A 70,124-nucleotide genomic window follows, 5' to 3' on the forward strand; every position below is an offset into this window, starting at 1 on the left:
TGGCTGCAACAGCTGATGATTTTGATAAGATTTCGGTGCCGAATATTGCTTAGCATTTCACATTCCCTCTCAAGACTCTTGAAAGCCCCTTCTAGCTGCAAATCAAAATCTTTACTTCAACATCTATCCCATCTGACAATGTCCCCTCATATACTGAGCCAAAACCCCCACTTCCAAGTAAGTTGCTATTGTTAAATCCATTTGTCGCCCTTAGAAGTTCAAGGTGTGAAACTCTTCTCCAAAGAGATTGAGGTAACAAGGTAGCCTCTGTGGCAACTTCAACTTTCCTTTTCCTATGCAGTATAAATATAGCTACATAGGCTAGGAATACTTTTGCTATTATTATTGCTGGAATAATGTATTTCCAGTTGGACGAACTAGCTTTCCTTGAACTTGGTTGAAGTGTATTAATTTTGCATGGTGGGACATGGAGTCAAGCTACGCCACACACCGCCTTATTCGAGAAATGGATAGAGCAGAGAAGTTTGTGAAAGGTCCACCTTCTGGAATTTCCCCTTGGAGTTTGTTGAAAGACAAATTCAGGTACTTCGGATTCAAGAGTGCTTCTAGAGACCTTGGAATTGCTTCAGTCAAATTGTTCTTGGATAAATTTAAGTGTACCAAGCCTTTTAAGCTGCCGAATGAACTAGGAATAGGGCCTTCTAAATAATTATTTGCCAAGGACATAGTAACCAAACCTAGAAGATCCCCAATGCTGCTTGGTATAATACCAATTAAATGGTTGCTTGATAAATCCAAGTATGACAAAACTTTCAACTTGCCAATATCTTGTGACAGAGAACCGTTTAGAATATTGGATGACAAGTCAAAGTACCAGACTTGTTCAAGCCTCCACAAAGTAGATGGTATTGTAGAAGTTAACAAATTGGACTTTAATGATAGCCTTCTAAGATTTGCAGCTAGATTACCAAAGCATGAAGGTATAAAACCAGAGAGTTGATTAGAACCTAAAACTAAATCAGCTAGTTTGGTTAGTTGACAAAGTTCATTGGGGATATGTCCTTGCAACTTGTTACCTAACAAATACAAACCTTGGAGACTCCTTAGTCTTCCAATAGAAGTTGGAATTAACCCACTCGATTGGTTGAGTTCCAGGTTTAAATATATCAAGCTGCTCAAGTTGCCAATATCATTGGAGATGCTACCCTTCAATTTGCCTTCACTTAAAGATAGTTTTTGAAGCGGTGTAGAGAGATTTCGAAAGGAAATAGGTAGAGGAGAGTTTAATGGATTACCTCCCAGGATGAATACCCTAAGATATCTAAGATTAACAAGAAAGGATGTTCAATTCTGGAGTTGAAGTGTCAACCGTCAAATTATTCTGGTATAAGCCAAGATACTCAAAGAGCTGTTCCAGCGTTGGCTGGTGCTCGGGGGAAAGGCTGGTGAACAGGGTCGTAGAGCCCGAGTGAGAGAGTCCATCGTGTGGCAGTCCGAGGGATAGGCCCGGTCCGAGGGAGGGGCCTGGCATGAGTTGCTAGCCCGAGAGCCCGAGGGCTTTATGACGCACAGCTGATGTCACCCAGACGTCAGCCACTTTTTTTATTTTTTTTTTTGTCAGGTGCATGGCCCTCAAGCGCGCGTATGGGCACGTGGGCCGACAGGATTTCAGGAATTGGGGCCTGCGACCCATTGAAAATTGTTACCGTTGGAAAGCCACATGGCTTCCCACGATCTGTTTGATCTCAACAGCAAAAAATTTTGGAACGTCTGATTTGCAACGGTAATAAAAATAAAAGAACCTTATTTAATATCAACCTTTGGATCTGAGATCAACGGTTGATATTATTAGCCTTTATAAATTAAAAAAAAAAAAAGAAAAAACAGTTTTAAAAATCAGAAATGTTACCGTTGTGACACGTGACACAATTTGGAGTGTTGGAATTCAATTTTTTTAAATCCAACGGCAGAGATTAATTAGTTGAATAAAAAAAAATTTAAATTGTAAAAAATCCGAAAAAAAAATTGTTTTTACTTTTCTATAAATACCTTCTCATTATCATCTACCTTACACCACAATTTCATATTTTCTTAACTACTTTCAATCACATTCCTATCATTCCTATCTTATCGGAAATCCATCACCAATAATTATATTTTTTGGATTACAACACGTGGTGTAACGAGAACGATTAAAAATTTGTTGGTTCGAAATTACAAATAAAATTATTTTGTATTATTTTATAACTTTTCGGATAATGACACATGACGCAACGAGAACGATTAAAAATTCCAATCCGAAATTACAAATAAAATTATTTTGTATTATTTTATAAATACAAAAAATACTAATATTTTATTGCCTATTGCCAGGGCTATTGAAGTGCAACAGTGGAGATGCAAAAGACAGTTACTGTTCATTAAAACAGTTACTGTTACTGGATGAATAATATAATGTATTGCCTGAGGAAAGGTTCCCACGCTGGAACTGCTCTCAAGGTTTGTTAAGGCACATAGCTTGTTAGGAATAAACCCAGAAAAAGAGTTGTCAGTCATGTCTACGTAAGTAAGCTTAGGCACTATTTGGCAGATCGGATATGATTAGTTATACGGACTCGTGTGTTTGGCGTTCACTCGTACTAAATAAGCGCTGGATTAATTTAACCGATCGGATAGAATAATACGGTATACACCCGATTAATAAAACCAACCAAAACGCCCGGATTATTTAGGCGGGGAAGAAGAAAATGGGAGAGAAAGGGAGGGAGTTTGGGGGGTGTGGCAGAGAGAGTTAGGGAACAATTATTTGTTCTTCTGCAGTCGGGGAAGAAGAAGGGAGAGAGAGGAAGGGTTTTTGGGGGGTGCGGAGAGATCTGGGAACAAAAAAATGATTTCACTTTTTTTAAATTCTTTTTTTTTTAAGTTTGATTCCTTCTATCTAGTATAATACTAAACACAGTATAAATAATACGGTCACTAGTCCGATACTGCACCAAACACCCGACTAATTTAGTCAGTACTATCCGGTGGCTATTTATCCTATCCGACAGAAATAGTCAGTACAGTCCGAGCTGCCAAACGAGGCCTTAGGGGCATTGGAGATAAAGTTGGGAATTACTCCGCTGAGTTTATTCAGCTCCTACTACTATCCATTGTAGGTTTGGAATTCCAATGCCTAGGTCAGCTGGGAGGCTGCCTGAGAGTTGATTACCAACAAGTGAAATTTCTATCAGCTTAGACATATTGAAGATTGTGGATGGAATGGGGTCATTGAGATTATTCAAATTGAGTAACAAATACTGCAGATTTTGAACATCGCCAACCTCATACAGTATAGTACCTGTCATAATTAGTATTAGAACACAAGTTCAATTTTTTCGTCTTAGCATTCTAAAATATCATACTCCCAAATGGTTCACATCTTGTTCTAAACTATTTGAGAATGTGAAATATTTACTACATATAAAGACTGATGTAAGATAACTAAAAAGTCTTTTAAGACTATTTGTTGAAAAATGGTCACATTTATGTTAAAGATCAACTCCTTACTTCACCCCTCTCGAAACCGAGATCCCAGCAACTCTGCCCTGCTTCTCCCCTCTCATCTACCATTTACAAACCTAAATCCCTCAAAAATCAAAACAAAAAAGGCAAAAAATTCTACAGTCTTTCCATTCTCATAACCAAATCCAAACCCAAAATTCGAAACAAAAAAGTAAAAAGAAAATTACAAAATCGTTGTGCGTTTCATTACGCATGGCAGTTGTCTAATCACACATGCACAACAGTCGTTCTAATCACACACGCACTCCAGACTCCCTGATCGCAGACCTTCACCATTGATGCTAGAGAAGCAGGCCGATGAATACCTAGATGACCTAGTCTAATCTGGGTTCTGATTTGCCAATTAGGTCCTAGAAAAATTAGAAAAATAAAGGAGATGATCGAAGAAAAATAGGAAGAAAATGATGGAGATGAAGAGGGAGAGGGACGAAGAAGAAAAGGGATTAGGACGAAGAAAAATTAGGAAGAAAAATTGGGAGACGAGAGAAAAAGAGGGCGGGGAAAGAGTAAAATTATGAATGATGAAGGAGACGAAAAGAAGTAGGAAGGGACTAGAAAGGTTTCTAGAATGGAAAAAAAAAGGGATAAAAGTAAGAATTAAATAATAATTATTATTAATTAAATAATATAATATTAGATTTTATTATTATTCTGTTTTTTTAGTCCAAACCCTTCACTAAGTCGATCTAGTTTAGTCTAGTTTAAGCCAGTCTAATTTAATTCCTAAAACTAATCAAGTTCGAGATAATCCGGTGTAACAAACGCGCCTTAATTTGACTATGCTTCACCCTGTTGCAAGTCCAAATCAAAATGAATACCAATAATTGTGAAATTGGTGAAATAGTGGACAGTGGTTTACACAACTATTTATTTCTTGACTAACAATCTTATCATGTATTTGAGATTGGGACCTAGCTTCTCTGTCATTCCAGTTCCCATACACTTTTATCTCTTTTTATTTGTGCGGTTACGGTTAAGTCACGTTAATATTTTATATCATTATTACTTTTTATCTTATTATCTCTATTAAAAAATTAATAAAAAATGTTAACGTGACTTAACTGTGATAGCACAAAATAGAAGAGAATGAGAGTGTATGAGAACTGGACGGGCAGAGAAGCGGATCCTTGAGATTGCATGAGCAGCTGCATTATTTGAAAGGAAAATTAATGAAAATGGCTTGAAAACTTTGAGTTTTAACGATAAGGACAAAATAAGGGGTAAAATAAATAGTACTAGGTTTGACTTTTTAGTGTAAAAATGTGGTTTTTCGTTAAAGTGAACATTACCACTGGTTTTTCGTTAAAACTCCCTTATTTGAATTGCACAGCTGCATTATTTGAGGTATCGTTTGGTATGCAAATGGGACGGGACGGAACGGAATGGGACGGGACGGGACGGGACGAGACAGGACGGAACGGAACGGAGCGGGAGCAAAGATGCCCTCGGATGGAAACAAGGAGGAAGAAGAAGGAGATGGAGAGATTATAATTTTGTGTTTCACAGATGTGGAACGAGTCGTTCCAGGGGGGGTGAGATGGAACGAAAATTCACCTAAAACTCGTCCCGTGGAACAGCTCGTTCCACCCGTTTTACGCGCACCAAACGTGGGACGGAACGCCTTGTCCCACTCTGTTCCATCCCGTTCCACATACAAACGGTACCTAATAGCTCCGAGGCATATGATGATAGGATGACTGTTCGCTTTTCTTACATACTTGGATCATTTTATTACTTCTTTCGTCCAATTTCTTTGAAATTACATCAAGTAAATTAAAGCATTGGGATTTTTTTATTAGTGAGAACTAAGTCGTCGAGTGCATTATGATATCTTTAGAATACTAGTAACTTCAAAAAAATAATAATAAATAAATAAACAACAATATGTTTTTTTTTTTTTTTTTTTTGGGTCAAGGAAGATTTTATTAAAACCAAATATATGGATTACATACGAAAATGTCCACAAACAGAGAAACATAAACAAGCATAAAAAGAGGCAAACCAGACAAAATCAACAAAAGGCCAGCTAAACAGCTAAGGCCCAACAACAAAAAACACAAAACCGAGAAATCTGTTGTAGCCACCTCCACTGGAACAATACATCTCGATTTGCACAAATCTATGTTCATCAACAAGCATCGCCTCACCAAACTCATCATAAAAACCTGAACAGCTTCTCCGAGCATAGCCACAAAGTAGAGATAACCAACTGAAAGCAATCATTCAGCTATCAAGATAAAAAAAAAAAACCCATGGAAGACCATGAGCAACACTGCCAGAAACGACAGACAATAGAGAGAATGTGGTGGTGTTGGGAGCACTCAAAACTCTTGAAGAACCGTAACTCTATGCACCTTCTAGACTGAAAGTATGGCTGAAAAACAAATCTCAGAATAAGGAGATCGAAGCCCAAAACAAGAGGAAGGGATGTTAGAAAGATAAGAAGAGGATGACATATTGAGATGAAAAAGAGGGGAAAACACAGTAGAAAAGACAAAACAAGAAAGGGGAAATTGGCAACCGACTCCAGTCGAAGCTAGAGTTTGCACCACCTATTTTGAGTAGATTGAAAGCCCTTACAGAAAGAGGGGAAATTTTTTACTATTTTATTTGTCAAAGAAAAATAGAATATATTATAAAGAATTAATTAATCGGTTGGATATTCGGGAGTTAAAACTCATTAATTTTATAAAAGAATTTTGAATTATTTGATTTATTAAATCCTTAATTTTAATAGATTTTTTTTTTCGTTTTCAACAATTCATGAAAGAATGAATCGAGGAAAAATTTTTAATACACCGGCTACAAGAAAATACCTCATGATGGTCAATATGGGCCCCTGCCACCCATCAATGCATGATGTTCTTTAACTCATCATTTCTCTAGATGATGAAGATGTTATTGACAGTGAACCAATATTGGATTATTTACATAGTGAAATAGAAAAAATTATAAAAAATCGAACAATTATACAGTATAGAGAGGGCCTCTCATGAAAGGAGAGAAGGGCCTACAAGCAGCCCGATATATAAACAACAATAGTAAAATTATCATTTATTTTATGGATTATTTTAATTAAAAAGTTCAAATTTCAACCCAAATTTATTTAGGGAAATTTTCTTAAATCCATATAATCTCTTTCTATACCTAATTTACTCTTTATACACATTTTATTTTTAGATAAACTATCAATATCTTTTTTAACCCAAATTTATTGTCTAACCTACCCTCACAAACCTAATCCATATGTAAAATTTGTCTTAACACCCATTTAGAAAATAAATAAATAAAAAAAAAACCAATTTCTTTGGCTCCTCAGTGACTCTAGTCACTGCTGTAGACTTTCCAGGCTTCAACACGCTAGGCTTCTCAATTGCGCGAACATACCTGAGAATCGATGGCTTGGCGAGCCTCCACTCCCACCCCGGGCATCCGAACTATTCTTTTTGAGCAAATGAATTGTGCTTGTTGGGTTTATTGACACCCAAAACCAGCCATTCCAAAAGGTTCTTATAGCAGCAGCTGTTTTTGGTTTCCCAAAGGGTTGGCCTCATTTTTATCAGAATGCTGGGTACGATTTCACCACTGTTTTCTCAGTTTTCAATAGCTAGAATCGAAAGATTGTGGAATTTCTGATGCCATGTTTCAGTCTGATCAAGATATGATTGGCAGGATGACAAAGGGGTTTCTCACTCATGACATTGGCAATCTCACTCTTAACAAGCAGCAATTTAGAAAGTTAAATCATATTATTTGAAGATAATTAAATGGTTCTGAGTGCATGATCTAGTAGTTAAATGCATAGGAGTGTTTGAAGTGCATGCGGCATTAATCTCGTGAGTTTGTGGTTTGAGATTAAAAATTATCATATGCTAAGCTATTGTAATTTATGGGAAGGAGTTCGGACTTGAGTATAAGAGCAAGTCCACCGTTGTGGACTGCTTGGGGGACAGTGGACCAAACAGGGCTCCATAGCCCGGTTGCAGGTCTCCAGCGTTGGGAGCCCAAGGGATTGGGCAGGCCCGAGCAACAGTCCTGTGAGGAATCGCCAGCCCGCTAGCCTGAGGTGGACTTGACGCATGGCTGACGTCAGGCTCCCTTTTTTAAATTTTTTTTCTGTCAGACGCGTGTGCCTCACCCGCGCGTGGTGGCGCGTCAGCAGACAAGTTTCAGACCACAGGGGCCCGCGGAGCAGTCGGCCTCAGTTACCGTTGGGAAGCCACATGGCTTCCCACGGTGCATTGGATCTCAACGGCTCCTTAACTTGAACTGTTCGATCTCAACGATAAAAAAAAAAGCTTATTTAATATCAACCGTTCAATCTGAGATCAACAGTCGATATTAAATAGGCTTTATAAATAAATAAATAAATAAATAAACGAAAAAATAGTTTTAAAATTAAGAAAAGTTACCGTTGTGACACGTGGCACAATCTGGAGTGTTAGAGGAAGAAGAAGACATTGTAAAGAAAGAAGTAGAAACTATGAATAATGATACAGATTTTTGTGAAGAATGAAGCAGAAACTATGAATAATGATAGAGATCTTAAGAAAATTGGTGTGAGATTTGTGAGGATGGATGGTGGATTATATGAAGGATTCAGAAAGGATTAGGTTGTAGATAATGTCACGTGGCATGCTGTCATTTGTTAAAAATCTGATGGAAATTCATCCTCAAAGATTGTAAACAAATTATGACACGTGGCACGACGTGATTGGTTTATAACCTTATCAGAAATCCATCACCAATAATTGTATTTTCAGATAATGACACGTGGTGCAATGAGTACAATTAAAAATCTTATTGGAAATCCAACCCCAATAATTGTCTTTTCGGATTTTATGACAAGTGGCACAACGAGAACGATTAAAACTCTTATCCGAAATTACAAATAAAATTATTTTGTATTATTTAATAATTTTTCGGATAATGACACGTGACGCAACGATAACGATTAAAAATCTTATCCGAAATTACAAATAAAATTATTTTGTATTATTTAATAATTTTTCGGATAATGACACATGGCGCAACGAGAACGATTAAAAATCTTATCCGAATTTACAATTAAAATTATTTTGTTTTATTTTATAAATAAAAAAAATACTAATATTTCATTGCCTATTGCCAGGACTATTGAAGTGCAACGGTGGAAATGCAAAAGGCGATTACTGTTCATTAAGGGCAGTTACTGTTCATCGCGTGATTCGAGTATAAGGGGATAGGTTTTGTCTTGACCAACATTTCATACTCATTTCCTCCTTCATTAAGCATATTAAAGAACATAGGATATACAACAATTGCGTGATTCGAGTTTGATGGTAAGATAAAGATTGTGTGATGATAGGTGTAGAGTTAGGTTGTATGATTTCAAATAAAATTTATCTTCCATTTATAGGGAAGTGATCATTCTTTTGAGGTTTTTATTTGCTCTCTTTATTTATGACCATCCAAATGAATAAATTAAATAAAATTAACGATCACTTAAAAGACCTTCCTAACACTAGATCAAGTTTTTTGCACTCAAAATCCTATGTAGCATCTATGTGACCTATAAACATAGCAAATATTTAAAACGCACTTAATAATATTAACTCTTCAACTTATCAATTAATAAAAAAATAAAAATTAAAGATACATCAAGTCAATAAGTCATGCGTCACTCAACTAGAAAAGGTACAGAGGCTACAGAAAGTTTTGGCCGCAGAAGATTTGAACTCTTCAAATTGGACCCGGCAAAGAAAAGGCACGGTAGAGGAAATGAAAAAGGCCGCCGCACCACCAGCAGCAGCCGCCGCGGAGGACTCTTCCTCCATCTCATGCAAAGACGTTCCCAATCTCCTCTCCTCTTTCGTTGACACGTTCGTCGACTTCTCCGTCAGCGGCGGCCTCTTCCTCTTACCGCAAACCCCCAATCATCCACTTCCCGCCTCCCCTCAAAATCACCAGAATGCCCTCCCTGCCCGCCACAGCTCCGACGATCCCCTGCCGTCTCGCCGACCGCTGCAAACCTATTACCCCCCGCAGGACCGTTTGGTCGCAATCGGCGATCTCCACGGCGACTTGGAGAAGACCAAGGAATCGCTTAGGCTTGCTAAATTGATCGACCCGGAGTCGGGTAAATGGGTCGGAGGGTCCACCACCGTGGTCCAGGTCGGCGACGTGATGGACCGGGGCGGCGACGAGATTAAAATCCTCTATTATCTCGAGAAATTGAAACGAGAAGCCGCCAGATGCGGCGGCACGGTTATTACGATGCACGGCAACCACGAGATCATGAACGTGGAAGGAGATTTCAGGTTTGTGACCCGCAAGGGTTTGGATGAGTTTAGAGTTTGGGCTGATTGGTATTCCATTGGGAACCGAATGAAGTCTCTCTGTAAAGGCTTAGAAAAGCCGAAGGATCCCTTTGATGGGGTGCCCCTAGGGTTTAAGAGTGTGAAGGAAGAGTTTGCTGATGGGATTAGGGCAAGAATTGCAGCATTGAGGCCATCCGGTCCAATTTCGTCGCGGTTCTTTTCCGATAACGTGGCTGTGTTGGTTGTCGGGGATTCTGTTTTCGTCCACGGCGGGCTTTTGAGCCAGCACGTATCGTATGGTTTGGAGAAGATCAATGAGGAGGTGAGGGATTGGATTCATGGGTCGAAGGGAAGAATCGCGCCCGAGTTTTGTCATGGTGCGAATGGTGTGGTTTGGCTAAGGAAGTTTTCGCATGGATTGGAGGATCAATGTGATTGTTCAGCACTTGAACATGTTTTAGCTACCATTCCCGGCGCAAAGAGGATGATTATGGGTCATACCATTCAAGAGTTTGGGATTAATGGCATTTGCAACGAGAGAGCAATTCGGATTGATGTAGGGATGTCCAAGGGGTGTATTAATGGCTTGCCCGAAGTTTTGGAGATCAAAGGGAATTCGAGTTTGAGGATCTTGACGTCGAATCCACTGTACAAGAACAAGGAAAAATCTACTGTGCATAATGAGTGGCCTGCATTTTTGACGCAAGGACCAAAACAAGTGGAAGTGAAGGCTTAACTGTTTCGGTATTTTTCAATTTGTTTTTTTAGCTGTTTTGTTTCTTCAGTGTGAAACATTAGTACCTTACATTGAAAATGTTGAGCATAAAGTACAAACTTAAGCCCACAGTATAGGAAATAATGTTCTCTAGCTGAACTGTGGAGATGTATAAAAGTTTAGTTTTGTCAAACTCCTGGTGTTGCTTGTGCTAATGTATCCTTCTTGGCTGTCATTTTATCCCCAACATGTTACCTATAGGCTTTTTTTTTATGCGTTGTTGATCAGTCGTATCCCGACTTAAGCTTATCTGCTGGAGGATAAGGCATTGTATCCATAATTTGCTTCCATAATGATTCTAATGGTTATCTTTACTGGAAGGATTTTACTTGAATGCTCTTTTCAGTTGGTTTTGTTCACAATTTTGCTGTAATATTGATGTTGGTAAAACAAGGGATATTATTAAGGTCAGATGGCCATGAGAGGAGTATGTACGACTGATGAGGGTCAAGTATTTGGAATCTTAAGAAAGGACAATAATTTTGTATTATGAAAGGTTTTGGCCGTGATCCTAATTGAATGGTTGTTTTGGACAAGTAACGTATTCCCTGGATTTTGCACAATAGTTTGAAGGAATAACTTTGGTGGCCCAAGTTTTAAAAAATAATGGATCTGGATACAGTTATTGTGTTTGAGTTCCATTTTATAAGCAGCTTCAAGAGACCCTATCTTGAAATAGAAAATTTTCAAGAGCATGCTTTATTGCAGTTTCTCTTGAACTGGATTTAGAAACTGAAATCGAGGGCATCATTTCTCTGTGATTCAGCTTACTAATTATGTCCTCTATTGAAACTTGAAAGTTAGTTTAAGCAAAAGTGATTTGTCTAACAATGCAAGTAATGGGGTTCGGGTTTCCTTGCAGTTATTCAGCTGCCATTATCCCTCTTAGCCTTCTTTGTTTCAAAACTGCCTCAACCTCAAGCTCGCCTGCAAGCTCCTGCTCACCAGGTATTAAAAAGTAATTAAGGAAATTTTAGAACTAATGAATGCGACAGTACCTGGAGTTGAGTCATTCAAATTTAAGTAAAGACTGCTAAAGCTGAAACATAAATGAATTTGGTATTTAACCCCAGATAGTGCTTAAATTGTCGATTTACCCCAAAAGCCCATAATGTCTCATTGTGTAACAAATAGCTCCACCCAATTTGTTTCTTCTGTGCATTCAAATCTGTGTGTCATTCATTTCCTGCATATCTTTCATTTAAAAGTTCATAATTCGAAGGTTACATAATGATTTTGACTTGTCACATAGTTTGGAAGGTCTTGAGATTAGAACTAATGAATGCGACAGTGCCTGGAGTTGAGTCATTCAAATTTAAGTAATGCCTGTTAAAGCTGAAACATAAATGAATTTGGTGTTTAACCCCAGATAGTGCTTAAATTGTCGATTTACCCCAAAAGTCCATAATGTTTCATTATGTAACAAATAGCTCCACCCAATTTGTTTATTCTGTGCATTCAAATCTGTGTATCATTCATTTCCTGCATATCTTTCATTTAAAAGTTCATAATTCGAAGGTTACATAATGATTTTGACTTGTCACATAGTTTGGAAGGTCTTGAGATTAGTGTCCTTTGTAATATCAAATTTGTAAAGGTATCCCATAGTTTACTTGAACAGTGAGATACCATTGTTGAAAGTGATAACTAAATAGATGGACACCAACATCTGAAATTAGAGCCAAACTGAAAGAAAGAGTGCTAACTAAGCAATATGATATCCGAAAGTAAATTCCGTTTCTTATACTTTTTCTTTCTTTTCAAAATGACTTTCCGCGTCTTGTTTCCCATACAGTGTTAACTTGGATTACTCCTTGTTCATATATATAGGTATATTTATATAATTTCATAATTGTTATGAAAAGGTCATATCATTTGAGCTGATGAAATTGAGCTCAAGAAGACTTCCAACAGTTAATTGTAATTTGTAGGTAACATAGGCATGTCTGAATTACAGTTCCATTAAATAAAAGCCTGCCTTTGATTTAGTTTAGTTACAATGCACACAAATGGGTTTACTCCAATAGGTGGATTAACGTTGGATCAATAGAACATTGTTCACCTCAACATTTTTAGTATTTTGGCTTTTTCCGTCGGATCAGTGTTGCCCCATCCTTTATGGCTTCAATTATAATTGCTTGGAACAGATCACTCAAACGCATGGTCGGAACATTCTTGCAAATGGATAGAAGGGGTTAAGTAAATCATGCGAAATGACTATCAGAACTTGCTTTTTCTCTATTATGATTGAAGTGCATTCTGTGCTTTAAATATTGATCAATGCATTTCAGATTGTCATCTTTGTACACTGTTTGTTGGTAAAAATATTGCCTTTGGTTGATTGAACCTGCACTCGTAGCATGAGTGTTACCATAGTCATGCTTCGGTCATCACCTGGTCGGACATGCAGTTTGCTGACGGTCATCTGCAAGTCCATACATTCAGTTGTCACTATTATTTACATCTATTATTAAGGAACATTGTAACCATTTCACATTTTCCTCTTTCTTTTATAGATGGCTAACAAGTGTACGTGATCAGACGAAGACGAGCAATTCTGGCCTTCCTGAAGGGAGTAGTTCCAAATGTCCAAGGCCAATGTTACCTGATATGCATTGTTTGACATAAAAAAGAAACTGATATGCGATGCAGTAGCTTCGTTTGATTTTGGATGAAGTGCATGGAAGGTACGGTAACCTGTTTACCTTCATTACTTCCTGAGGCTACAGTCTTATAATGGATTGGATTGATATATTCAAGCGTTTGATATGTTCAAATTGTAGAAACTTAATTTGCTCACCACCCAAACCCCTGCACCTGCAGTCTGCACCTCACCTTCCCAGGAAGATCAAATCTCAAGATGAAACTTAATTTGCTCAGCTTCTAAACTCATATGTGAATAAAATCCACCTCAAAGCCATACACGATTTCATGTTATGAAACAAGAAGATTTCATTGTATGATACATTTCAATCGGCCCACAAATGGTAGGATTAAAATAGATAAAATGGTACGATTATAAGGGATAAAATAGTGTTTTATGCAAGCCCCTGAAAAGTCATTTACCTTTACCTTCAACTAGTTTTCAAGCATGCACTCACATTCGTGTAGAAGATATTTTTTTAACTACGGCGTGCTATGCTCAACTTACACATTTTAAATATATTTATATGCGTTAATTGCTTCAATACTTTTTTTTATGACAAAAAGAAAGTCAAATATTTGAAGTAAATGAATAGTATTCAACCATGCTAGAAGAAACCCCTTATAAACCAATCAAAACAGTTGAATTTATATAATAAAATCTGTCTTTCAATTTTCATCTACGTTCTATTGAATTTACATTAAGAATAGAGAAAATAATATTTAATAAACAATTAATTGAATTATATTATTGCTTATCCATTGTGAGGTTAAGCCCACCCCCTCATCCTTAGTGTAGATAATATCGTTTGTTCGAAAGAAAAAAAACACAATTATTTGATAACTAATCAAATCACATTATTATGCGCGTGTGAAAGACTTTTATTATAACCGGCACTACGTGCATCTTAAGATGTTTTGAATGTGTTTAAAAATAGAGAAAATAATATTTAATAAACAAATGATTGAATTATATTATTGCAAACCTATTGTGAGGTTAAACTCACCCCCTCCTCCTTAGTGTAGATAATATCGTTTGTTCGAAAAAAAGAAAAAAAAAATCTTTTGACAACTAATTGAATCACATTATTATGCGCGTGTGAAAGACCTTTTTTACAACTGGCACTACGTGCCTCTTAAGATGTTTTGAACGTGTTTAAAAAATAGAGGAAATAATATTTAATAAACAACTGATTGAATCACAATATTGCTAGCCCATTGTAAGGTTAAGCCCGCCTCCTTCCTTTTAGTGTGGAAACTATCGTTTGTTCAAAAAAAAAAAAAATTTATTTGACAACTAATTGAATTACATTATTATGTGCGTGCGAAAGACCCTTTTATAATCGATACTACATGCCTCTTAAGATGTTCTGAACGTGTTTAAAAATATAGAAAATAATATTTAATGAACAATTGATTGAATCGCATTATTACTAGGCTATTGAGATGTACCAAGTATATAACATTAAAAAAAAACCAAAAGAAATGTATGAAAAGAATTAATTATTAAAAAAAATATTATTTATATGATGAAGTACCCCTGCGTTATTTTAGATTGCTTTTGAACTTTTTTGTTTGGGGCTATTTTTGTCCACTATTTTATTGTGAAGCTTGTGACCCAAAAAATACTGTTCACAGCATTACGAGCCTCTTAAGATGATCTAAACGTGTTTAAAAATAGAAAAATTAATATTTAATAAATAACTGACTGAATCACATTATTGTTAGGCTATTGAGAGGTACTAATTATAAAAATAAATAAAAAAATGTACCAAAAGAAAATTGTACAAAAATAATTAATTATTATAAAAAAAAACTATTTATATGACGAAAATACCCTTGCATTATTTGGTGCATTATTTTTAAAGGAAAACTAATGAAAATAGCTTGAAAACTTTGAGTTTTAATGATAAGAACAAAATAAAGGGTAAAGTGAATAGTATCAAGATTGACTTTTTAGTGTAAAAATGTGATTTTTCGTTAAAGTGAACGGTAACTTGGGCTTTTTGTTAAAACACCCTATTTTTAATTGCTTTTGAACTCTTTGTTTTTTGGGGGTATTTTTGTCCACTTATTTTTTGTGAAGCTTGTGACCCAAAAAACACTGTTCATAGCAGTGTTGGCTTTATATACAGAGATATACTTTGAATATCGTAAGTTATCAATTTTGATTTCGATACCAAAGATGTCTTGTGGTACTGTTTGGGGATTTGATAAGCTAATTCAAGTGATGTCCATTGGTTGGGCTGAGGGACTAATTCAGTTATTAGTGTGTTGATATTTTTCTTCTCAACATTACAATATGTCCTAACTTAAAATCAACTCTCAGAGACTTGTTAGTAGCATTCCAAAATTCTTATTATACATTTCAAACTTTTTATTTTAACCAGTAATGAAAATGAACATCATCTGTGCTTTGTCTTACTCAGCATTAATTCCGCCTGACAAAGTTGGAAAAGCAGAAAAGCTCAGTGACAGTGGTAGTTGTAGTCAGAAAGCTAAATGACACTGGTAGTAGTTAGGGTAGTCATTAATGAAAATAAACATCATCCGAGCTGCAAAGCCAGTGAGAAGGAGATTTTTTTAGCGGATTTGAAACAAGAGCTGACATAACACGTGTAACAGTATAAGTAGAAAAATAACAAAAAGTATATTTGTTTTCATTTATATTATAATATATAATGTACCAATTTGTGTTTTATGTACATAGAAAAATCTCTCGTAAGAATGTTGCACCATTATACAGTACAGATACCGTCTTCCAATCTCAATGGAGCTCCACGTCAAACCCTCAATTAATTAATTAAGGCCTAAGCCTCTTAAACAGCTCATCACACTTGCTATAAGTACGAGGCCTGCGGAACTGATAAAAAGCACCAAAACCAAATGGTACGTTTGGACTAAGCACTTTTGCACTGTTAGTATATCCAGTGGTAGCATTAGAAAGGCTTAGTTCTCAATGCAGATTCGTATTGCTTTTCAAGGGGCTTTTCTGGGTTTCTGGTTCTGCTTCTTTGCTGCAAGCTTCTGCCATAGCAACGGAGAGACCATTGAGGTAACTGGTGAACAAGCAGCAGCCAAATCTTTTTCAGGTAATATATATACTTGCATAGTTTCCTTTTTAAGTACCAAAGTATTTCAAAGAAACTCTAATATGACAACCATTTATTGAGTGGTTAAATGGTGTTGGATTTGCATGGTTTTTTGCAACGTTGATTTTTGAGAAAAGATCTAAATTCTAAACGGTTCATAATATTGAAATACATTGTTGAATGGGCCCTCAGTTGAACCTCGATCCCTATGCATGCATGCATATAATAAAACAATTTCAAAACTAATCTTAGTTTCCTTTTAGACTCGTATGTAATCAGAGATTAGTCTAATGTGTGATTAAGCAGAAGTTATTTAATAATCATTTTGTATATAGTCTTGGTTATTAGTAAATTGCATGTTTGTTTTTGTCCTCATACGTAATAATCTTATGCATGTCTCTGTGTCTATACTATGTGCCTAATGAAGAGTTACAAAGAGCAGAAGCTGCACAAGTCAATGAAGAAGATAAATTTATATTGCCTCCACACAAGCCAATATTCCCCAAGAAGCCGCCTCCAGCTAAGATCATTCCACCAAGGCCCTTTTTCAGGCCACCCCTTCCACCAGTTCCAGCCTACAAAATGCCTCCTTCCTACCAATTGTGTCCTCCCAACAAGACGTGTGTTCCCTACACAAGGTGTGCTGATCCTTACCAAAGAAGGTGTCCTCCACCGCCTCCGGTTGTGGAAGAAAAGCCATTTCTGAAGAAGCCAATTTTCCATCCACTACCAAAATTCAAGAAGCCACTTCCTGCACCAGTTCCAGTTTACAAGAAGCCACTTCCTCCACGTCCATTCCTCGGGAAGCCATTACCTCCCACTGTTCCCTAAACTAGACTAGCTGGTTTTCCTTCCAAATAATAAGAGATGAGTAGCATATAAATACCGATAGAATAAAGTCCTACATGGAGAGAGAAATGAGTTTGTTGTTGTAACTTTATTATCTTGAAATTGTGTGTTGTGTTGTTGTACTTGTTTGATCCTGCTGTTATGCAGCTACCTGGTTATACAACCTTTGCATTTATATATTACTGGAAGAAAAAAAAAATTTCCTTCACTCCAAAGACTCAACGTTGGCCCTTCAAAAATCCTTAAGATGAGATAATTAGCACATTGATATCGATAAATTTTCAGGCCCATCATGGTCCACAACGTCTTACTTAATCACTTATATATTACTAGCCCTTCTGCATGCGCTGATGCACGTGAGAAAGACATTTTTTTACATCACGGCACTACGTGCTGCATGTAGTTAATTTTTTTTCTTTTTATATTTGTTCATACATAAAGACATTCTTATAATTACAGCGCGCTATGCGAAACATACAATGTTTAATTTTAATTTGTACATTTGTACCTGTCAAAAGACATTCATTCATTTTAACTTTTTTTGTTAACAATTTGTAGAAAATTTTGCATTGCTAAATTTAAAATAAGATACTGTAAGCCTCTCAACCTGAGAAAAGAAACACTCATAAACGAAATGAAGCTAAATATGATGTTCCTGATCGATCTCCTACATCACAAATGCCACAAAAATTTGGAACTTTATGCCCAAATGATAGCAGACAAATTCATATGTGAATACACAATTTAAATTGTCATCAAACTCAGTCAATAAACCGCACAAAAAGACAACCTCGATATACATAGAGAAAACTAACCCTCCATAAGAAGAAAGATCACAATGAAATTACAAACTTGAAGTCCGAATTGGTCACCCAACATACATCAACATATCAAATCAAACTAAGAGAATAAAATAAAATTATTTCTTGCATTCCTGAAAACGTAAAGGAAAATCGTATTAGCTGTAAACTAAAAATAACACAATAGAAATGTTAGCTAAAAATGAGAACCTTAATTGTATGCTAAGACGACTTTTTCTCTCGATGTCCAAGTATTCTGCTTAATTTTGCCAAGGGAACACAAACTGTTGCAGAGAGAATGAATGTCAAAGGAAAATTAAACTTCAACAATTAAACCGATTAGAAAACATAAAAATGAAGTCAACCTTATGATGGCGATATAAAATAGAGAGGAAAAAAAAAAAAATCTTAACGGAACCATGAATACGAATGAGAAACACAAAGTTGTCAAAAAGAAAGCCTATTATAGCATGTCAAGACACTTATGACATCTTTTTTACGGTATTATCCTTTTCAATTCATTAAACAAATTTTCGTTTGGAAAAGCTTTGCTATGATTCTCATATTATAACATGTTTTCGTAGTTCAACAAATTTGTTTAATAAAAAAAATTAAAACAGAGCTAAAATTTAACAAGAAACGTACTAATCCAAATGAAAGCAAAACTTTGATAAACAAAGTAAGACAAACATAAAGAGCATACCCGATTGAATCCTCTAGCTAAACTTTGATAAGTCGAATGATTTTCGTTTTGGTTTTACAATCTGTGCAAAAAAAAACTTTCAATCATGCAACTAAAGAAAACAAATACCAAAAAGTAGAATTCCAAAACAATTAACTTAAGTCCCTCAAACACAAAAGAAATGATTAACTCAAAAGAGAAACAAATGGAATTAGTAAAAAAATAAAGACATCGTTTATCCACAATTCATCCATTCAAGGCCCGGTAACTCCCAAAGGTAGGGTTCTGGTTTTCTGCCTGCGCTTTCCCTCATGTGAGATGACTTTGTTTTATCATAGTACGTTACGTGCGAATTTAAAAATTTTTGTGACTACAATATATCATTTTATTTATTCTATGACTTTATATTAGAAGTAATAGTCATAATTAATTGGCTCTACTTACCTCTTTGAAAGCTTTGTACGATAAGTAAAACACATCCACCAATTGTAGTAGTTCTTTGAAATCCCAAACTCATTTGCTCCCTCGCATCTATTTTTCAAACACTCTTCGACTATCGTAATTTGCCTCCTCGTACAGTTGTGGAGCCATGAACGATGATGGCCCTACTTCAATCAAAATGTAGATAAATCTAAACATATATTAACTTCTTTCTAAACCATCATATTTCTCACAAACTAAACACCAACATTTGACAGGGAGGTAAAGATTTTAAAGAGAATTCTAATTGTTGAAGCAATAACGTGCTGATAAACAATTACTAATGTCCATAGTGCAAACGGAGAGAATAAAACTATATTCATATTCTCTCTTGAAGGTATTCATAATATATAACCAACGAATGGTTTTATCAATAGTTTACATATGCTGATCCAACTTCAGAAGTTGGAAGAAAGAGTATGTCCATAGAAATTACCTGATTACATGCTACATATCTGAATTCAAAGTAACCCACGATCAACTTGCGTTCTCAATTCTATCTCAACCAAAATTCACCTTCCAAACACAGAAGTTCACGTCAATTCAAACTTATCATACTAAAAAAAACAAAGGAAAAAAAAAAAACCAATTTCACATAAACAAATCAATTTAAATCCGTGATGGAATATCATAATTACCACGAGATATGCTCGTAGTGGTTACATCAAACTACCACATCATCTTTTGTGAATTCACCACGCCTTTGGCCTGTGATGGATGCTTTTATCGTACATAATTGAAAATATTTGGAGAAGGCGGGAGATTAAAAATTTGGACTGCTAAAATTTTAGCATGGCACCCAAAATCTCAATTCCCTATTTCCATTTTGTTATTTAAAAAAAAAAAAAAAAAAAAAAAAAAAAAAAAAAAAACCTCCCTATTATCAAATCTAAGGCACCAAGTATTAAAAAAAAATTTAGTCTAGTATTAATCCAGATTATTCCAATTCACTTTCCTCTTTCTTCTACTCACTACTCTTGCATTGCAACCCCGTGACCCAAAAACCAAGAGTCCGCCGATCTCATCTCTCAGTCTCTATCTCTCTCTAGCGCCACGACACTCGAATCCATGCCGACACAGTAACCGTCTCTCTCTCTCTCTCTGCGCGCCCGACCCTACCACCTACTTCCAGTTTTTAATTCCACCATTGAAAACCCAAGAACCCTGGAGCCACCAAATCCACGGCTAAAACCCCCCACATCTATGAGACTGCACGGTCGCTCAAAGCTTCAAGGTTAAAACAATTCAATTTCTTATTAGTCTTTTTTAACTTTACTTTTGGATTTACAGGTAATTACTTCCAAAATTAAGCAAGCTAGCAGCCTTTCACCCCATAGCCATCCTCTGAGGCCTTTAATTAGGTAATTTTGGTTTTATTTTTTAGATTATATGTATTTGTCCATGGCTATTTTATTTTACGTAATTGTTGGGGATTATTCAAATGATTTATTTGCACATATGGAGGCTTTAATAAGTTGTTTTATTTGGTCTTTGTATTTCAGTTTTTTGTTTGTTATGAACTTGCAGGTTGATATTTTTTTCGGTGTTTATTGGTTTTCATGGTGATTGAAGGTAAAAAAATTTGAGTTGTTGATACCATTTATTGAAAAGGGCAGTTGTTTGATTTGGCTTTGAATTGCTGTGAAATTTGAACCATAATTCTTTTAAGTGCTCTGCATTTGAAATAATTGAAAATGGTCTCTTGTGCAAGCAGAATGATCTCCCCCATCATAGATGATTGTGTTGTTTGCAGGTTGGTCATGGTTTTTGATAAGGGTAATTCTCTTGTTTGTGTTTTTAAACCAAGATGTTGCTGGTATAGGTTTTATACTCTGCAAGTTTTTGGGTTGTTCTGCATTCAATATTTTCATCATAATCTCACTTTATCAACATTCTTGTAGTGTGCATACCCGAGCCCAATTCCACCTTTATCAACATTCTTCTGTAAGGTAAAAATCCCAAAGCTTGTTTCAATATGCTCAAGTATTTGGAATCTTAAGAAAGAACAATAATTTTCTATGATGAAAGGTTTTGGCAGTCGGTTTTCCTGATTTGTTGTTTTGGACAAGTAATGTATTCTCTGGGTTTTGCACAATAGTTTGAAGGAATAACTCTGGTGGATCAAGTTTTGAAACTAATGGATCTGGAGACAGTTATTGTGTTTGAGTTCAATTTTATAAGCAGCTTACCTTATCTTGAAATAGGAAGAATTTTCAAGAGCAAGCTTTTTTGCAGTTTTTCTTGAATTGGATTTAGAAACTGAAATTGAGGACATCATTTCTCTGTGATTCAGCTTACTAAGTATGTCCTCTATTGAAACTGGAAAGTTAGTTTAAGCAAAAATGATTTGGCTAACAATACAAGCAATGGGGTTCGGGTTTCCTTGCAGTTATTCAGCTGCCATTATACCTCTTAGCCTTCTTTGTTTCAAAACTGTCTCAACCTCAAGCTCGCCTGCAAGCTCCTGCTCACCAGGTATTAAGAGAAATTATAGAACTAATGAATGCGATAGTATCTGGAGTTGAGTTCATTCAAATTTAAGTAATGCCTGTTAAAGCTGAAACAGAATGAGTTTGGGATTTAACCCCGGGTAGTGCTTAGAGAGTTGATTTACCCCAAAAGCCCATAATGTCTCATTGTGTAGCAAATTGCTCCTGCCAATTTGTTTCTTCTGTGCATTCAAATCTGCGTATCGTTCATTTCCTGCATATTTTCATTTAAAATTCGAAGGTTACATATTGATTTTGACTTGTCACATAGTTTGGAAGGTCTTGAAATTAGTGGCCTTTGTAATATCAAATTTGTGAAGGTATCCCAAAGTTTACTTGAACATTAAGATACCATTGTTGAAAGTGATAACTAAATAGATGGACACCGACATCTGAAATTAGAGCTAAACTGAAAGAAACTGTGCCAACTAAGCAATATAATATCTGAAAGTAAATTCCATTTCTTATTCTTTTTCTTTCCTTTCACAACAGACTTTTCGATTCTTGTTTCATGGCATACAATCTAACATGAATTACTTCTTGTTCATATCCATAAGGTACATTTATATAATTTGATAATTGTTACGGAGAGGTCATATCATTTGAGTTTTTGAAATTGAGCTCAAGAAGACCTCCAACAGTTGTTGTAATTTGTAGGTAAAATAGGCATGTCTGAATTACAGTTACGTTGAAGAAAAACCTGCCTTTGATTTGGTTTAGTCCAATGCATTCTTGTGGATTTACTCAAATTGGTGGATTATCATTGAATCAATAGAACATACTTCTCACCTCAACAGTTTTAGTATTTTGGCCTTCTCCGTCGGATCAGTGTTGCCCATCTTTTGTGGCTTTAATTATAAATGCTTGGAAAAGTTCACTCAAATGCATGGTCGGAACATTCTTGCTAATGGTCGGACATTCTGTTTGTTGACGGTCATCTGCATGTCCATACATTGAGTTGTCGCTTATATTTACATCTATTATTTAGGAACATTATAACCATTTCACGTTTTCCTCTTTCTTTTCTAGATGGCTAACAAGGGTACGTGATTAAACTAAGAAGAGCAATTCTGGCCTTCCTGAAGGGAGTAGTTCCAAATGTCCAAGGCCAGCGTTAACTGAAATGCATTGTTTGACATAAAAAGGAAACTGATATGCGATGCAGTAGCTTCGTTTGATTTTAGATGAAGTGCATGGAAGGTACGGTAACTTGTTTACCTTCATTACTTCCTGAGGCTACACTCTTAAATTGATTGGATTGATAAATTCAAGCATTTGATATGTTCAAATTGTTGAAAATGTCGACGCTGAAATATTTGGTTAATTCTGAAAAGCGTAGGTGCTGAATTACATAACTTGTAGGGAAGGGCACAATGTGATTTAATGGAGAATAAGATGATCAATGAACTTGATAGCCAAGCATTGATCGTCCAATCTTTCTAGCTGCCCTACAATAATAGCGGACTTGTTAGGGTACAACTCTGAACCTAGACGCTTACGCGTCTAGATTACATTCCTTAGCTATCGGCGTACAGTTTTATCGCTGTAGTGTGAGAAGAGGTAGACGTCAGTACTTTATTTGAAGTCCAAGTTTTGTAACTTCCGGTGACTCAGATATGTTCCTGTCCCACCATCCTCACTCTTATCACCAAACCCCTGCACCTCACCTCCCCACGAAGATCAAAGATGAAGCTTACTTTGCTCAGCTTCTAAACTCACCACCATATGTGAATAAAATCCACCTCAAAACAAGAAGATTTCATGCTATGAACACCACAAGATTTCATAGCATGATGCATTTCAATCGGCCCACAAATGGTAGAATTAAAAGGGATAAAATGGTATTATAAGGGATAAAATAGTGTTTTGTGCAATCTCCTTAAAATGGAATGTGATTTACCTTTATCTTCAATATACTTTGAATATAGTAAGTTATCAATTTCGATTTCGAGACCAAAAATGTCTTGTGATACTGTTTGGGGATTTGATAAGCTAATTCAAGTAATGTCTATTTGTTGGGCCGAGGGACTAATTCAGTTGTTAGTGTATTGATATTTTTCTTCTGAACGTTACTGTATGTCCCAAGTTAAAATCACCCCTCAATTGCTAAAAAGTGCATATCATGAGTTGAAAGTAGAATATCATTGGATAGTTAGTAGCCAACAATGCGTACTAACAAGTGGCTCATTAGAAAAATACGGACAGCAGCTCCCTTAAAGAAAATGACGGCAGATCCTGATTTTGATACTTTGTAAGCTGTGAAGTTGTTTGAGCATGGTTATGGGTAGAGTGCAATTTCTAACTAGCCTCCTTTAAGCACGAAAGAAGTGGATAACCGCTGCTTGCCAATTGTTCTCCTTTTTTGAAAGGAAGAAGAGAAAAAAACAAAGCCACCGACATGTTACAAATGGGCAGAGTTGACCTGAGAATGCCTCAAATTAGTCGTACTCAGCATTATACTGTTTGACAAAAATTGGAAAAGCAGAAAAGCTAAAAGACACTGGTAGTAGTCAGAAAAGCTAAATTACATTTATGACATCCTGCATTGCCCATGGGAGTGGATCATGTAAGCTTTATATGTATATTCTCATCTCTAACTAGGATGAGGCATTTTGGGAGCTCATTGGTTTCAAGTTTCGTAAGAACTTCGAAGTTAAGTGAGTTTGCGCGAAAGTCTTCCCAAGATGGGTGACCCACTGGGGAGTTCTCGTGTGAGTTCTCAGAAACAAAATCGTGAGGGCATGGTTGGGGTCTAAAGCGGTCGATATTGTGCTACGATGAAGTCGAGCTTGGGATGCGGTAGGGGCCTGGGTCAGGATGTGACAATTTGGTATCGGAGCCAATCCATGGTAGGAAGTGTGCCGACGAGGATGTCGGACCCCTAAAGGCGGTGGATTATTACATCCCACATCGTCCAGGGGAGTGAATCATGTAAGCTTTATATGTATATTCTCATTTCTATCTAGCACGAGGCCTTTTGGGAGCTCACTGGTTTCGGGTTCCGTAGGAACTCGGAAGTTAAGCGAGTTCGTGCGAGAACATTCTCAAGATGGGTGATTTACTGGGAAGTTCTCATGTGAGTTCCCAGAAACAAAACCGTGAGGGCGTGATCGGGGTCTAAAGCGGACAATATCGTGCTACGATGGAGTCGAGCCCGGGTTGTGGTGGACCTTGGGTCGGGATGTGCCAACATTGGTAGTAGTTAGGGTAGTCATTAATGAAAATAGACATCATCTGAGCTGGAAAGCCCGTGAGCGTGATATTTTTTTAGTGGATTCGGAACACGAGCTAACATAACAAGTGTCACAAAACAAAAGAATAATGAAATATATATTTGTCTCCACTTATATTGTAATATACAATGTATCCATTTGTGTTCTGAGTACATAGAAAAATCTTTCGTAAGAATGTTGCATAATTGTACGGTACCAATACCGTTTTCCAATCTCAATGGAGCTTCATGTCAAACTCTCAATTAATTAAAAAGGCCTACGCCTCCTAAACAGCTCATCACTCATGCTATAAATAACAGGGCCTGTCGAACTGATAAAAAGCACCAAAACCAAATGGTACGTTTGGATTAAGCACTTTTGCACTGTTAGTATATCCAGTGGTAGCATAGAAGGGCTTAATTCTCAATGCAGATTCGTGTTGCTTTTCAAGGGGCTCTTCTGGGTCTCTGGTTCTGCTTCTTTGCTGTAAGCTTCTGCTATAGCAATGGAGAGACCATTGAGGTAACCGGTGAACAAGCTGCAGCCAAAGCTTTTTCAGGTAATATATATACTTATATAGTTTCCTTTTAAGAACCAAAGTATTTCAAGGAAACTCTAAATGACAACCATTTATTGAGTAGTTAAATTGTGTCGGATTTGCATGGTTTTTTGCAGCATTGATTTTTGCGAGAAGACCTAATACTAAACAGCCTTAGTTGAACCTCCCTATACATGCATGCACATATAAACAAAACAATTTCAAAACTAATCTCAGTTTCGTTTTCCATTATATAAGACTCATATGTAGTCATAGATTAGTCTAATGTGTGATTAAGTAGTAGTTATTTTATAATCATTTTGTATATGTTCTTGGTTATTAGTTAATCATATATATATTTGTTTTTCTCCTCGTACGTAATAATCTTTTGCATGTCTCTGTGTGTAAACTATGTCCATAATGAAGAGTTGCAAAGAGCAGAAGCTGCAGAAGTCCATGAAGAAGAGAAAATTGTACCTGGATATCAAGGCATTGATAATTCTCCCTGGGGTCCTCCATCGGTTCCGGTTGTGGAAGAAAAGCCATTTCTGAAGAAGCCAATTTTCCATCCACTTCCAAAATTCAAGAAGCCACTTCCGCCACCAATTCCAGTTTACAAGAAGCCACTTCCTCCACCAATTCCAGTTTACAAGAAGCCACTTCCTCCACCAGTCCCAGTTTACAAGAAGCCACTTCCTCCACTTCCAAAATTCAAGAAGCCACTTCCTCCACCAATTCCAGTTTACAAGAAGCCACTTCCTCCACCAATTCCAATTTACAAGAAGCCACTTCCTCCACCAATTCCAGTTTACAAGAAGCCACTTCCTCCACCAATTCCAATTTACAAGAAGCCACTTCCTCCACCAATTCCAATTTACAAGAAGCCACTTCCTCCACCAATTCCAGTTTACAAGAAGCCACTTCCAAAATTCAAGAAGCCATTTCCTCCACATCCATTCCTTGGGACAATTCCAGTTTACAAGAAGCCACTTCCAAAATTCAAGAAGCCATTTCCTCCACATCCATTCCTTGGGAAGCCGGTACCTCCCACTGTTCCCTAAACTAGACTAGCTAGTCGTCCTTCCAAATAAGAGATGAGTAGCATATAAATAGCTATAGAATAAAGTCCTACATGGAGAGAGAAATGAGGTTGTTCTAACTTTATTATCTTGAAATTGTGTGTTGTGTTGTTGTACTTGTTTGATTCTGCTGTTATGCAGCTACCTTGTAATACGACCTTTGCATTTATAAATTATTGGAAAAAAAAAATTTCCTTCACTCCAAAGAATCAACTTCGGCCCTTCAAAATCCTTATGAATGAGATCATTAGCACATTAATATCAATAAATTTTCAGGCCCATCATGGTCCATAGCATCTGGCTTAATCACCTATAATTATAAAAGGCATTAGTGATATTATGTGGAATTCTATTCTCCAACATATATTTCATGAACTAAACTCGAATATGACAAATGAAAAGAACTAAAAACCTGCACAAATTTGCAAAGAACCATTATATATATCACCAAAATTTTAATAGTGAGAGTGTAGAATCCTATAATTCTGGAAGGCATATTCTTGTTGTGCAAGATTCATTGAGACGGGTCAACAACCTATACCATCCCAAAACTTGCATCTTAATTATTACGACATGTTGAGTTTTATTGCAAAAGACCTTGATATGATTAGGAAAGGAACTATTTATATTGTAATTTGTTTGATCAATTCTTGTACTGTTCCACAATAAGAAATTCCGCTTCATGCTTATTAAAATTCTTTCTGCACTGCTCAAGCATTTGAGACACCTTTAAACACAGGCGCAAGCTTGAGTGTGTGGTGCAATGTATACAAAATAATCTAAATTATAATATACCATTATACTGGAATCCACCAAGAATTAAGAAAACCTCAAAATTTATAATCGAATAATAATACGAATGATTACAACCCTAGCACCCCACAGGTCGCTTATAGTGGACTCTCTAGGAGTACGAATAGGAAATGAATTAAACAAATAAAAGCTTAAATCCCGTTTTGTGTTAGTAATTTGATCAAAAATGCCCATACGTCAGGGCAAAGCGCTCAGTGTTGTTTGCCTCACCGTTCAAAACGATTGATCTTGAGGACAAATCAGATATTGGAGACCAAATCTACAATGCTCGAGACTTGATGCTGATTTTATGCCTTTCTTACTGTTCTTCAATCTTTTTGGTCATATTTTCATAATATTATTTTGTCTTGTTACTTGTAAGATATTGTAAGGACACCTTACCTTTTTTTACCTAATTTCTTTACCAGGGAAAAGATTAAATTGGAATACAATCAATTTTCAAATTAAATTTGTCAAGATTCGACCCCATGACATTATTATTTCTCAACTATATGTTGTATAATAGCAAATCATATGTCACTTTACATTCCTCAACTGGCATTTATGCCACCGATTTTTCTGTTCACAGACAAGCACATGTGACATGCCCTTAACCAAACTTTTGGGAGCAACACTTCGAAAGGTTAGAGTTATTAATGCAGTTCAACATTATTTAGTACTCTACTAGAGGCTTCACGGGGACCAAACTTCGAAATTGATCGTATAAGTCAAAAGTACAACTTTAATGTACTAAAATGACTCCTACTGATATTCTCATGCTCACCATTTAACCCAAAAAAAAAAGACATTCTTATGCTCACCTGTCAAACTACATACAAATATACGTTTCAAGGATGTGTATTTTCACATACGCTACACTACAATACGTTCTTTAGCGGTAATATATTCGTTGTTAAATGATATTTCTCGCTAAATTATCATTCTGAAGTAGCGGCAACAAGTTATGCATAAGTAATTTTCTCTATCTAGTTCTAGTAAAAAACTCATTCTTGTGTTTGAGAAAACGAATAAACGGTTATTTACAAAAAAAAATTTCGAACTATGTTTCTAGGAATTTTATTTACAAATTAATTCATGAAAAAGAAAAGGCTTTGTAGCTAAAATAGTCCATGAGATTTGCATAACACATCACTTTGGTCCATGAGATTGAAAATCAATAGAAATGGTCCCTAAGATTGTCCACCATCCATTATTTTGGTATTTTCGTTAAAAACTCCGTTAATTATCCCGAGCTCTTGATCAAAAGTTTGGGCAATTTTCAAGGCTTCGTAATTCAATTGTTTCTTAACCAAATTCAACCCATAATATATCAAAATGAAGATAGGAAAGTGTAGAACAATATTATACCTATTTGGAAGCCCAATGGTTGCTAGAGATGGCTGGAAAATAGCTTGAAAGGTGACTGGTCTGTAAAAAAACTGGAAAACTCGCCGGAAACTAGGTAAACTTTAAACGTTTATAACTTCTTTAATACTCAACAAAATTGAGTGATTGAAAAATGAAAATAATACTTCTCAACGAGAAAAAAAAGATAATGGTATCTTTCTCCATGGCTAATTCGCCATGGTTTGACCAGAAAACAGCTCGAAAGTGGCTAACTTGAGACCAAGACAGCCACTTTCGAGCCATTTTTCGGCCAAATCACGATGATTTAGCCATAAAGAAAGGTTCCATGCTCTTCCTCTCGTTGAGAAGTATGATTTTCCTTTTTGAATCACTCAATTTCGTTGAGTATTGAAGAAGTTATGAATGTTTAAAGTTTACCCAATTTTCGGCAAGTTTTCCAGTTTTCCCGCGGACCAGTCATCTTTCAGCTTATTTTCTGGTCATCTTCGGCAACCATTGGGCTTCCAAATGGTATAATCTTGTTTTACACTTTCCTATCTTCATTTTGATATATTATGGATCAAATTTGGTTAAAAAAAAGTTGAGTTACGAAGATTTGAAAATTGCCCAAACTTTCGAGTCAGAGCTTCGGGACACTTAACGGAGTTTTTAACGGAATGACCAAAATAATGGATGTTGGACAATCTCAGGGACCATTTATATTGATTTTCAATCTTAGAGACCAAAGTGATGTGTTATGCAAATCTCAGGACCATTTTGGCTAAAAAGCCAAAAGAAAATAGTGCACCAAGTGAACCATCAGACAGAAGATGCGTCTGACAATACTAGCATGACTCGATCTACTAATACAAGACAATATGAACAGTGAAAATTAAAACCCAATAAATTAAAACCCAATATCTTTTATTTCTTTTACTTGTGACTCAAGGTACAAGTGTAACAAATAATTTGATCGCATCATAAATGTTGCTGCTAAGCCTGCTATGCCACGGAAGATTCGATGTTATCAGAAGTTCTGTATACGTTTACAACTAACAATCTGCAGACCAATCTGAACGCAGCTATATATATGTGTTTCTGTCCCTAGGCCTTGCTATATGTGCCAATGCCTTGCACTGCAAGACGTTGTGATGAAATATTGAAAAAGTATTTAGACCTGATTCTCCACATCGAAAATAGATGAGTACGGGGGAGCTTGAGTTTATAATGACGAAGAAGTAACTAAAGGCGGCGTGTGGCTTGACCCTGATTCCATGCAATTCGAAGGACGCAAACAAGGGGGGTAATAAGCAGTGCTAGCATTCTCATAGTTAAACTCCACCTGATTGCACTTCTCATCATATTCATCAAATTCCTTGGCATTCTGAAAGGAAGTGCCAATTCAATTAAGTTCAAAATTTGGACAAGATCAAGCACCATAAAAAAGCAATCATCCGTAGTTACTACAACAAATTTTAGCAATATACCTGAATAGATAAAAGGTGGAATGCAGGAAGAAAACGCATCTTGCAGTACTCATTAAACATCAATGTCAGCACTAGAAGTGGAACTGTGGAAAAGGATGCGGCCGGCTTTGATTTCAGTCCAAAGAGACCAATCATAGTGATTTGCATGAGAATGATTGCAACGAGAATATAATGATTGATGTAAGGCCAATACTGTCCACACGTATCATAAAAAGTCTCATAAACATCTTCAATCTGCAACAGAACGGAAGTTTATAACACATACAGTTGATATCAAAGTGCACAAAATGCTAATCTCTGGTGCAAAATAAATTTCAGCAATTGTCTTTAAAGATAGAGATACTAATTAGTAATTTATAACATGTTATAATTGAACACAAGTATCTAACTCCCGGGGCAGACCTCAACCTAAAGGTGCAAGATGGACTGGCTGTTTTGATGACCCATGTTCCGCTTCTCGCCTCAGATTCCAGAGAAAGTCTACTTTAAGGTTGATAGGTTATTGTTGGCCCATGCCCTAACAACTTAAACTTTTGCCACAGGTTGATTTCTACGAGCTGCAACAAATAACGCTTTCAGCAGCTACTAAATGAAAGTATTGAAAAGCTTGAAGCCAATGAATATTCTGGGATCTGAACTTTAAGTTGCATCTAAATGCAAAAATGTTTCTAAAATAATTACTTGACACCCTATATAAGTATTATTCTCAACCGCTTTTTGAAAAAATGAAAATCTTGATCTCTATGCTTCTCCTTAATTTTGTTTAGCTTATGAATGTTAATTGGGAGAAGAAAGAACAAAAGCACAACAAAAGGGACCAAAAGAATGTGGAAGCCGTGAATTTACAAGAACAGACATTCATAGGAACAATAACAATGACTTAAATAATAAATGCAAAGTTGCCAAAGTTAACCTGGTTTATACACCGCATAGCCGAGCAGGAAGTAACCAATAAAAAATGGGAGCATAAGTGGTGCCACAACTGCATATACTGTACCAATCAGCATGGACAGCGAGACCACAGGAATGATTCTGAAGTAAGGTAATGAATAAAGATAAGGAGGCTTCTCTTTTCCACGGCCATATGTACAGGACCTTATAGCATCCCAGCAAAGTAATCCTGGTTGGAGGATCTCCAAAGAAAACCCCGACAGCCCATCTGTCAAAATATATGTCACAAAGAAATCTGCCTGAAACATTAGAAATCAAGCTTTATGGACTAAATCAGTATTTTCAGAATTATTTAAAAATGATAAGGTGAAAACAATAAAGAAAAAGAAAGTATGCAACACAACAGAAAATTATCCAAGAGTCCACAACTATTTAAAACTTGTACAAGGAAAAGAAAAAAGCAACATTGAAATAGCTTTGGAAGTTATGAAGAGCGTGGATTAAAACGAAACGCAAACAGAATATTACAAAAGTATTAAGACCAACTCACTTGAGCGGAGACAGCTCTAGCAAGGTGGCTGGGGATATCTTTCGGATGAGTAAAAGATTCGCCAATTTCATCTATTAAAGAGCCAGATAACAAGCTCCAAAAGAAGACGTTTCCAACTAGGAAATAAAAACCCATGTTGCACGCTTTTATCTCCTCCGAGTATTGCAAATGGAACAATGTAGACAAACAAATTCAGAACGGCACTCGGAAGATACCCTGTTATGACAGAGCTTAACCCTGGCCTGTACATATTAACATTATCTAAGATGTCAATTCATAAAAACTATAACCAAAGCACTACAAAGTTTGCTTATAGAAGCTCTGAATTCAGAACCATGAATATTCAATTCTCTAATTTATGGAACTGTTTACCATTCAGATCTTTATATTGGTCCTTTCAATGTTTAATTTAATGTTCCAAAAGTTATGAATTAATAGTCAGATTGCTGAATTAATTGAGGCTTATATTCCACAAGTCAAAGATTCAACAAGCACGCATGATATTCAAGCAAAAAAGAACGGCAAGAAAATCTTACATCAATTTTAAAGCCATGGCAGGGGGAAACCATTTCTTTAACTTTTCAAATTTGGCGATTCCCTGGACGGCAGTGACTGGGATAGCAAAGAAAATTGTAAGAAGGGGGCTGCAACAGTAACTCCAAAATTGCAGAGTGGCAAAACTCGGACTGGGATTGCCAAATTTCTCCATGATACATCCCTGGGTTCTGGAGCATCGTCAGTGATCCAAAGAAGTGGATTTGAGTGCTGCTGGGAGTGGACAACTAGGGCTGCACCCAACCGAGACTTGAATGTAACAAAAGCAACAGCCAACTCCTACAAATATAAAAAACTCGGGATGGTTTTTTTGCGTACTTATGGAGTATAGTTTGCTGAGTTATTTGATAGAGCTTAAATGTATACAATTCTGAGCTATGAATATGGGAAGATCTACAGAAAATCATGGACCGAAGATCTCTTCCCTCTCATCGTGATCGAACATCAATTTGCCTATTTACCTAATCATGATTTTTTTTAGTCCTATTTTTGCAGACGAATAAGACAGTGCTGATTCCGATGTATTCTATTTCTATGACATTGAGTCTACCTTTTTCTTTCACTTGACCAAACATCTCACAACACGAGCTGACGAAAACCATGCAGTATGAAAGTAAGTACCATCCCGTTAGGCTTATACTGCTTGCCTTTGTTTGATATGTTCATTCATCACCAATACAAACTCCAACTACACAAAAAAGGAAGGCCCACTATAGAAGAAAAGTAGCTTATACTAGAGTAGTCGGCCTGTTGGACTTTCGATCTAGGCGTCTTAGTAGAGCCCTTTCCTATTGAGGAAGGCGAAGAAGTAGCCCAGCCGCACCGCCAAAACACCCCCACTAATCTGGTCTCTTCCCAGGAGGAGGAAGCAGGTCCATCTAGGAGGAGATTCTGTTTGCTCGATTGAGGGCCGCCTTTTGGCAAAATTTGATTTTCCCGAAGCTGAGGACATCCAATTTGCCCGTATTAAGGCCCAAGATCTTTTCGAGATCATGGTCGAAATTGTCCAACATATGGCAGGCCTTGATCCAGCGGGGGATTGGATGGGGCGCGGGGCTCGGGCTTTCTACAATCCGCGTACTGAAAAGGTCTAGCTGGGTTAGATTCCCATCTCCCTCTTGTTGCTTAGGCAACTTAAACCCTCAACATAGTGAGGTGTGGAGCGAAGGGCCTAACTCCACAACTGTTGATATACTGATGGTGAGGACCGAAGGGCGTCAAAGGGATATCCATATGACGTTGGATACCGAGCCTAAGTTGTAGAGTACAGAGTCTATATCGACGTCAACAAAAGCCAAGTCAAAGGAAAGAGCGATGCCCACATTAAAAAAAAGGGATTCGTCTCGTTTCTTCTCTAAACAAATTGAAGAACCTAATGGATCGAATGAATGGAAGAAGCTAATGTGCTACGTAGTTGAGGTCTACTTTATTGTAGGCTCCAACTTAATGATTGCCAAGAATTAGACCAGAAGTGGTTTTATTTACTTTTTCTTTGAATAGCACACCCACCATTTACGAGTCCAAAGAATAATTGACAAGCGGGAGGAAACATTTCACTGCTAGCTACTAAGAACCCAACATAACTCTTTTTTGAGAGAGTAAAGAAAAAGAAGCCATTAATTAATCATCACACTTGCTATAAATAACAAGGCCTGTGGAACTGATAAAAAGCACCAAAACCAAATGTTACGTTTGGATTAAGCACTTTTGCACAGTTAGCATATCCAGAGGTAGCATTAGAAAGGCTTAATTCTCAATGCAGATTCGTGTTGCTTTTCAAGGGTCTCTTCTGGGTCTCTGGTTCTGCTTCTTTGCTGCAAGCTTCTGCTATAGCAATGGAGAGACCATTGAGGTAACTGGTGAACAAGCAGCAGCCAAAGCTTTTTCAGGTAATATATATACTTATGTAGTTTCCTTTTAAGAACCAAAGTACTCTAAAATGACAACCATTTATTGAGTAATTAAATTGTGTCGGATTTGCATGGTTTTTTGCAACGTTGATTTTTAAGAGACGACCTAAATACTAAATAGTTCATAATATTGATACATTGTTGAATAGGGCCTTAGTTGAACCTCCCTATACATGCATGCATATATAAACAAAAAAATTTCAAAACTAATCTTAGTTTCCTTTTCCATTATATAAGACTCATATGTAATCATAGATCAGTCTAATGTGTGATTAAGTAGTAGTTATTTGATGATCATTTTGTGTATATATTCTTGGTTATTAGTTAATCATATATATTTGTTTTTCTCCTCCTACGTAATAATCTTATGCATCTCTGTGTCTATACTATGTCCATAATGAAGAGTTGCAAAGAGCAGAAGCTGCAGAAGTCAATGAAGAAGAGAAATTTAAATTGCCTCCACAAAAGCCATTCTTCAAGAAGCCGCCTCCATCTAAGATCTTTCCTCCGAAGCCCTTTTTCAAGCCACTCCCTCCACCAGTTCCAGTCTATAAGATTCCTCCCTACAAAAGGGGTCCTCCACCGGTTCCGGTTGTGGAAGAAAAGCCATTTCTGAAGAAGCCAATTTTCCATCCACTTCCAAAATTCAAGAAGCCACTTCCTCCACCTGTTCCAGTTTACAAGAAGCCACTTCCTCCACCAATTCCAGTTTACAAGAAGCCACTTCCTCCACCAATTCCAGTTTACAAGAAGCCACTTCCTCCACCAGTTCCAGTTTACAAGAAGCCGTTTCTCCCGACCATCTTCAAGAAGCCGATTCGAAAATTCAAGAAGCCATTTCCTCCACAATCATTCCTTGGGAAGCCATTACCTGCCACTGTTCCCTAAACTAGACTAGCTAGTTTTCCTTCCAAATAAGAGATGAGAAGCATATAAATAGCTATAGAATAAAGTCCTACATGGAGAGAGAAATGAGGTTGTTCTAACTTTATTATCTTGCAATTGTGTGTTGTGTTGTTGTTCTTGTTTGATTCTGCTGTTGTGCAGCTACCTTGTAATACGACCTTTGCATTTATTAATTACTGGAAAAAAAAATTTCCTTCATTCCAAAGAATCAACTTCGGCCCTTCAAAAATCCTTATGAATGAGATCATCAGCACATCAATATCGATAAATTTTCAGACCCAGCATGGTCCACCGTGTCTAATTTAATCACCTATATATTATAAAAGGCCTCAGTGATATTATGCTGAATTCTATTCTCTAACAGATATTTCATGAATTAAACTCAAATATGACAAAAGAAAAGAACTAAAAACCTGCACAAATTTGCAAAGAACCATTATATATAACACCAAATTTTTAATAGTGAGAGTGTAGAATCCTATAATTCTGGAAGGCATATTCTTGTTGTGCAAGATTCATTGAGACGGGTCAACAACCTATACCATCCCAAAACTTGCATCTTAATTATTACGACATGTTGAGTTTTATTGCAAAAGACCTTGATATGATTAGGAATCGAACCATTTATATTGTAATTCGTTTGATCAATTCTTTGTACTGTTCAACAATAAGAAATTCCGCTTCATGCTAATTAAAATTCTTTCTGCACTGCTCAAGCATTTGAGACACCTTTAAACACAGGTGCAAGCTTGAGTGTCCGGTGCAATGTATACAAAATACCCTAAATTATTATCCCCTATTAAACTGGAATCCACCAAGAATTAAGACAACCTCAAAATTTATAATCGAATAATAATACGAATGATTACAACCCTATCACCCCATAGGTTGCTTATAGGAGTACAAATAGGAAAACAAATAAAAGCTTAAATCCCGTTATGGGTTAGTAATTTGATCAAAAATGCCCATAAGTGCTCAGTGTTGTGCCTCGCTGTTCAAAACAGTTGATCTTGGCATAAATCAGATATTGGAGCCCAAATCTACAATGCTCGAGCCCTGAAGCTGATTTTATGCCTTTCTAACTGTTCTTCAATCTTTTTAGTCATATTTGAACCACGATATTATTTTGTTATGTTACTTGTAAGATATTGTGAGGCATCTTACCTTGTTTTTTTTACCTAATTTCTTTACCAGGGAAAAAGATTAAATTGAAATACAATCAATTTTCAAATTAAATTTGTCAAGATTGGACTCCATAACATTATTATTTCTCAACTAAATGGTGTATAATAGCAATCATGTGTCACTTTACATTCCTCAACTGGCATTTGTGCCACCGATTTTTCTGTTCCCAGACAAGCACATATGACATGCCCTTAACCAAACTTTTGGGAGCAACACTTTGAAAGCTTAGAGTTATTAATGCAGTTCAACATTACTTAGTACTCTACTAAAGGCTCCAGGGGGACCAAAGTTCGAAGTTGATCGTATAAGTCAAAAGTACAACTTTAAACTTTAATGTACTAAAATGACTTCCACCTGACATTCTCATGCTCACCTGTCAAACTATATACAAAGATACGTCCCCAGGATGTGTATTTTCTCATAGGATATGATGAGTCTATATTATACCATGTATTTTATCCTAATTTTAATATTAATTTATTGGTTATTTTGGTAGAATTTTGATATTTTGTTATATATTTTCAATGTAGGACATTTGACTTCCTCTGGAACAAAAAGTGATCAAACGGATGCATTTTGGAGTCATTCCAATTGGAGGATGTTCGTGAGTCTTTCAAGATGATTGTGCCAAAATTCTAGATTTTTCTACCAGACCGTTTGACCGTGGCAATGAAATTAAGGCCCAACGTGCAACTTTCTCAGATTAACGTTTCTGGATGTTTTGGGTATTTTGGAGGTCAAAATGGCATATTCTGAGGAAGATTTCTTCTGAGGATTTGTAGAGGACGTCTTCAGTTTTCAAAAGAGACCTTTTGGAAAAAATCGGAGTTGATTTGGTCGGTCAAAAGACTAATTTTCTGAGAACTCCGAATTCTAGTTCAAATAGGAAACCTTTTATTTTCTGTTTTATCATTTAATTATGTTCCCTAGTTTTATTCTAAGACCTTTCAAGGTAGGGTTTTATTTTCTAGTAGTATAAATAAGACTTTTAGCCATTAGAAAATGGGGGGGGGGGGGGACGTACGTAGAGAATTTAGCTAGGCTTTGATGCTTTGTATTTTCAAGATGTTTTCTATCCTTTTTCTATTTCAATAAAACTCCTTGTGTTTTATGGTTGTTTGTAACTAATTTTTGTTTGCTAAGGCGATGCCTTGAGCCTTAGCATGAATATGTAGTTTTTATTTAATTGCTTATGATGTTATGCATGCATACGTTGAATTATTAATCACTGTGTTTAAACTATCTCTATATCTTAATGTTTAGCTACCATTAGAATGTTTAGATAAGTAATCGGATGCAATTTGGTCGGAATGCCACCGGGTAATTGAGTATTGCTTCTTGTGATTGATAGTTTTCATTTAATTTTGGGTGAATGCCATGTCTTAGGGGTTGCATGGTTTTTCAAACAAAGCATAATGAGTTATGCATGTTTATATTTGATCTGAATGCCACATACAGATTGCATGTTTGATATACGTTCTAGCTTGAGTGCCACAAGTAGAATATGCATAAGGAAAACCTAACCTTCAAAGTTGCATGGGTAATTCATAAGTAATTGGTAAATCTACATAGGATTGTTAAGGGGACAACGGAACCCTAGGCTTTTACAATTTGGTTTTCAAAACGTTTTCTTTTGTTTTCTTTACTTTGTCAATTTATTTAATTGTTTAATTTAAAATTCGTTTTTAATATTATAGGTCATAAAATCAACATTTTCCAATCTTTATTTTCAAATAGTTAATTAAGAATTAGTTTAAATACAAATTATTCATTCAATCCCTGTAGAAAACGACCTTGCTTGAGCTGCTATACTATGACAACCTTGTACTCTTGCAAGTATTTTTAAATGTTTTTATCCCTACTTTTCCAAGTGGTAAAAATGCCTATCAGGCTACACTACAATACGTTCTTCAATGGTAACATATTCATCGTTAAATAATATTTTCCTCGCTAAGTTATCATTCTGCAATGGCGGCAATAGGTTATGCATAAGTAATTTTCTTTGTCTAATTCAAGTAAAAAAACTCATTCTTGTGTTTGAGAAAACAAATAAACGGTTATGTACACATAAAATGTCAAACTATGTTTCTAGGAATTTTATTTACAAATTAATTCATGAAAAGGAAAATTAATGCACCAAGTGAACCATCAAACAAAAGATGCGTCTGACACTACTTGCATGACTCGATCTACTAATACAAGACAATCTGAACATTGCAAGTTAAAACCTAATATCTTTTATTGCTTTTACTTGTGACTCAAGGTACAGATTATTCAAGCATAACAAATAATTTGCTCGCATCATAAATGTTGCCGCTAAGCCTGCTATGCTACGGAAGATTCGATGTTATCAGAATAAGTTCTGTATACGTTAACAACTAACAATATACTCTAGACCAATCTGAACGCAGCTATATATATGCGTTTCTGTCTCTAGGCCTTGCTATATGTGTCAATGCCTTGCACTGCAAGACGTGGTGATGAAATATGTAAAAAAGCAATTAGACCTGATTCTCCACATCGAAAAAAGACAGAGTACAGGGGGAGCTTGAGTTTATAATGACGAAGAAGTAACTAAAGGCGGCGTGTGGCTTGACCCTGATTCCATGCAATTCAAAGGACGCAAACAAGGGGGGCAATAAGCAGTGCTAGCATTCTCATAGTTAAACTCCACCTGATTGCACTTCTCATCAAGTTCATCAAATTCCTTGGCATTCTGAAAGGAAGTACCAATTCAATTAAGTTCAAAATTTGGACAAGATCAAGCACCATAAAAAAGCAATCATCCGTAGTTACTACAACAAATGCACCCTAGGAAATGCTTACACGACTTTATTCAAAGCGAGTTAACAGATTGTTTCAAGGAACATGCTATAATGTTCAAGTGTTGTTTCCCTACACAATCCAGTAAATATACAAAAACAATTTTAGCAATATACCTGAATAGATAAAAGGTGGAATGCAGGAAGAAAACGCATCTTGCAGTACTCATTAAACATCAATGTCAGCACTAGAAGTGGAACTGTGGAAAAGGATGCGGCCGGCTTTGATTTCAGTCCAAAGAGACCAATCATAGTGATTTGCATGAGAATGATTGCAACGAGAATATAATGATTGATGTAAGGCCAATACTGTCCACACGTATCATAAAAAGTCTCATAAACATCTTCAATCTGCAACAGAACCGAAGTTTATAACACATGCAGTTGATATCAAAGTGCACAAAATGCTCAGCTCTGGTGCAAAATAATTTTAGCAATTGTCTTTAAAGATAGAGATACTAATTAGTAATTTATAACATTTTATAATTGAACACAAGCCTCTAACCCCCGGGGCAGACCTCAACCCAAAGGCACAAGACATACTGCCTGTTTTGATGACCCATGTTCTCCTTCTCGCCTCAGATTCCAGAGAAAGTCGATAGGTTATTTTTGGCCCATACCCTAGCAACTTTAACTTTTGCTGCTGGTTGATCTCTATGAGCTACAACAAATAACGGTTTCAGCAGCTACTAAATGTAGTATTGAAAAGCTTGAAGGCAATGGATATTCTGGGATCTGAACTTTAAGTTGCATCTAAATGCAAAAATGTTTCTAAAATAATTACTTGACACCCTATATACGTATTATTCTCAACCACTTTTTGAAAAAATGAAAATCTTGATCTCTATGCTTCTCCTTAATTTTGTTTAGCTTATGAATGTTAATTGGGAGAAGAAAGAACAAAAGCACAACTACAAAAGGGACCAAAATAATGTGGAAGCCATGAATTTACTAGAACAGACATTAATAAATGCAAAGTTGCCAAAGTTAACCTGGTTTATATACACCGCATAGCCAAGCAGGAAGTAACCAATCAAAAATGGGAGCATAAGTGGTGCCACAACTGCATATACTGTACCAATCAGCACAGAAAGCGAGACCACAGGAATGATTCTGAAGTAAGGTAATGAATAAAGATAAGGAGTCTTCTCTTTTCCACGGCCATATGTACAGGACCTTATAGCATCCCAGCAAAGTAATCCTGGTTGAAGGATCTCCAAAGAAAACCCCGACAGTCCATCTGTCAAAATATATGTCACAAAGAAATCTGCCTGAAACATTAGAAATCAAGCTTTATGGACCAAATCAGTATTTTCAAAATTATTTAAAAAATGATAAGGTGAAAACAATAAAGAAAAAGACAGTATGCAACACAACAGAAAATTATCCAAGAGTCCACAACTATTTAAAACTTATACAAGGAAAAGAAAAAAGTAACACTGAAATAGCTTTGGAAATTATGAAGAGCGTGAATTAAAACGAAATGTAAACAGAATATTACAAAAGTATTAAGACCAACTCACTTGAGCAGAGACAGCTCTAGCAAGGTGACTGGGGATATCTTTTGGATGAGTAAAAGATTCGCCAATTTCATCTATTAAAGAGCCCGATAGCAAGCTCCAAAAGAAGACGTTTCCAACTAGGAAATAAAAAACCATGTTGCAAGCTTTTATCTCCTCCCTGCTCTTTGAGATACAGCCTGATAGTTTAGCCATTCCGAGCATTGCAAATGGAACAATGTAGATGAACAAATTCAGAACGGCACTCGGAAGATACCCTGTTATGACAGAGCTTAACCCTGGTCTGTACATATTAACATTATCTAAGATGTCAAATCATAAAAACTATAACCAAAGCAGTACAAAGTTTAACGAAGTTCGCTTATAGAAGCTCTGAATTCAGAACCATGAATATTCAATTCACCAAATTCTGAAACTGTTTATCATTTGAATCTTTATACCGGTCCTTTCAATGTTTAATTTCATGTTCCAAAAGTTATGAATTAATAGACAGATTGCTGCATTAGTTGAGGCCTATATTCCACAAGTCAAAGATTCAACAAGCAGGCATGATATTCAAGCAAACAGAATGGCGAGAAAATCTTACATCAACTGTAAAGCCATGGCAGGGGGAAACCATTTCTTTAACTTTTCAAATTTGGCAATTCCCTGGACGGCTGTGACTGGGATAGCAAAGAAAATTGTAAGAAGGGAGGCTGCAACAATAACTCCAAAATTGCAGAGTGGCAAAACTCGGACTGGGATCGCCAAATTTCTCCATGATACATCCCTGGGTTCTGGAGCATCGTCAGTGATCCAAAGAAGTGGATTTGAGTGCTGCTGAGAGTGGACAACTAGGGCTGCACCCAACCGAGACTTGAATGTAACAAAGGCAACAGGCAACTCCTACAAATATAAAAGGACTCGGGATGGTTATTTGCATACTTATGGAGTACATTTTACTGAGTTATTTGATAGTTAGAACTTAAATGTATACAATTATGTAAAGTAGGGGTGAAAATGGTTATGGACTGTGAATGATTAAGCGAAAATAAACTATGAGTTTGGGAAGATCTACAGACAATCAATAACAATAGGCTTTTTCTAATGGAATAACAATGTGTGTGATGAAGGGAGAGAGAGAGAGAGGGGGGGGGGGGGGGAGAGAGAGAGAGAGCAAAAGGAACATATTTCTTAAAGCAGGTAGGTTTATTAAAATAAATAAAAGTATTTGTTTCCGACAAAGTGGAGACACATGTCACTAGACCAAATGGTCATTGGCGTGTGCATTTGATGGATATACAAATGACTAAATAGAGAATTTGCTAAAGATGGAGTCACAATGAAACGATAAAGAATTATTACTATGCATAAAGAACATACATATTCCGAATCTGCCTTATGCGATGTATTATTAAGGCTACTATCACTATGATAATCACCTTTTCGTGGAGCATATCTTCACACTGTAACTGGTGTATCTTGTGATGAAGTTCTTCAAGCTTTTCCTCATAGACCGATAATTTCTCAGAATCTTCATGAGATGGATTCAAGAGCAAAGGGGTTTGGTTATGTTTCTTGACCACAGACTGCTTTCTCAAGTCCTCTATCTTTTTTTCGATGGATTTTGATTGGTTCTACACATAAGATTATCTTGATTAAATGATGATCAAATATATAATAGGGTAAGAAAAAGAAGAATAATCAACCATAATAACTATAAATGTTAAAAATAAATCATATTCCCACATCATACTCTCAACAATTCACCATAAAACCACAGAACCATTAACCCTCATCAAGAATATGAACCATTATCCTTATTAGTATGTGTTTAACCAGATCGCAAACAATCCCATGATACAACTCAGAGTATCAACATTTTTATCAAATAGATAATTCTTTAATTTCTAATCTCACATTCTCAATATAAGGAACAGACTGCAAGACATAAAAATATAGTGGACTGAGGCAGGGAGCTAATGTGAAAATGTTCAAGGCTTACCAACAACTCCTTAAATTCTTTCCCATCATACAATATCTGATAAGAATGATAGGCATACGGATGATGTTTAGAGAAGAACTCATCAACACAACACCCGCGAGACTTGTGTTCGCTGCAGAATGGAATTTCCCGAACCAGAACATTAAACTGATTAGGCTGATGCCTAACGTTCAGAAGTTGCTGAATCCTTTTAGCCAAAATCTCCTTATATTCCTGAAGAAGAAATTATGCAGGAAGTCACCTGTTATGTAGACTCATCTAAGTGTTACGGTTCAAAAAGCAAACATTATTAAATCCAATAACTAATAATTCTTGAAAATATGGATTGTGAGAGTGTAACATTCACCTTGTGCAATAGGTATACGCCATAGAGAGATATAAACCATAGGCATGAACAATGCACCCAAAGCCTGTGGAAGTTGGAAAACTTTGGTAACCTAAGTAATTATGAAAGAATCTGATCCACTGCAAAACTAAGACAGTCTTACCTGTTGGAACCTGGACTAATGTTAGATATTGAGAAAAAATCCAAGGAATGGTCGCTCCTAGCTGTAAGACCATCGCCATTATAATTTATTGGAACAAGTACCACCAATCCAATAAGGGAGCATACCACAAAGAATCTGATACTGCAAAGAAAGAAATATATCAACATTGGCATTTGACACCCAACTTCTCTAGGCCACAAAAAGCAAAACCCAACCCCACCCAACCACCATCGCAAAGGCGCCCCCCCCCCCCCGGCGGGGGTGCCCTTCCCCCAGGGGCCCAAGTCATTGATTGAATGAGGGAGGCTCTAAGCATTTTTTTTTTTTTTCCTTTTTTTTTCCTGCAAAAATTTTACTATTGTTAAGAGAGGGGCATAATTGGAAACTATTACAACAATTTATGGAAGAGGGAGTTTTGAACTGGAATGCATGGATAAAAACCTAACATCCCAGTAGACCGCATGCAAATATGCCAAAGAAGAATCTGAGATACTAGACCTAATCACTCTCAAATTATCAGGGGTTTGATTTCTCTAGTTCTCCTACCCCAAACTCTATTATATACTCACCAATATAGTTCTATGTATTGGTACTATGAGAAATGCTAAGGAGAATCTTAAAAGTGGGACACCTCATGTTTTTTGCATAATATTTTATAATCTTGGTACGGAAATTGACGTTAAACTGTGAGGTAACTGAAGGTCCATGGAGAGTCCTAATTTTAGAAAGTTTCTTTCGCATTTATCTTGGTCTCTCTCCCCCTTCCCTTCCCTCCTATTTCAATGATTACGGTTTAGCCACGTTAACATTTTATATTGATTTTTTTTATAGAGACAATAAGATAAAAAATAATATGTTAGGGGAGAGGAGGGAAGGAGATGGGAATAGAAGGGGAGAAAATCCTACTAGGATTCTCTTCCCCCCTCTTTTCATCCCCTTTCATCCTCTCTTCTCACATTTTCTTATTTTGTCTTTTTCTTGCTATAAAACATTAATATAAAATATTGACGTAGATTAACCGTGACCGTTCAAAGAAAAAAAGAGGGAAGAGAATCTTATTCCATTAACTAATACCTTGACTCTTGTTTCAGTAACTTATGTTTTCACAATATTATAAAATAATGCTTTTTTTATTCACATTTACACATGCAGAAAATGCTAGTGATAATAATTAAACGGAACTGAAAATTCACTTAATTTATGTATTTAATTATTGTTTATTTTTCCTACACTAAATTTATCTGAACTAAAGAAAGTGATCCGAATTTGATTGCAGAAAGAAAGCACATCGTTTTAGCCAACTTATTTAAGACGTTTATAAGATAAATGCATTGAAAACAAGAAAAAAAAAAGCCACCTATATATTAAAAACCAATGAACAATATAAGTGAACAAGATTAGACGCTATTAGTGGAAAGACAAATCTACTATACATTCCAATTCTATATAATATTTAACTTTAATAATTAACGAACCCGAATTTGAAGAGCCTAATGATGATAAGAGCGTCGAGGCCATTGGATTGGAGGATTTCATCCTCGGAGACGCGAAACGCGCGGGAAATCCATGTGACAGAAGGGAGGAACCGGCGGAAACCGACGGGTGACGAGGCGTAATTATCATCGAAGTCCGGAATGCGGCGGTGGCTCTGGCAGTTGGATTCAGAGAGGCGGCGAGGATAGTAAATAGGGGCATTTGACGGTTGTTTCTTGAGGACGGAGAAGAGGGTGAGGATGAAAATAGCCAACCCTATGTTTATGGCCGCTGAAGCTATCAGGCTTTCAGGGTTCATGATCTCGCTCTCTTGGTTATAGATTGATTTTTTTTTGGAGGTTGGAAGAAGAGTGAGAAAACTATGAGGTAGGAGAGAGAGGGGGTGATGTGCATGCAAATGAAAGAGAGATGCAGAAGTTGGCAGGTCTGGTGGGTACGTGGCGAGTTTCATGTGAAAGATGACGATATAACTGGTTGGACATGTTGTGTATCGAGTTTGTTTGCTGCTTTTGAGGGGTTAAAGTTTGAACCTGTAACATTTCACATCGCTTAGAGGAGTGGATTATCTAAATCTTATATGTATATTCCCATTTCTATTTAGCAGGAGGCTTTTTGGGAGCTCATTGGCTTCGGGTTCCATGGGAACTTCGAAGTTAAGCGAGTAACGCGCGAGAGCACTCCCATGATGGTTGACCCACTAGGAAGTTCTCGTGTGAGTTCTTAGAAACAAAACCGTGAGGATGTGATCAAGGCCCAAAGAGGACAATATCGTACTACGGTGGTGGAGCGGGACCGAATTGTGGTGGGGACGGCGAAGGTCCGGGTTGTGGTGGGGGCCCAAGCCTGATAGAGCCTTTGTAAATGAAAATTTTCTAAATTACTTTTTTCTTTTTGGGATAATAAAATTAGTTGATATTATTGGTTTGAAAAAAAAAATTACAATATGCTCATCCATATAAGTTTAAGAACAAAACCTTCAACAAACCAATTTTGAAAGAGAACTCTAAAGGAAGAAAAAATAATTGAAAATATGACTTTAACCTCTTAAATTCAATTTTTTCCATGTAAAACCCGATATAAATTTTTTATCTCAAAAAAATCCAATGACTAGGATCCATCTAAGTGAATTCATTAATTACATATTACTTTACACATTTACATTTTTTAGATACCTAAAATACCCCTATTGCATATTTGATGTGCACAATTAATTCTATGTGGATTGTAAGGAGAGAGCTAATGATTTTGCAAAAAGAAAAATAAGACATTAATGTTAAAAAATTCATTGCATATTAATATCAAATATGAGAATTGTTGGCTTAATTCTATGTATCTGGCATTATGAGTTCATATATATATATATATATATATAAGCTTCGACTGAAATGTGTTGCTCTAGCCTTGCATTTCGGTGTATGGTATGTGTTATTGATTGATGTAATTGTCGAATGTTCATTTCCAATGATGCAAAATATTGTATACCAACAACAAAATATTGCATAAACTTAGGAATTGGATCATGCTTTTGATTTTATCTTTTTACCTGCAAACAATCATATACATATTAATTTACCTACCTACTATTTGAAATGTTCATTTCCAATGATGCAAAATATTGTATATGTTACAATCCGTCCATAATTTTATTTTATTTTTTAAATCTGAAATGATCAAAATGCCCTTAGAGGGTATGTGTCGACTTTCATTGACTTACTGGTCATGACACATGTGACATATTAATTAGTATATTCTGACAGCACTCGTTATTATGAACGACTGATTATAAGCGTAGCGAAAATTAAAATAAAATAATTTTACGGAACACGTATAAATTATTTTATGTAAAATAGTGAAAAAGATAATAGCACTAGATATAAAATATTAATGATAGAATAAAATAATAAAGAAAGAAGAAAAAATGAGAGGTCGAGAAGGATCGAGAAAAAGAAAAGAAGGAAAGGAAAAAAAAAAAAGGGGGGGGGGGTGGTGAAGGGGAGGACTCCCTCTTCTCTTGATTTTTTTGGGGGTGGTTTGAGGGGACACCCATGGGGAACGAGTCCTGCGAGTTTGATCACCAAAACACTATCAGGGAAGCGAGAAGGAACTGGGAGAGGATGTGCAGATAGTCCTGACGAGCAGCCTTACGAGCTTATTGATTTTTCCCCATTAGTCTACCTAAAAATAAAGAGAAGAAAGGACAAATGGAAGGAAGGGATTAGAAATTAATTAGGAGCAGAGAGAAGGGAGTTGAAGATATTCGTATCCTTCTCGCTTGGGATGTCAACCTGCAGTATGGGTTCATATTCTCTACTCTCTTTATCCTTTCCGTTTAGCTAATTCTTATTAATATTTCCTTCGGTTAATCTGTCGTGGATTAGCTATTGTTTGCAAAACTAGTATTATATATATATATATATATATATATATATATATATATATATATATGCAAATGCCTAAACCCTAGAAGAGTATAAAAGCCGAAAGGGATGTTTTGTTTATTAGCCCTGTTTCTGAAGACTTGTATTATGCAGAAAGCTATATTGTTGTATTAGTACGCTTGGCAAAGTATTTCAACTAGTCCACTTTGGGAAGCTGGTTGTTTTCCAAACGATTCTATACTGAATACATAATTACTTATAATGAGAATATATATATATATATATATAGGTGGTTTTATCTACATGTGTATCAAAGTACATGCATATCTTCCTCACTCAATTTTTACTATCCAATCGGATTGGTTTTGAAGAAAACAAGCTATTTTATTTGCTACAATTAGTCCAGCTAATTATTATCAAACCATAGTTAGATTATTGCTTTTATATGTACTATTGGCCCTATGTTTTGATATAGAATTTGAAAGGGGTATGCATGGTATAGATATCAATAGTTTGACAAATCTGATTCGATGTGATTACTATTGGCCTACTGGGAAGTTCTGCTTGCATGAGTTCCTAGAAACAAAGCTGTGAGGGCGTGGTCAGGGTCCAAAGTCGACAATATCGTGCTACGGTGGAGTCAAGCCGGGGATATGGTGGGCGCCTGGGCCAGGATGTGAAAATTTGATAGCAGAGCCAGGCCGGGAAGTGACAATTTGGTATCAGAGCCAATCCCTGGCTGAAATGTGCCGACGAGGATGTCGGGCACCTAAAGGGGATGGATTGTAACATCCCACATCGCCCAGGGGAGTGGATCCTGTAATCCTTATATTTATATTTTCATCTCTACCTAGCACGAGGCCTTTTGGGAACTCATTGGATTGTGAGATACCGCATCGCCCAGGGGAGTGGATCTTATGATCTTTATATGCATATTCCCATCCCTACCTAGCTTGAGGACTTTTGGAAGCTCACTGGCTTCGGAGTTCATCGGAACTCCGAAGTTAAGCGAGTAGCACACGAGAGCAATCCCAAGATAGGTGGCCCACTGGGAAGTTCTGCTTACGTAAGTTCCTAGAAACAAAGTCGTGAGGATGTGGTCATGGCTCAAAGCAGACAATATTGTGCTACGGTGGAGTTGAGACGGGGATGTGGTGGGCGCCAGGGCCAGGATGTGAAAATTTGGTATCAGAGCTAATCCCTGGCCGGATGTGTGCCGACGAGGACATCGGGCCCCTAAGGATGGTGGATTGTAACATCCCACAGCACCTAGGGGAGTGAATCATGTAAGCTTTATATGTATATTCCCATCTCTACCTAGCACGAGGCCTTTTGGGAACTCACTGGCTTTGGGTTCCATCGGAACTCCGAAGTTAAGTGAGTTCCTAGAAACAAAACCATGAGGGCATGGTCGGGGCCCAAAGCAGACAATATCGTGCTACGGTGGAGTCGAGCCTGGGATGTGGTAGGGGCCCGGTCGGGATATGACAATTTGGTATCAGAGCTAATCCCTGGCCTAGTGTGTCGACGAGGACGTCGAGCCCCTAAGGAGGGTAGATTGTAACATCCCACATCGCCCAAGGGAGTGGATCCTATAAGCCTTATATGTATATTCTCATCTCTACCTAGCACGAGGCCTTTTGGGAGCACTGGCTTCGGGTTCCATTGGAACTCCGAAGTTAAGCGAGTTCGCGCAAGAGCAATCCTATGATGGGTGACCCACTGGGAAGTTCTTATGTGAGTTCCCAGAAATAAAACTGTGAGGGCATGGTCGGAGCCCAAAGCGGACAATATCGTGCTACGGTGGAGTTAAGAGCTGAATGTGGTAGGGGCCCAGGCGGGGAAGTGACAATTTGGTATTAGAGCTAATTTCTAGCTGAAAGTATGTCGACGAGGACGTCGGGCCCCTAAGGGGGGTGGATCATGTAAGCTTTATATGTTTATTTTCATCTTTACCTAGCACGAGGCTTTTTGGGAGCTTACTGGATTGTGAGATACCGCATCGCCCATAGGAGTGGATCATGTGATCCTTATATGTATATTCCCATCTCTACCTAGCTCGAGGACTTTTGGGAGCTCACTGGCTTCGGAGTTCATCGGAACTCCGAAGTTAAGAGATTAGCACGCGAGAGCAATCCTAAGATGGATGACCCATTGGGAAGTTATGTTCGCCTGAGTTCCTAGAAACAAAACCGTGAGGGCATGGTTGGGGCCCAAAGTGGACAATATTGTGTTACGGTAGAGTCGAACCTGGGATGTGGCGGGGGCCTGGGCCGAGATGTGAAAATTTGGTATTATAGCCAATCCCTGGCTGGATGTGTGTCGACGAAAACGTCGGGCCCCTAAGGGGGGTAAATTGTAACATCCCATCGCCTAGGGGAATGAATCATGTAAGCCTTATATATATATTCCCATCTTTACCTAGCACGAGGCATTTTGGGAACTCACTGGCTTTGGGTTCCGTCAGAACTCTGAAGTTAAGCGAGTTCGGATGAGAGCATTCCCAGGATGGGTGACCCATTGGGAAGTTCTCGTGTGAGTTCCCAAAAACAAAACCATGAGGGCATGGTTGGGGCCTAAAGTGGACAATATCGTGCTACGGTGGAGTCGAGCCTAGGATGTGGTGGGGGCCCAGGCCGGAATGTGACAATTTGGTATCAGAGCCTAACCCTGGCCGCGTGTGTGCCGACGTGGACGTCGAGCCCCTAAGAGGGGTGGATTGTGAGATCCCACACCACCTAGGGGAGTGGATCCTGTGATCCTTATATGTATATTCCCATCTCTACCTAGCGCGAGGCCTTTTGGGAACTTACTAGCTTCAGAGTTCATCGAAACTCCGAAGTTAAGCGAGTAACGCGCAAGAGCAATCCCTAGATGGGTGAACCACTGGGAAGTTCTCGTGTGAGTTCCTAGAAACAAAGCTATGAGGGTGTGGTAGAGGCCTAAAGCGGACAATATCGTGCTACAGTGGAGTCGAGCCCAGGATATGATGGGGGCCCGAGCCTGGATGTGATAATTGTAACATCTGACATCGCCCAGGGGTGTGGACCCTATAAGCCTTATATGTATATTCTCATCTCTACCTAGCACGATGCATTTTGGGAGCTCACTGGCTTCGGGTTCCATTAAAACTCCGAAGTTAAGCGAGTTCGTGCGAGAGCAATCCCATAATAGGTGACCCACTGGGAAGTTCTCATATGAGTTCCCAGAAATAAAATTGTGAGGGCGTGGTCAGGGCCTAAAGCGGACAATATTGTGCTACGGTGGAGTCGAGTCCGAGATATGGTGGGCGCTCGGGCCGGGATGTGACACGCTCGGTTCCGTTAAGTGATCCGGAACTGGGTTTCTGCTGGGGTTTCGTGGAATAGTCTGGTTCCCTGCTCCATCTGGATTCCGTTGAGTGGTCTGGAATCCCTCATGCTCCGCGATTTCATTAAGTGGTCCGGAATCTTATCCTACCTTGGATTTCATTAAGTGGTCTGATATCCATTGTACTCCGCGATTCCGTTGAGTGGTCCGAAATCGTATTCACTCGGATTTCGTTGAGAGGTCCAGGATCCCTTTTACTCTGTTATTCCGTTGAGTGGTCTGGAATCGCATCTTGGTTTGGACTCCGTTGAGTGGTCCGGAATCCCCTTTGGTGTTTTGATTTCGTTGAGTGGTTCGGAATCCCTTTTGGTGTCTTGGTTCCTTTGAGTGGTCCAGAACCCGATGTTGATGGATTTCATTGAGTGGTCCGAAAATTCATCATTTGACTTGTTGGTTCCTTGGATTTGATTTCAGCTTCAAAAATGTAAGCTTCGACTGAAATGTGTCGCTCTAGCCTTGCATTTCGGTGTATGGTATGCGTTATTGATTGATGTAATTGTCGAATGATATTAGTTGTGATTGTTGTCATTATGATTAGACTCGTTGACCAATATGGCTAGAAATTTATGTTGCGCTTCTTCGAATGTTCCACGTGTTGCATGCCTATTGTGTGGTATTATGTTGAGACATAGTGATTTATGTGATGATTGTTTGAGTGTAATGAAAGACGAACTACGAATGGCTTGATCCCTATTTAAGGTACGTAAGTTGTCTAACGAGGATGTTAGATGCAGCCATAAAGTATACAAAAAATTACTATATGATTCGATTCTCGAGTTGTGCTTTGCCCATATCCCGGAGGCGAGGTATATTAGGTATACGGATACTTGGTGACGTCACGTGTCGATCATGGATGTAATTATGAAAACTAAACACGTGACATGTGTGATATTAAAATATTGTATTGTCAAAAACAAAAAAATCATCCTATTCACAAGTGACACGTGTGAATGCTATGAAAAAACAATTCAAAATTTATGCAATTATGAAATTATGAAAACTAAACACCCAAATCAAATTAGTAGAGAAAATATACCGAGTCTTCCAGTTTTAACTCAAAATAAAAGTAAAGCAAGATGCCGTCTAGAAACGGCCGTACTTGTCAAAACTGGAAAGTAACTCAAAAGTTCCCACAGAATATTTGACCAACCAGATCTTTGGAATCTTTCCAGTGTACTACTTTGTAAAGCAGCCACAGCCACACACACACACACGTAGCAGTTGAGCCACAAACCTCGCAAATTCCCCTTTGCACATTCAGAGCCACGTTAAAATATAAAAAGCTCCGGCAGTTTGATGCAAACATGTATAAATCTATATAAATATATAATATAACCAAACCAACAAAGCAAGCAACTTTTGACTGCTTCTCCTGCATTCCACCGTTTTCTTTCAATGGAGGAACACCAACAACAACAACAACGAGGAGGAGATATTATCATTACATGACTAAATAGTAATCAGCCGAGTCAACAGACTGACGCTGACCCTTTTGATACCTCTTCACATAAGTCCGAACCGCAAAGCTCCAACCCTTTTTATCTTTCACTATATTCCCCTCCAAGACGGCCAAAGAAATCAACGTTTTAACTCATTCTTGCTTTGCAAGTGGATTTCAATACTTAATTTCTTATTATTTTCCTTGGATCTTGATCTTTGTTGCCATTTGGTAAGTATTTTAAGGATCTGAACCATCTGGACGGGACATATCATCCTTATCTCTTTTGGGTTTATCTTTTTTAGTCTGCTCTGCTTCTTTGCAGTGAGGAGAAAGGGAAATTATGGAGGAGGAGAAGAGATGTTTTGCAGAAGTCGTGATGGAGTTAAAAGCTTTGGTGATTGAGGTAAGTTCTTTGGCTCAAAACTCAGAAATTCAAAGAGAAGTAGTGACTGAATTTGTAATCTTGGTTGGGAAATTAGCTCCAATTCTTGATGGATTAATGGATACTGAGTTTCTTAATCACCAACCATTGAGAAAAGCTGTTGAGTCTCTTGGGTTGGAACTTAAGAGAGCCAAGGCTTTGCTGAAAACCCAAGAGACAAATTCATTTGTTGGACAAGTAGAGGATGTGGCTCATGATCTTGGGAGGTCATTAGGGTTAGTACTCTTGGCAAGTTTAGAAGTGTCCACAGATTTGAAAGACAAGGTTGGGGGCTTACACAAGGATTTGATGAGTACGCGGTTTGATGTGAGTTCGTTTGCAAGTACTAGTTATGGTTCTGGTGTTGTTAGTGAGTTGGAAGTGGAAGTGGAAGAGGAAATACAAGAGGAGAAAACGGTTTGTTTTGGTATTGATGATGTTTCTTTGCAAATTAAGTATGGTGATGATGAACAACTTAAATTTGCTCTTTTGGAATTAAATGAGTTGATTGTAGACAAAAGGGTTGGATATGAATGGATTAATGATGAAGGTGTTATTCCGATTCTGTTTAATCGGTTGAGTTCAAGTAATTCAGAGAATCGGCTTTGTATACTTCGATTGTTGAGAAGCCTTGCTTCAGATAATGCTGATAACAAGGTAATTTTCTCTTTATTTTTTGCGTTCGTATCAGCCTTGATTTAATTTTCTCACATTGTAAAGTAGTGTGCAGGAGAAAATGGCAGATGTTGGTTTTTTGTCCGCGGCTGTGAAATCATTGGTACGGGATGAAGAAGAAAGGAAAGAAGCTGTGGGGTTTTTGCTGTATCTCTCAGATCTTCAGTCAGTAAGGCGCCGGCTTGGGCGCATTCAAGGGTGTATAGTTATGTTGCTTGCCTTGCTAAATGAGGATGACCTTGTCGCTTCAGATAATGCAGGGAAGTTGTTGAATGCATTATCTAGCAACACGCAGAATGCACTTCATATGGCAGAGGCTGGTTACTTTAAGCCCCTAGTGCAGTACCTCGAAGAAGGTGATGCAAACTACTTCCTCTCAATTTTGCATCTCTTCTATTTGATGATTATGTGTTTTCGTTATCTTCATACTAACTTATAATTGGAGCATGAGCTTTCTAGAATATAACCACAGTTACTTATCAATGTAAATTGCAAAATTGCCGTAAAAATGTCTGGGGGACAGTTGAATCTAAAACGATAACAATAGAAAAACTGATTCTTTTTTGTAATTTGGTTGAACCTGTGGTTTATATCTAAGGGTCTGTAGACTCTGTATGCATAATTTCAACCAGGTTATTAGCTAAATGATGATCCCAATTCACCTCTAACTTCGATTAGCATCCAAGCTGAACCAACAGATAAGTAGGATAACGTTTCCTTAGATTCTGTAATACATCATATACTTATACGACCGAGCAATTTAGCACATAAGCGTGTGTTTATATGGATCAAATTTGTTTGTCAATGAAATTACTGAATATAAAGATCATGCTCCCTTTCCCTGTTGGTAAGGTTTAACCTTCGTCAGTCCTGCAAATTCCGGGGCACTTAACAAACTATCCATACCATGTCTTTGCAGGTTCGGACATGAGTAAAATCCTGATGGCAACAGCACTCTCAAGGATGGAGCTCACTGATCAAAGTCGAGCTTCCCTCGGGGAAAATGGTGCAATTGAACCCCTTGTCAGAATGTTTAGCATAGGGAAGCTCGAAGCCAAGTTATCCGCTTTAAGTGCCTTGCAAAATCTATCAAACCTGACAGAAAATGTCCAACGGTTGATCAGTTCAGGCATCGTAGCATCTCTGCTTCAGCTCCTCTTCTCTGTAACATCAGTACTTATGGCTCTTCGGGAGCCTGTATCAGCGATTCTTGCAAGGATTGCTCAATCAGAATCTATTCTTGTGAATTCAGATGTTGCTCAGCAGATGCTCTCCCTTTTAAATCTCACCAGTCCGGTAATTCAAAATCACCTATTGCAAGCACTTAATAGTATTGCCTCCCATTCCAGAGCAGGCAAAGTTAGAAGAAGGATGAAAGAAAATGGCGCCTTTCAGCTTCTCCTACCCTTCCTCATGGAAACTAACATTCAAATCAGGAGCAGTGCCTTGAGTTTGCTTTACACTCTTTCTAAAGATTTATCAGAAGAGTTGACAGACCAACTCGAAGAAACCAATATCAGAAAAATCATCATTATCATCTCAACATCAACATCTAACTGCGAAAAAGCCGCTGGAGTTGGCATACTTAGTCATCTTCCCATTAGTGACAAAAAGGTGACGGATATATTAAAGAGAGCAAATTTGGTACCGATAATGGTATCCATAATGAATGCAAGATCTGAAATTCCAGCGGAGAAGATGTGCTGTTTAGCAGAAAGCATTACTGGTCTATTAATTCGGTTCACAAATCCTGCTGATAAGAAACTACAACTTTATTCAGCAGAACAAGGGGTAATTCCTTTACTTGTCAAGTTACTCTCGAGTGGATCACCTGTTACTAAATGCAGGGCTGCAACGTCACTAGCTCAGTTTTCACAGAATTCATCATCTCTAAAGAAGTCGATAAAACCAAGGTGGACATGCGTTCCTCCTTCTCAAGATGCTGTTTGTGAAGTTCATGATGGAAAATGCTTTGTGAAAAGCACATTTTGTCTGGTCAAGGCAGGTGCTATCTCTCCTGTAATCCAAATATTGGAAGGTAAGGAGAGGGAAGCTGATGAAGCAGCACTGAGCGTCCTTGCAACCCTCTTGTACGACGACATTTGGGAAAACGGAAGCAAGTACATAGCCAAAAAGTCAGGAATTCCGGCCATCATCAAAGTCCTCGAATCCGGGAGCATCAAGGCTCAAGAGAAAGCACTACGGATATTGGAGAAGATATTTGGAGTTGAGGAACACCGAGTAACATACGGGGAATCTGCTCAGGCAGTGCTGATTGATCTAGCCCAGCAGGGTGACTCCAGATTGAAATCAACCACTGCAAAATTACTGGCGCAACTAGAGCTATTGCAAGCTCAATCTAGTTACTTTTAAGGCAATAGTGCCATGTTGATGTAGCGAAGTTGTGCTTGTGATTTCACTTACTGTCATCATACACCAATTTTTCTCGAAGTATCTACAGATAATCAGCAGCAACACAAATTTGATTGTTACTGATGGAGTTTGAACCCATGCCGTCATGCAAGGGCTCAACACCTTTTCACCGTTGTGGTATAGAGCCACTTGCAAGTACATACCCATTTGATCCCATCCCTACTTTCTACCATGTAAAATCTTATCTTGCTATCCAAGTAACAAAATGCATTAGCCATGCTAAATCCCTATATGAATGCCTCTAGTTCAATGCCAGATGCATTTTCCCTATCCATATATACATGGACAATGTGTATTAATGTTAATTGATGGCTTAAGATATTGGGGAATGCTAAAATATTATTGTTTTAAGGCTTAGCGAGACGCAATAACATGACACTGCTCATCAGATTATTTTCTACCTGCTATACTCTTTCCAAAAAACTAAAAAGCACATTTTCTATTGGTAGTAACACGGAGTGATATTTGACGAATAAAGCCAGGAAGGAAAAAGATAAGAAACGTTAGGTTTTATCGAATTTGATATGTGGTTGAGCTAGTTTATAGAGAGAAGTCAAACACCTCCATTTCGTTCTTCTTGATAAGGTGAACAACTAGTTCCTTTACCTTTTCATGTATAAATTTCAAGGGAAACTGTTTATTTTCAATCGTCGTGAAGAAACAGTCTAAATTTTTGACTTGTCAGTTATCAGATATATTTGACTACCTGTTATTCTCCATTCAAATTCGCAGAAGACTAGAAACCAAACCATATCCTTAAAAAGCTATTGGTTAAGCTTGTATGGTTCAGAAGGAATGATAAATCCAAACTCAGAAGCGTTGTTTCTTCATCATGAAGCAATGCGACTACAAGTAGCTCAATTTGGTATTCATGAGGCTAATCACCTGATATCTAAATTTGCAATGTGGAATTCTTGTACTCATAGGTGGTCTGATGTCCCCAAGTTGATTATAAGTTGTCTTTTGAAATAAAAATGTGTCGTTCTTGGAATAAAACGTAAATAAATCCCGTCTGCCAGTCATAACAAAGTTTACTAAATTCACGGAGAATTAGACTCAGCTTAACACATTTTTGCATTTTATGAATTCAGATTGGAATTACATTGCTTCATCTAGTTTCTTGTGTACGGTATCTTGGAGTCTTGTTGCAATTTTCATTGTGTTTTTGTTTGTTACTGTAATTCATATCAATATTCATTTGCTTAACACATTCGTTTTTTGGTAAGGGACAACGGCAGTGTTGTAAATAGGTAAGAAATTGGATAGTTGTTACTTGTTATGCTGTTTAAACAGCAACTGAGGGGAGAATTAGACTTACATGGAATGAGTTCACCGTCACGTGGCGTTCTTTGTCTAATAATGAATTGTCATGTGCAAGTTTTTCCCCGCATGGCAATGTATTATTAGATCAGGTCCACATGACAGTAAATTCGTTCCATATAAGTTGCTTTCGACTGAGGGAAACTAGAATGATTATCCCTAAACAAACAAAAAAGAAACTTTCAAAACCCCCACCACCCCACGTGACACAATAGACAACACTACTCTCTCTCCTCCCTTTCCTCCTGATACAACGCATTTGCCCCCGCCCACCGTGTGCGGTGCCGTCGTATCGAAACCGAAATGAGATAATTAGAAAGTTACCCTAAACTTAAATGGGTGTGAAACATAGCTAGCCCTATCACATTAAAAAAATGTAGTTAGTCCTATAATCCAATATTTCATTCCTGTCAATATATGTATATATGCATATATGCATAAAACATTTAATTTGTTCCGATAAAATTATGTTTGGTAGGTAGTAATAATATATATGCATTTATTGTGTAGTTGGGACCAAAGTTGACGATGAGGGAGGGTGAGGAAGGGTGGGGATGGTATTGTCTGGAGTGGGGTTCTTTCTTCATTTTCCTTTTAATGTTTTAATTTTCATTTTTTGCAATTTTCTTTCTATTTATTTTTTAAGGCCACACACAGTTGATTTGGCTCTGTCAATTCTGTTTGTTTTAGGCCACTTTCTCAACTTGTACATTTCGACAAACGTTGACTTTCTGCAATTGCGATGCTAATGCAAGTTTTGACAGGATTGCTCTTCCCTGCTGTATTTTGTTGAACACTTGAGAAACTATGGCAGTTGGAGAGATTTTTCTTGCGGCATTCCTCGAGGTGCTTCTTTACAGGTTGGTGCCTCGTGAGATCCTCACAAACTTTGGACCCCTACGGGGTGCTGGAAAAAAGCTGGGGAAATGGAGGGGAATAAAAAATCAAGCAAGGACAATTCAACATATGCAATGCATAACCTTGTTGGTGATTTGGCACGTTCAGTATTGAGAGAAATATGTTTGAGATTGGAGGATAAGCTGGATCATATATGTTCTCCGAAGACCCGTCATTCATCATACATTCTTGGTAAGCATGATGGGGTTATTAAATTTGAGGCCTTCAAATAAGCCACATATTTGCGGACTTTCCTACCACTAAAACTTTCAAAAGGCTGGTTTTGTTGTAAAATCGATAGTGTGTGCAGTGGAATAAATAAAATAAGACACAAAATTTACGAGGTTCCTCTACAGTCAGTGTGACTAGAGTACGTCCTCGGGGCAGCGGTGGTGCTTCCATTATAAATTAAAATAATAGGAGTACAAAAGCAACTCTCTCTATTATCTCCTCTCCTCTTCCTCTCTTTTCTCTCTTCCTCTTCTTCTCTTTTCTCTCTTCCTCTTTCTTCTTTCACAATCTCTTCCGTGAACCTGTTCTTCATCTCTCATCCATTTTATAAGCAAATAGAACACTATTCACTTTACAAATTTTCCACAAATGAATAGTGAAAATATTGTGCATAAATAGTAGCAAATTATTTATGTGGGTCATCCACATTATTCACAACACTCCCCTTTGGATGGCCACAAGTCTTTGATTGACTCGTTAAAATCTTGATCTGTTTTGGATGCTCCCCCTAATGAGTATCTTCCCTTGATTGCAAATTATTTAGGCTGATCATTGATCCTTCTGCTTCAGTCTCTTAGCGAGAAGAGTTGCCGAAAGAGGCGTTTTACTTGTTGTTAACTTTCCACAGGCTTGTTCTTAAACTGGGCTTGAGGGTCTTCTGATTTCCTCCAAAGGTCTGAATTTACTCCTTTTATCTGAAGCTGAATTTGATTCAAGGGTGGTGGACACTTGATCTTGAATCGGACTTGTGATTTCTTCAAGGGTCGTCTAGGCTTGATCTTGAATGAAATTGGACCATGAAGAGCTTCACGTGGCAAGTGATCTTCGGCTTTCTCGGGGATGAATCAACACGTGTCTGTTGCTCTTGTCTCTACATGCTTCAATGTATCATTTTCATTTGCCTTACTTGTTCTCCTTGTATAAGTGGTATTTTCCTTGGTTTTCCCTCATGCATGTGTGACATCTTCTCTTGTAGTATTTGTTCACTGATGCAGGAGTGGAATGCAAATTTTGCATTTGAAAGGTCCTTCACTTCTTGGTGACTCATCCATGCGTGGCAGCTTTAGTGTAAAAAGCCATCAACGGGCCAATTATTCTGCGGTGTTGATGACTTGAGACCCAGTTCCACCAGCAATTGAAGATGAGTACTCGAGAGCAATTCTAGGTAAGCAATCAGGAAATGTTCCAAGCAGTCGGTTCCTTACTGGAAGTTTGAGTGGAGGTTCCGACATATTACTTTCTTTATCCTTATTTTTGCAGGTAAGAACAAGGACAAAGGAAAGGACAAGGAGATTACATGATATGAGATACTCTTGCTCTCGTCCTTGATGATATGAGATAATCTTGCTCTAGTGTGACTGGTTTTGAAGAGGTATTCTCGGAGAGGAAGAAAACTGAGTATTTAGAGATGCTTTGTTAAAGATGCATTGTCGAAGATGAGGAAGAGTTAGGTATTCTTGTAAGTCTGCCTTGTTATGGTGAACGAAGGTCGACATATATAGAGATTTTTCAATAGCAAGTAGTGGTGATGTGCCTTTACTCTTGTCAGCAAGTGTAGTGTAATTAGAACAGTAAAATTTACGCGTTTTCAACTTTGTCAGAGATCCTTGACAAAGTTGCATATGATATTCGAAAAAGCTGAGATTGCGTCTAAAAAATGCTAACGAACTTTATTCAGGAAAATCTGGCTTTTGAAATTCGGAGAGCTGTGCCTCTTCGATCTCTGAACAAATGGCTCTGTTGCCTTTTCTTTTATAGAGACATCAATTGTGTTCAAGAGTATACTCATAAAGTTGTTGCCTGTAGAAATTTTCCCTTTCTTGCACTTCTGAGATTTTATTTGACCTCATTTTTCCTTCATCATTTCTGAAAATGGTTTGCCCATCTAACATTTGCTTAGATTTGAGTCTTAGGAGTGATACAGAATAGCAGCGTCAGGATAATATATGGCGCTCATCCTTCTTATCTTTTAATGGTCCTCTTACGGTTGGAGACTCTATAATGAAGAATAACATAACCGCTACTGTGGTAGCTAGGAATCTTCTCACTTCAAAGGATAACAGAATCCTTTCAAAACGGTCTAATGAGTCAGCCGTTCAAGACTCTTTGGCTCTCAGTGTTTAATGTGCAGGCTCTATATCCAATATGGGCCAACGCCTACTTGCTCGAACTCACTAAGTTGAATCATTGATGGCTGAGGTGGCAAGTCTTAAACAAGAAATCAGAGGCCTCAAGCATGAGAATAGAATGTTACACGTGCTTGCAAATAATTACTCTACGAGCATGAAAAGAAAGCTCGACCAGCTACAAGAATTCGAAAGTCAGATTCAAAGTGATCACCAGAGGTTCGTTGCTAGATTCCGAAGGCAACTGATGCCTTCCCCTTTTGGTGTTTTTCTAAGTACTGGAGTGTCACATGAGCAATCTCCAGTGCCTTCCCCTTCTGGGGTATTGCCGAGTACTAAGGCTTCACATGAGCAACCTTTGTGAATGCTTCATCTTGTTTGTTTGTTTTAACTCATATGTATGATTATATATGTAATTTCTCGGAGATATCAATATATAAGCTTTATTTCATTCAATGTATTGTGCCAAATACAATAAAGCATATATTTCACTAAGATGTGGTACTTCTGGACCAAATTTCAATTTATCTTTACCCTCACGAAGATAAATGATCATTCTTAGTGTCTAAATCATTTGAGTATTCAACTCATAATCTTCAATCCATATGATTCTTTAATATCATAAACATCAGGGATAAGATTCGTGTTGGCATATTGTTCGATCTATAGTTCGAGACAATATTTCTTTCAACACTTTATAATCTTTCTTGACTCTTCAAGAGTTTCAATTTAATATCATCAACTCTTGCATGAGATTTTAGTATGTTGCAACAATATCATAATGAAAGTACTCACTAAGGCAAATTATACCATCCATTGGTATTAAGTACATATTTTATGCTTCACCCTTCCAGGGCTTACTTCAAGCAATTTGAATCCTTCAGAGATTTTCTATACTTCACGACATATTTTTCTTTGGAATTTATACAGAGCAATTTGCTTCCATATATATTTGAGGGATTTACTTATGGAGATATGATGTGGGCAACTCATAACCTTTCGTATATAATTCTCCATTCATATGAACTTGTTTATAACCTTGTGTCATATCATGTGAGTGTATTTCACTGTATTACAAATGCCCATATGAAACCTTCTTGGTTCAACATCCTTTGGCTATTTGTATTGTATTCAAGTATATAGATCTATTTTTCCACGTTCTTACAAAATTGTAATGGAATTGCCTTTCTCCATTTTGGCCAATAATTTTGTTGACAGAAAAAGAATGGGACTCAATATCAACATAGCTCATTGATGAATTTAGTAGCTACTTGTAGAAACCAAAATTACCATTGGTTATCATCAGTTCTTGATCTCATATTCTCAAGTGCATGCGCATGCATAAAAACTTTTCATTTCTTTTTTTTTAATATCCATTGCCTCTTCAAGGGCATTACACTATCTCTTCCAGGATGGTCATAATTTAGAGAATGCAGATCACAATCTCCTCTTGAGTGTTATAGAACTTGGATTGTAATCTCCACTTCCGGGATTTGAGTCATTGGAACCTATAAGTCTATCATGCTTCATGCATGAGACATCAACATTCCCATGTCCGCGGTGTCCTTTTTGGGACGTATATCCATGTGGTGATTGTTATGCTTCAGGCATGTAATAGTTATACTTCGGGAATGCAAAAGTTCAATAGTGCCATATTATTCTTCTTTCGAATGACTGAACATTTTGAATCTGAGAGTCTGCCATGCTTCAGGCGTGCAACAGATAAATCGTTTACTACCTCATTATATTGTCTAGCAGGGACATCAATTCTTGTAGGCACATTTGCAGCAAATATATGTGATTTCATCACTTTATTTGCATCATTCAATTATTCTTACTTCATTTTCTCATTGATCGATTAGTAAATCAAAATAAGACAAATTCTCTTTGTTCTTCTGGAACAGTATTTTCTCATCATTCTTCTGGAATGATATTTGCTCATCGTTCTTCAGGAACGAAGTTATTTTCTCCCCCTAATGACGGGAAAATTGTCTTATCAAAATGATAATCCGCAAACCACGCGGTAAACATATCCCCAGTCAAGAGTTCCAAAATGTTGAATGATAGACGATGAATCAAATCTAACATAAATTCTCAGTTTGTATTGATGCCTTATTTTAGTATGTTGTGGGAGCACAACAGGCACATGTATAACACAACCAAAAACTCGTAAATGTGTAATGTTTGGCTTGTGCCCAAACACGAGTTGTACTGAAAAGTGTTGATGGTTGGCAACAGGTCTTAACCGAATTAATATTGCATCATGTAAAATGACATGTCCCCATGTAGAAAATTGACAATTTCATTTTCATTAGTAGAGCGCGGGTAATCAATTTCATCTGCTTAATAAATACTTCTGCTAAACCATTTTGAGTATGGACATAAGGAACTTCTGGTCCTTATTTAATAGTCTGTAGACTGAGACTCTTATGGCTTTTATTGCAATTAAGTTATGGCACTTTGGCTGTTCAAACTTAAGGTACTCATCAAGGAACTTCATGTCTTGATCTTGAGGATCTAGGGACTTCATGCCCGATCTTTTTGCATAATGGGACTTCAGGTCCAATTATTTTTATATGATGAGGATCAAGAAACTGCAGGTTCTAATCTAATCAAGGAACTTCAGGTCCTATATATACTCATCGTAATAAAAGATAAATACAATAAATAAATTAAAACAATAGGCAGTAATTCCAGTCATAGTAAATAAATTGCATTTAAGTAAATAAAGCTTAGAACAAGGGCTTTAATTCAGCACCATTCACATAAATCAAAACTTAAAGCAATAGGCGGTAAAACCGTCCATGATAAATAAATTGTTTTAAAGTAAATAGAACTTGTGAAAGGATTTTAAACCAACACCATTCACATAAATAAATTGCAGTAAAAAGCTTGTAATGTTGTGGTTGGTGAAGTTTGACAATTCCACTTACGGATGTGTTCGAAATTTGTTGCCCTCACAACAACCTTTATATCCCCTTTTTGTTTTATTATTTCTTCTTATTCATTCATAGCTATCATTCCAAAATCTTTTGCCTTTTATTTTTTTATTTATTTGTTTTCTTCCTTGGTTTCCACATGGTGCCTGATGCACCATTATTTTTCCTTTTATTTTATTATTTTGTCTTATACTTTTTCAAAATGTGTTGATGCATCATTCCATTGTTTTTGCCCATTTTTCTTTCTTCAAAAACCCATAGATTATTACTTTTTCCATGGGAGAGGCCAGATAAGGAATACCATTTCCCCTCGCCGTGTTTTTTTTTTCAATTTTCTTGCATGGCCCAGAGAACATGGCATCACGAAGCAAGAACCTCTATACAGGAACATAGATGACAGCGGGGTTGATGGAGGTACAAGAGAGGGAGGCCTATGTGGAGTCAGTCCTACCATCACCATCTCAGACAACCGAGTATTCATAGGAGTTCTTGAGATCCGTCGAAAATGACGCGATCTAGGTTTCCAAGTCTGATGAGATTCTTCTGGATCTCTGGAAACCAGTTGTCAGGTACGAGTTTTCTTATCTCGTGACGACTATAGGTCGTTGTAAATTTCAATTCTCACTGGAATTCGGTAGGGCACTTCTGGTGCGGTGGGAGAGACGAAAAAATGGACATACCTTTGCTTGTTTTGTTGTACCTTTGTTTGTCCGAATTTATGGCGTTATGCTTTCCACTGACATGAGAGCTTCTCATACTGATAACGTGTTGTAAAATCGATGGTGTGTGTAGTGGAATAAATAAAACAAGACACAAAATTTACGAGATTCCTTTACAGTTAGTGTGACTGGAGTACGTCTTTGAGGTAGCAGTGGTGCTTCCATTATAAATTAGAATAATAGGAATACAAAAGTAATTCTCTCTATTATCTCCTCTCCTCTTCCTCTCTTTTCTCTCTTCCTCTTTCTTCTTTCACAATCTATTCCGTGAACCTCTTCTTCATCTCTCATCCATTTGATAAGCAAATAAAACACTATTCACTTTACAAATTTTCCACAAATAAATAATGAAAATACTGTGCATAAATAGTAACAAATTATTCATATGGGCCATTCACATTATTCACAACAGGTTTAACTTTTTGACGTGTAAGGTTACTCTTGATTTGTTGCCAAAAATGGAATACCTACGGTACCTTGATCCTTCTCACACAGAGATGACAAGTTTACCTGAATCAGTAAGCACTCTTTACAACTTACAAACACTGATTTTGGATCATTGTTCTCGTTTGAAGGCTCTACTTACAAACTTAAGGAATCTAAGCAGTTTGCGTCATCTGAACAATTCAAATGTGCCTGCACTGGAAGAAATGCCTACAGAACTAGGTCGTTTGACTAATCTGCAAACACTACAAACATTTGTGGTGGGCAAAGAGAGTGGGTTGGGAATAAGCGAGATCGGGGGCTTATTGCAACTTCGAGGGCCATTACATCTCTCAAGATTGGAGAATGTGCTTGATGTTCAAGATGCAATGAAAGCCAAGTTTGTTAATAAGGACGGGCTTGATGAACTTGTACTGGAATGGAGTGACAAAAAGGACATGAAAGTAGATGTTCTTGACAGTCTACGACCTCATCAAAACCTTCAAGTGCTCACCATCACGCGTTATGGCGGTTTGAAATTTCCACTATGGGTGGGGGATCCTCTGTTCACCAACATGGTTCTTGTGAGGTTAGAAGGTTGTAATGAGTGTCAATTCTTGCCACCACTTGGACAATTGCCGTCTCTGAAAGAGCTATTTATAAGTGGAATGTCCGCAGTGGAGAATGTGGGAATTGAGTTCTATGGAGAGGGTAACTTGCCTTTTCCACTATTGGACAGCCTTACCTTTTCAGTTATGCTTAATTGGAAAGAATGGTCTCCTTGCAAGCGTGATCAAACTAAAGCATTCCCTTGCTTGAAAATGCTTTCCATCTCCAGCTGCCCCAAATTGGAAGGTAGTTTACCTGAGAACCTTGATTTATTATCAAAGCTTGTGATTTATGGATGTGAGCAATTGGTGGTTTCAATTGCCAGTTATCAAAAACTTTGCTAATTAAGCATCCGAGGTTGCAAAGAGGTGGTGCATAGAAGTGAGTGTGAGTTTGAGTTACTAAAGGCCATTGAGCTCTCTGGCATTTTCGAGTTCAAGCTCCAAACAAGGGGATTCCTGAGAGGATTAGCAAATGTGAAATCTCCGGACATTGGAGATTGTGAGGAACTGACATCTTCATGGGAAAATGAGAAAATAGTACAGCAATACCTGACTTCTCTTCACAAGTTGATTATTCGTGGCACGTCACACTCTCAGTTTGTTCATGATCTGACGTCTCTTCAACAGCTTCACATGTATGACTGTCCAAGTGTAATTTCTTTCCCAGAGCTTGGTTTTCCACCTTCGCTTACAAATATATCAGTTGGGCAGTGTAGTTCTTTTGTACATTTTGCAAGACACCAATTAACCCCGAAGCTAAGAAGAATATCAATAACCAGCTGCAAAAATTTGAAATCATTAATCGAGGACGAAGAGGTAGAAGGTTCCTCATTTTCTTCTTCATTTATGCATGAGGAGACATCTTGTCTTCAGGACTTGGTCATGATTAATTGTCCATCGGTGGCATCCTTATCGTTCAGAGGCCATCTGCCTAGGTCTCTTAAACAACTTCTCATAAGTGGAAGTAAACAACTGGAGTGATCAATAGGTAATACATTCAACGATAACACTTATCTTGAAGATATTAATCTCAAGGGTTGCTCAAATCTTAAATCCTTACCAGATGGCTTGTGCCACCTTACTAATCTTCAAAGGTTATGGATTCGAGAATGTGGAAATCTTGTTTCTGTGGCAAGAGGTGGCTTTCCAACCTCTAACTTGAAAGAGATCGTGATTGGCCTCTGCAATAAATTGGAAGCCGTACCCAAAGGCATGCACAACCTCGTCTCTCTGCGGTCATTGATAATTTTTTACTCTGAAAGTTTCGCATCCTCTCTAGAAGAGGGTTTTCCCCCCAACCTAATATCACTTCATATTCATAATCTCAAGAGTTGTAAGCTACTCTTGGAGTGGTGGTTGCATAGACTTACCTCTCTTAGAGTGTTGTCCGATGATGGTGAAGATCCAGATGCGGTGTCCTTTCCACTAGAGAAATTCCCGGAGATGCTGCTCCCCAATTCTCTCATTGAACTCCACATCTCAAACTTGCCAAATCTCATGAAACTCGGCGCTGGCATTCAATTACTGACCTCTCTTGTGCGTCTTGACATATGGGGATGTCCTAAGCTACCATCCATGGAGAAGGAGGGCCTGCCCCTATCTGTTACGCAGCTTAGTGTCGACGGATCTCCAATGCTAGAAGAGAGATGCAAACCAGGTATTAAAGAGCGATACTGGCCCTCCATAGCCCTCATCCCTTTCATGCATATTGGAGACTGGAACAACGCAAGATCACCTTCCAGGTACTTCCAGATTCAGAGAACAGCTAAACCTCTATTTGTTTCCTATAATTGTAAACTCAATTTGCAATGTGAAATCCTGGTACTCATAGATGGTCTGACGTCCCCAAGTATATAAGCTGTCTTTTAAAATGTATCGTTTTTGGAATAAAAAGTAAAAAATTCCGTCTGCTGGTCATAACAAAGTCTACTAAGTTCATGAAGAATATTGTAAATTCGAACTGATTCAGTATTGAATATTGATGCACCAGATGATTATTTAGTTTTGCATTACTTATTCAATTACAGGTTGCCCATGTCTACATGTTTTTTTTCTCATACAAGTAACATTTTTTCAGAAAACCACCTTCGACAAAATTCAAAGAACATTTACAAAGAAAAGGAAGTCTTGACATTGTGGCTAAAAGTTGACCTCACGCTAGCCAGGAGCTGCTGTAGGAAGCTAGAAGAAAGACTGAAAGCTTTGGTTGTGGGACGCAAGAGTGCAGAGAAGCGCAAAACTGGGCGATTAGAGGAGCGGTTCAAACTAATAAGGTTTCATCTGCGCAAACATTGCAGTCCAGCTACTTCCTGCATCCAAGTTTGCTCGAAATGTTTGATATTCAAAGTGTTCACCTTTGCAGATCCGTTGCATGTCGTTCTTTGTCTCATGATCATTCATCTACTTTCTCAGCCCACATTCAACTGGACGCATGAGTTTGTTGGCCTTCACCATTTCGAGAGAGCGAATGATCAAGGTGGTAATGCATCGTCATCATCAGGCTCATCATCACATATATGAGTCAAATCACAGTCAGTTTGTCAAATGCCTCTTTCCTGGACTACAAATCACCGCTAGCTTCATTATCAGCAAGTCGATATTTCATACTTCTTTCAGATTCATATGATTTTTCTAGTAAGTAATTGTTTTGAATTTTGAAGATACATTGCATCCAGAAACATTTCAACATTACGAAAAACGATATAAGACGCACATCCGATGATTCGAGATATACCACTCTTCCGCCGTCCAAAGCTAGCATCCATTCCAAAGCGTCTGCCCCTTTCACTCACGCAACTTAACACATACAACGACTGTCCGCTTATAGGAACAGCTACGTACTTCCATTTGGTAGAACTGGGTTGACATAACCCAGTCCGGAGTGAACCATGTCGAATGTATGGTGTCTCTATATTTTCGTTTGTGCTTCGGCTTATGTTTCCTGCGTTTGGTTTGTGGTCCAAATTATTGCATCACAGAATTTTTTATCCATAACGAACATATGGCACCGGCATGACTGAAATCAGCCGCCGGAAAATGCAACCTGTAATCAAGCGACTAAAACACAAACCGTTAATCAAGCAACTAATGACGTTCATCTCGTAACATTACATCTTAATTCATTTGCATGCTAATAGATCGTAAGTTGATCGAGGTTACAGGTGTGACGTTTGCTACAGAAGGATTTCACCTACTTCAAAAAGGGTCAGCCAAAAACTTCCAATAGGTTTCGGCATACATTTCGCACTGTACAGAAAACATGCTCTAAAATGAATTCTCAAATCTCAGGATGTACTTCTCTGTCCGACAAGCACCAACCTCGCACAGCGCAAGTGCGGCCTTTGGCGTATAAAAGATTAGGCATTAACCATCCACTGGCTCACAAGCTACAGTCATCACTTGCAGGCTTACTGGCTACCAAAGCTGCATAATCTGAGTAGTATTGCGGCTTCGTGAGTGGCATCCTTACAACGAAAGAGACTGCACTTGCCTCGAGTATACTAGCAGATTTGAAAATTACACAAAAAGAAAATCCAAATCGAACTACTGCTGAGCACTACTCTTCCGTTTCTGTTTCATCAGAATTGCTTACAGGTGGCATATTTATGTCATTCAAGCTAGCTTTAGCATCTGTCTCCCCATTTGACTGGTTTTCAAATGATGATTCCGTGATCTGCCCATTGGTGGCAACATCGCCTTTAGTGTCTTCTTCCATATTGCTTCCATGCTGGCCATCATCTGTTGGTGCCCCATCAGAAGTTAAAGCCATATCTGTATTCATGGGATGGTGCCCATCTGTATCCATCGGAAGGATTTCATCTACTCGACCTGAATAAGGCATGTACAGATGGAACTTTACCTGACAAAAAATAACAAAATTCCTTTTTGGGTTAAATCTGCTGAACACAAATCAGAAATAACATGGTTACACAAATCAGAAATAGCATGGTTATGGCAGTTAATTTGTTAAAATTTAAAATTATAATGACTACATACAAAATTGAAGGCTTAGAAACGTTTAAATAAATATATTTTAAATTGTGGAGGGTAAGTAATTTAAGGGCATCAGATATAGGAAGATGACCCCCCAGAATAATGAATACACATGAAAGTGAAGGCTTAGAAACCTTTAGATCTCACTAGTATTCTCCTATTAGGAGACCAACTCAGTCAAATTGAGGTTTGTACTGTAGAAACTTGATTTTAATTGCATGGGATCGGAAATTCATAGTTATGGATGATACACTTATGCAGATCCAAGGGGCACTCCACTGCTCAAGATATTTTTACACGCTCACCATCTAACTCCTTAAATCAAAATATGACTAGAAGGAAAATTGAATGCACGACAGGAAAGCATACCTCATAAAGCTGCTGGTAGATACCAATCATCTCATCAACACTGCTGACAAGATGAATAGGACCAGTTTCTTCAACGTGACGCTCAGTGTTTGATGTAATCTCGTTCAAATTAAGAGCAAGGTGGTCAAGTAGACGTTGAAATGTAGGCTGAAGTTCATAGCATTGCTCAAACAAAGAACGACGGCAAAACACATAAAGACCCAGTCGGGCACGAGACATTGCAACAATCAATCTTCTAACATCACGAAGGTGACCCACAATGCGAGTACGCACAAGAGATAGCAGTATAAAATCATTTTGCTGACCTTGAAATTTATCAACTGTTGTAACCTGATAACAGTGCACAATAAAAACGTTATTTTACCAATGGGATCACAAAGGTCAACAGAGACAGTAGTTTACTAAAGCAATCACAAAGCGTTAAATTGTAATGTCAGCAGAGCTAATGGGTAAGGATGAATGAAACTTATCTCTGACAGAGAACTGTCAGAGAGCCCAAAATGCCTTAACAATACTGTATAAAGACACCTTCCAGGTTCCTGGTCATTTTTTCTGAGGGATTAACAAGAACTAAACTAGCCTACAGAGACACCAACTTGCTGACAGGCCTTTAGATTTCACAAATGGACTGTTCGATTCTTATTTGTTTAACATCTATTACGTTTGTATTTCATTAGTGTGCCTGATGTTTACTTTGATACATTCGTATTCTAACCCATTTTAAAGGTCAGAGACATCTGCAAATTGTGAAGTATAGTGGTGATCTTATTCTTACCTTGCTGGGAAGGCCTACGAAGTCATAAGGAGCACATCGTCTGTTGATAACATCGCGGATTAAAAGCTTCTGGCCATTGTAAGTGGTCAATATGGAGATTTTGCTTGCAGGGTACCCAAGTAGACGCATATAGATATAGACACTGACCACATATTCTGCTTCCCCCACATTTTGGAAGAAATAAGGTGAAGGTGTAGACTCACCTCTGCCATGGTAATCTGGCACATCCACCAACTGATATTCATAGGAGAATCCAGAATTTGCTCTATGGAATATGGCACCCTCCTTTACATATGGAAGGTCACCCAGATCTCTGTTCCTCCAGTTGTACAGTTTGGCTATACTTGGCCTGGCTCTACCCTGGGCATTGAGTTCAATATAAGGAATGCCCAAACGGACAAACCTCGTAAAGAGACTCTGATCCATGTGGCTGTATTTTTGGAATGCTATATTCTTAACAACAGGAGGCAACTGGTGATGATCACCAATCAGGATGCAGCATTTAAGCCGAGCATAACCATCTTCCTGCCTCTGGAGCAACATTGGTATGAAAGTTTCAATCTCCAAAATTTGAGCACTTTCTTCCATGAGCAAGTTGTCATACTTGAAA

At 37.6% G+C, this 70,124-nt stretch overlaps 7 protein-coding genes, 1 long non-coding RNA gene and 3 pseudogenes across 11 annotated transcripts; 7 read left to right on the forward strand and 4 right to left on the reverse strand.

Annotated features, from left to right (window-relative positions):
- The window catches only part of LOC137747062 (putative receptor-like protein kinase At3g47110), a 4,022-nt pseudogene extending 819 nt beyond the window's left edge, over nt 1–3,203 (reverse strand).
- Nucleotides 3,204–9,221: 6,018 nt separating this feature from the next.
- On the forward strand, nt 9,222–13,637 carry LOC137747646 (shewanella-like protein phosphatase 2). Of its 3 annotated transcripts, none has more exons than XR_011069984.1 (3): nt 9,222–10,568; nt 11,462–11,547; nt 13,116–13,637. XR_011069984.1 is itself a non-coding variant. In XM_068487790.1 (2 exons), exon 1 carries the CDS (start codon nt 9,286–9,288, stop codon nt 10,558–10,560), a length of 1,275 nt encoding a protein of 424 aa, XP_068343891.1. In that variant the 5' UTR covers nt 9,222–9,285; the 3' UTR covers nt 10,561–10,568; nt 13,116–13,637. The 3 variants fall into 3 exon arrangements, 1 of the variants encoding a protein (XP_068343891.1); XR_011069985.1 differs by having other exon boundaries at nt 11,470–11,547; XM_068487790.1 differs by lacking the exon at nt 11,462–11,547.
- A 2,450-nt stretch (nt 13,638–16,087) lies between these two features.
- Nucleotides 16,088–17,362, forward strand: LOC137746495 (proline-rich protein 4-like). Its single transcript, XM_068486516.1, has 2 exons — nt 16,088–16,334; nt 16,762–17,362. The coding sequence occupies exons 1-2, from the start codon at nt 16,202–16,204 to the stop codon at nt 17,163–17,165; spliced, it is 537 nt and encodes a 178-aa protein (XP_068342617.1). The 5' UTR covers nt 16,088–16,201; the 3' UTR covers nt 17,166–17,362.
- A 2,729-nt stretch (nt 17,363–20,091) lies between these two features.
- Nucleotides 20,092–22,965, forward strand: LOC137747595 (uncharacterized). Its single transcript, XR_011069979.1, has 3 exons — nt 20,092–20,506; nt 21,047–21,094; nt 22,664–22,965. It is a non-coding gene; the product is annotated as an uncharacterized lncRNA (long non-coding RNA).
- A 2,207-nt stretch (nt 22,966–25,172) lies between these two features.
- On the forward strand, nt 25,173–26,662 carry LOC137747594 (proline-rich protein 4-like). 2 transcript variants are annotated; one of them, XM_068487729.1, is made up of 3 exons: nt 25,173–25,405; nt 25,811–26,281; nt 26,351–26,662. In XM_068487729.1, exons 1-3 carry the CDS (start codon nt 25,273–25,275, stop codon nt 26,443–26,445), a joined length of 699 nt encoding a protein of 232 aa, XP_068343830.1. In that variant the 5' UTR covers nt 25,173–25,272; the 3' UTR covers nt 26,446–26,662. The 2 variants fall into 2 exon arrangements, with proteins under 2 accessions (XP_068343830.1, XP_068343831.1); XM_068487730.1 differs by having other exon boundaries at nt 25,811–26,215.
- Nucleotides 26,663–29,815: 3,153 nt separating this feature from the next.
- On the reverse strand, nt 29,816–33,079 carry LOC137748065 (CSC1-like protein At3g54510; annotated as a pseudogene).
- Nucleotides 33,080–33,795: 716 nt separating this feature from the next.
- LOC137749047 (proline-rich protein 4-like) lies at nt 33,796–35,077 on the forward strand. Its single transcript, XM_068489234.1, has 2 exons — nt 33,796–33,974; nt 34,399–35,077. The coding sequence occupies exons 1-2, from the start codon at nt 33,842–33,844 to the stop codon at nt 34,881–34,883; spliced, it is 618 nt and encodes a 205-aa protein (XP_068345335.1). The 5' UTR covers nt 33,796–33,841; the 3' UTR covers nt 34,884–35,077.
- A 3,563-nt stretch (nt 35,078–38,640) lies between these two features.
- On the reverse strand, nt 38,641–44,692 carry LOC137746568 (CSC1-like protein At3g54510). Its single transcript, XM_068486586.1, has 10 exons — nt 44,376–44,692; nt 42,901–43,041; nt 42,759–42,822; nt 42,413–42,625; nt 41,850–42,044; nt 41,015–41,313; nt 40,432–40,711; nt 39,901–40,179; nt 39,026–39,259; nt 38,641–38,802 (listed from the first exon to the last, which is right to left on the reverse strand). Exons 1-10 carry the CDS (start codon nt 44,690–44,692, stop codon nt 38,641–38,643), a joined length of 2,184 nt encoding a protein of 727 aa, XP_068342687.1.
- A 6,807-nt stretch (nt 44,693–51,499) lies between these two features.
- On the forward strand, nt 51,500–55,123 carry LOC137748275 (U-box domain-containing protein 44-like). The gene is made up of 3 exons (XM_068488401.1): nt 51,500–52,660; nt 52,734–53,034; nt 53,598–55,123. The coding sequence occupies exons 1-3, from the start codon at nt 51,923–51,925 to the stop codon at nt 55,049–55,051; spliced, it is 2,493 nt and encodes an 830-aa protein (XP_068344502.1). The 5' UTR covers nt 51,500–51,922; the 3' UTR covers nt 55,052–55,123.
- An 8,678-nt stretch (nt 55,124–63,801) lies between these two features.
- Nucleotides 63,802–66,897, forward strand: LOC137748066 (disease resistance protein RGA2-like). The gene is made up of 3 exons (XM_068488163.1): nt 63,802–64,621; nt 65,399–66,119; nt 66,405–66,897. The coding sequence occupies exons 1-3, from the start codon at nt 63,802–63,804 to the stop codon at nt 66,895–66,897; spliced, it is 2,034 nt and encodes a 677-aa protein (XP_068344264.1).
- A 699-nt stretch (nt 66,898–67,596) lies between these two features.
- LOC137748397 (uncharacterized) overlaps nt 67,597–70,124 on the reverse strand; it is a 5,798-nt pseudogene continuing 3,270 nt past the window's right edge.

Source organism: Pyrus communis, chromosome 10, assembly GCF_963583255.1.
Source record: "Pyrus communis chromosome 10, drPyrComm1.1, whole genome shotgun sequence".
NCBI classification, from domain to species: Eukaryota; Viridiplantae; Streptophyta; class Magnoliopsida; order Rosales; family Rosaceae; genus Pyrus; species Pyrus communis.

What these genes read in the sequence shown, in the direction of transcription:
- LOC137749047 (XM_068489234.1), top strand. Translation starts at nt 33,842, where the DNA reads ATGCAGATTCGTGTTGCTTTTCAAGGGTCTCTTCTGGGTCTCTGGTTC. An exon ending in AGCAGCCAAAGCTTTTTCAG is followed by an intron (nt 33,975 to 34,398) that starts GTAATATATATA and finishes TCCATAATGAAG; the next exon opens with AGTTGCAAAGAGCAGAAGCT.
- LOC137746568 (XM_068486586.1), bottom strand. Translation starts at nt 44,692, where the DNA reads ATGAACCCTGAAAGCCTGATAGCTTCAGCGGCCATAAACATAGGGTTG. An exon ending in GCGTATACCTATTGCACAAG is followed by an intron (nt 42,626 to 42,758) that starts GTGAATGTTACA and finishes TTTCTTCTTCAG; the next exon opens with GAATATAAGGAGATTTTGGC. An exon ending in ATGCGGTGTATATAAACCAG is followed by an intron (nt 39,260 to 39,900) that starts GTTAACTTTGGC and finishes GTTCTGTTGCAG; the next exon opens with ATTGAAGATGTTTATGAGAC.
- LOC137748275 (XM_068488401.1), top strand. Translation starts at nt 51,923, where the DNA reads ATGGAGGAGGAGAAGAGATGTTTTGCAGAAGTCGTGATGGAGTTAAAA. An exon ending in CAGATAATGCTGATAACAAG is followed by an intron (nt 52,661 to 52,733) that starts GTAATTTTCTCT and finishes AGTAGTGTGCAG; the next exon opens with GAGAAAATGGCAGATGTTGG. An exon ending in AGTGCAGTACCTCGAAGAAG is followed by an intron (nt 53,035 to 53,597) that starts GTGATGCAAACT and finishes ATGTCTTTGCAG; the next exon opens with GTTCGGACATGAGTAAAATC.
- LOC137746495 (XM_068486516.1), top strand. Translation starts at nt 16,202, where the DNA reads ATGCAGATTCGTATTGCTTTTCAAGGGGCTTTTCTGGGTTTCTGGTTC. An exon ending in AGCAGCCAAATCTTTTTCAG is followed by an intron (nt 16,335 to 16,761) that starts GTAATATATATA and finishes TGCCTAATGAAG; the next exon opens with AGTTACAAAGAGCAGAAGCT.
- LOC137747646 (XM_068487790.1), top strand. Translation starts at nt 9,286, where the DNA reads ATGAAAAAGGCCGCCGCACCACCAGCAGCAGCCGCCGCGGAGGACTCT.
- LOC137748066 (XM_068488163.1), top strand. Translation starts at nt 63,802, where the DNA reads ATGGAATACCTACGGTACCTTGATCCTTCTCACACAGAGATGACAAGT. An exon ending in CAGCTGCCCCAAATTGGAAG is followed by an intron (nt 64,622 to 65,398) that starts GTAGTTTACCTG and finishes CTTATCTTGAAG; the next exon opens with ATATTAATCTCAAGGGTTGC. An exon ending in AACGCAAGATCACCTTCCAG is followed by an intron (nt 66,120 to 66,404) that starts GTACTTCCAGAT and finishes ATTCAATTACAG; the next exon opens with GTTGCCCATGTCTACATGTT.
- LOC137747594 (XM_068487729.1), top strand. Translation starts at nt 25,273, where the DNA reads ATGCAGATTCGTGTTGCTTTTCAAGGGGCTCTTCTGGGTCTCTGGTTC. An exon ending in TGCAGCCAAAGCTTTTTCAG is followed by an intron (nt 25,406 to 25,810) that starts GTAATATATATA and finishes TCCATAATGAAG; the next exon opens with AGTTGCAAAGAGCAGAAGCT. An exon ending in CAAGAAGCCACTTCCTCCAC is followed by an intron (nt 26,282 to 26,350) that starts CAATTCCAGTTT and finishes CATTCCTTGGGA; the next exon opens with CAATTCCAGTTTACAAGAAG.